Source organism: Panthera pardus, unplaced genomic scaffold (genome assembly GCF_024362965.1).
Source record: "Panthera pardus isolate Hobbes unplaced genomic scaffold, ASM2436296v1 HiC_scaffold_13, whole genome shotgun sequence".
Taxonomy (NCBI): Eukaryota; Metazoa; Chordata; class Mammalia; order Carnivora; family Felidae; genus Panthera; species Panthera pardus.
Genome location: NW_026526688.1, coordinates 106,432,511 through 106,504,599, shown reverse-complemented (window position 1 = coordinate 106,504,599; position 72,089 = coordinate 106,432,511). Strand labels below are relative to the sequence as shown.

Sequence of the window (72,089 nt, the reverse complement as noted above, 5' to 3'; positions counted from 1 at the left end):
GGTACATGGATAAATAAACTTTGGTGCATTCAGACAATGGAATGTTATTCAGCACTAAAGAGAAATGGACTGTAAAACCATGAAAAGACACGGAGACTCCTTAAATCCTTAAATAGGATTCCACATATATAACATTCTGGAGAAAGTACAACTATGGACAGTTAAAGGATCAGTGGTTGTCAGGGCGTAGCAGGAAGATAAGAATGGATACGTGTAATACAGTGATTTCTAGGATAGTGAAAATACTCTGTATGATACTATAGTAGTAGACAATGTGGCGTTACAGATTTGTCAAAAACAGAGAATGTACACCACCAAGAGTGAATTCAATTGTAATCTATGGACTTTGGTTGTTAATGATATGTCAATGCAGGTTAATTGATTACAACAGATGTACCACTTTGGATACAGGGAAAAGGAAATGTTTTTACTTCCACTTAGCTTTGCTGTAAAGCTAAAACTTTTCTTAAAGTCTATTTAAAGAAAAACAACAACGAACTGACGGCAGGCTACATTGGGCAATAGTTTGTTGACTCCTGATTTGCAGAAGTCATTTGTTGAAAGGACACCAAAGCGTATTCCAGTTATAGTTGCTGCATAATTGTTCATCCCAAAACAAAACAAAAATTACAATATTGGACTTTTTTAAAGCTTATTTTTATTTTGAGAGAGACAGAGAGCGAGCAGGGGAGAGGCGGAGAGAGAGGCAGAGAAAGAATCCCAAGCAGCCTCTGCACTGTCAGAAATAAAACCAAAAAAGAAATGGGAGAATGATAGTTTTAGCATGTAAAAATCTATATTATTCACAAAATTAGCAGGAAAAAAATGAGAAAGAAAACATTTTCTTAGGGCATGCAGATAAAGCCTTTGATCAAGTTCTATTATTTATTTGTAGAGTAAAAAAAAATACACTTAGCAAAGAAAGAAAAGATAATCCTCTATTGGCTGAAAATATCTTCAAGAAGACCTATAGCTACCAGTATCATTAATGCTAATTAATGGGAAATTGTTGAATTTCTTCACTTATAATGAAAACAATACAAGAATGACCATTTTCAGTTCTACTTAATCTTCACTTGATGTCCTATAGCCTTTGAAATAAGATATAACGGACAAAGAAATTTACAAAAATTTAAATGTATAAAAATTATAATTAACAGAAGACCAAGGTATTTCCTATGAAAATCCAAGAGAATTTCAATTATTTAGAATAGGTGAATTTCACAAAGTTGTTTCATATAAAGTCAATATAAAAAATAAGTTGTATTTCTACTTATCAAAAACATACAACTAGGAGATGAAATTAATTGCTTCAAAACTCAAATGTCTGAAAATAAATTTGGCAAAATATTTGTGAGATCTCTCCACTAAAAACTATAAAACACTAGTGAGAGAAATTAAGCAAGACTGTTTGAATTAATATGCTATCATAGATTGAAATATTTATTAGCACAGACATGTCAGTAATTCCCAAAATGATCTGTTGATGCAATACAACTTGAATAAAAAATGGGGAATTATTTGGGGTAAGTTAATTCTAAAATATATAAGAAAATATGAAACACTAAAAATAACCAAAGCAGGTTTATACCAAAAATTGAAACAAAACATATATTACCTTATCCTATTACTAATTAATCAGTGAGATGTTGGCCCAATGGTTTACAAGTAAGATACTCACAAAGGTATTCAGATAAATACTTATATGTCCTGATTTTTATGATTCTTCAGTATACTAGATAAACATTATTTTTTAAAGATCCTGGTAAGTCAATTTAATATCTCTATGAGGGAAAAAAAAGAATCTTTACTGTGTATCCAAAACCCACACACAGATACACAAATATACATAATAAATTATAGATGGATTGTAGTTGATCTAAAGTTAAGGGATAAAATAATGCAAATTTCAATGGAAATTGGGAGAAATATCTCTGTGACTTAATGAAGGAAGCAACAGAATCTTATATGACACAAAAAAAGCACAAATGTAAAACTGTGATATATTGAACTGTATTAACAGTAAGAAAGTGCTTTACAAAAGACAAAGATAGAAAACGTAACCCATACTAGAATATACATTAATATGTGTATATGATACCTACCATTAGTTATCAAACTGTGATAGATCTGCACATGGGTCCTTTGATGGATCTGACTATAAGTCAACAACTAAAGGCAGAAGTAATAATTTGCCATAGTTGGGATCTACTTTCAAAAATGAAGGTATTAAAATGATCATGATACATAAATATATGCTAAATTTATTAGTCATCAAGCAAAGGTAGGTTAAGCATCACCATCAAATGTTGCTACCAACTACCAGATTGTTTACAATAAAAAGTTATATAATACCAAGCATTAGCAAGAATGTGGAACAATAGGAGTTTACTTCATAGCTGATGAGGAAATTGATACTACCTACTAAAACTAGACATAGCAAACCCTATGACTCAGTCATCGCCTGCATAGACATCTAATCAAACAAATTTGTTCATATGTCTGTTTCCTCCAAAAAAACCCAAGAATATTTATAATAGCATTATAAATAAAAGCCCCAGATGGAAACACCAGTAGTTCAATGGATCAGTAATCGTGATATCATAGAGTTATTGAACTTTCTGTTATGTAGGATTAGTGCCACATACCACAGTATGGATGAATTCGTGAATACTGAGTGGAGCCAAACAAGAATGTGCAGATGCACACACAATCATGTTTACAGGTAATCTTACATAAGCATGTATATACTTAAGAGCATATATGAATGTATGATTTTATATCTGTAAATCCTAAAAATAAGAAGCTAATCTATGATCTAAATTTCAGGAAAGCAGTTTCTATAGAAAGAGTATTGGTTTGGTAAGGAGGGAGGTGCTTAAAAGGGGGAACTGTCGTTCTGGCAACACTGACTTTCTAGATATGTGTGCTTGAAACAAAGTTATACTCATTTTATGAAAAATCTTCTGAAATAATGACTTCATAATAATGATTTCATGAACTTTTCCAAGTGTTTGCTTATATTTATTGCAAGTTTTACTTAAAGAAAATATAAAGTGATTTTGTTTTCCAAATATTTTATATTTGGAATATATTTTATGGAAATATATTTATGGAAAATATTTCTATATTTTATGGAAATACACCTTAAACATAGCAAGTAAAATATATTATCATTTGAACCATATTGAATAAATATTTCATGAAGACAATAATGGTTTGGAAAAACATATATTCAATGGCTACGTGAACTATGTTATAACATAAATACCATTACCAAAAGTGGATCTGAACAAAAATAATCATTAGTTTCCTTCATAAATTGTGACAATAGTATGGATAAAGTTCATTATGTAAGTCAAATGCCTGAGATGGTTATAGAATTTTAACTGTAAGCACCTACATAAGAATGCTCATTAACTCTGGGCAAGATGGCAGAGTAGGAGGATCCTAAACTTACCTCACCCCACAGGTACAACTAGATAACACTCTCATCAGTGCAAACAACCCAGAACATGACCCAAAGATTGGCCAAACAAACTCTATAACTACATGTAGAGAAGAGGACGCACTGAAGAAGGTAGGGAGGGTCAGGATGTTGTGTGACCCAGGGGGTCTGAAAGAGGGAGGGAGCTTCAGGCACAGAGAGAGTCTATAGGGGAGCCTACAAGGAGAAGAGGAATCCCTATAGAATTTGGCTTTGAACATCAGAGGGGCCAAATTTTGTGAATGTTTACAACCAGTGGGACTTAAAGCCTGCAGCTTTAAAAATCACTGGGTTTGCCTCTGGGGGCAGAGGAAGCTCAGCCCCTGGCCTTAAAGAGACAGCACAGCAAGCAGCCCATGAAGATACACCTTGGAAGCAGCAGTTTACAAAGGTGCCTGGGACTTAAGGGAAGGAGAGTTAATTACTAATGTCAGTTCATGGAGGGACTTTTCCAGGAATGAAGCTGCCAGGTGCCATTTCCCTCCCTAGCTCCTCATCATAAACTGGCAGCCACCCATGGGAACCAGCCCCGCACCAGCACTCACTATCTAAACTTGCTTACACTCTACCCCTCCTGCCTCCTGCCAAGCCTGCCTCAGTCCAGGTGCTACAGATCTCCTTCCCCAGAAGACCCTTACAAATCTTACCAGCAGAGCCTCTCCCAACCTCCCACGGAGTACAGAAGCTAAACATGCACCCCCCCGACACACATGTGGTTTGAAGAGCAGCCCCAGCTGGTCCCAGTCCCCTAAGCGGCTACCCATCCCCTGTGGAGGAGGACCAGTACGCACAATTTGAGGTACCGCCCCACCCCCACAGCTTCAGTCTCTGCTGCAGTTGTATGTCCCCTGTGGAAGAGAACCAGTGCCACCTAATTAAAAGTGCACCATACACAAAAGTAAATTCAGAATGGATTAAATACCTAAATGTGAGATCTGAAACACTAAAATTCCTAGAAGAGAACACAGGCAATAACTTCTCTGACATCAACCCTAGCAATTTCAAGAGATATAATGAGATATAAGATATGTCTCCTGAGGCAAGGGAAACAAAAGCAAAAATAAACTATTAGAACTTCATCAAAATAAAAAGCTTTCACACAGTGAAGGAAACAATCAACAAAATTAAAAGGCAACCTATGGACTGGGAGAAAATATTTGCAAATGACATATCAGATAAAGGGTTAGTATCCAAAATATATAAGGAACTTATAAAACTCAATGCCCCAAAACCAAATAATCTAAATATGAGCAAAAGTCATGAATAGACATTTCTCTAAAAAGGACAGACAGATGGCCAATAGATGCATGTAAAGATGCTCAGTATCACTCCTCATCAGGGAAACGCAAATCAAAATTACAATGAGAGATCACCCCCCACCTTTCAGAATGGCTAAAATAAAAAAAAAAACAAAAAACAAAAAACAAAACCAAAAACAAAAACACAAGAAACAAGTGTTGCTGTAGATGTGGAGAAAAAGGAACCCTTTTGTATTATTGATGAGAATGCATCATACTGGTACAGCCACTCTGGAAAATAGTATGGAGGTTCCTCAAAAAGTTAAAAATAGAGCGACTCTATGATCCAGTGATCACACCACTGAGTATTTACTCCCAAAATACAAAAACACTACTTCAAAAGAATACATGAACCCTGATGTTTATAGCAGCATTATTTACAATAGCCTGATTATGGAAGCAGCCCAAGAGTTCATCAACAGATGAATGGATAAAGAAGATATGGCATGTGTACACACGCGCACACACACACACACACACACACACACACACACTAGCATATTATTCAACCACAACAAAGAATGAGATCTCGCCATTTTCAAGCACATGGATGGAGCTACAGGGTATATAATACTAAGTGAAATGTCAATCAGATAAAGAAAAATATATTATTTCATTCATATGTGAAATATATGAAACAAAATACGAACAGTAAAGAAAAAAAAAGACACAGAGAAAGCAAGAAATGGACTCTTAACTATGGAGAACAAACTGAGGTTATCAGAAGGGAGGTGTGTAGGGGGTTGGGCAAAATAGGTGATGGGGATTAGGAGGGCACTTGTGATGAGCGCTAGGTGCGTATGGAACTGTTCAATCACTACTGTACACTTAAAACTAATATAACACTGTATGTGAACTATATTGCAATTAATAATAGACAATCTTAAGAATAAACAAAGTAAAATTTTTATAGTACTTAAGTAAAAGAATACTAAATGGTGAGACATTGAAGATAACATAAGTAAAGTAATGGAACATAGATCTTATGATGTATTTAGCAAAATTTATTCTAAAAATGAAGTTATTATAATTAGTAAAACTGTGGTCCACATTAATAAGGATTTGTAAAATAAACCCACCAGATAAGCCCCCCAATGAAATGGGAATGGGAAATGACACTTTTCCCTTTTTTTGGCCCCCTGAAAAATATTTTTAAAAATATTTTACCCAGTGTCCTCAGTATTACTTGAATATTCAGTGTTAGTTACAGTTAAAAAACATAACACCTGGAAGAAAATTGATATATTAAATAATCAGGAAACATGTAGATATCACATGCAGACTAACAGTGTTTGATGTATTCAAGAATAGGGGTTTTCATCATATGTGACTTTTGCTATAATTATGGAAATCTATGTACAGTTATATATTATGAACAAAGGCCTTTTTTCTAACTGGATTTGGCTTATGTGTGGTGTAATACTTCAAGGGCTTTGAATTCTGCGGCCATCTGAGGTCAAACCTTATCTCCACCTAAATAGGTGATATTTGGCAGTTTATCCCCTATGTCTCTCTTTCTTCATCTATAAACGAAGGATATGATAATTCCTACCTTCACAGATGGCTTTGAGAATAAAATAATACATTCAAAACACTTTGAATATAGCACACAAGGAGGACCTCACAAATACGATCTACTGTTATTTAATATGCATGTACTTCATAACTACATAACCAGGATTATGAAAAGCATGAAAGAAAATTCATTTCTAATGGATGCACAAATGTTTTAATATACTTTACAAAATCAACCATATACACAAAGTTATTACATTAAATATGATCTCAAAAGGCATCTTCAATCATAGAACTTGGAAAAGGACACACACACACACACACACACACACACACGTACACACTAAAAATCCTAAATATAACTCTAAAAGAAAAACTGGAAAATTATTTCCAAGTGTTGCCATTAATTTACAATAAAGAAAAACAATACAGATAAACTGCAAAGATGGGAAACATATTCTTTCCAGATGCTTCTCTAAGCTCAAACATAGCTCTAAGCCAAATTCTGAAACAAAGATTTTGGCAATTTGTTAACATGCTACTAGGTCAGTTAATACCTCAGTTCAAGTTCAGTTAATACCTCAGCTTATTGACTTTCAAATAAGCATAATAATAACCTGTAATTCAAAAGTGTGTTGTTATAAATGCAAAACGGTCAAATCCATTTAAAAAAAACTTAAAAGTGAGGCATGATGTCTAAATTATATGCAAATAAATATAAGTTAATATAAAATAATTTATGTAAACTCTCATGATTACAATCTTTACTATCTTTACAGTAATTTATTTGTTAAATATGGTTCTACTGATCTTGCTGTAAATACTCTATTACATAACTACACACTAATCTTGTTAGATTAGGTATACTGTTGGTACAAATTTCTCCATATATAATTTTTGGATGAATTATTAAGCTACATAACTATATACATATACATATACATATATATATATATATACATATACATATACATATACATATATATATATGATTTCTCAACATATACTACATGGTAAGGTATGCCATTCTTCCCTATTCTTTGGCTCACAGGGATTTCCTCAAACTTTCCATCCATTCATCTTTCTTATGTTATTTATCATTTTTCTTCTAGTAATATATTGTGCTTCAGTAGTTTTCTCTCCAATTTCTACTCAGTCACTCCACTATCTGGAAACGTGTTACTGTCATGCCTACAAATGTAAATTTCCTGATTTCTGCATATACACATTTTCTAGTTGCAGCTGTAGTAGTATCTCTCTTATAAAATGAAAATATCCTTCAACAAGATTACTTATATGATTCTTCTATATATCCTGATAATGAGAATAGTGAATAAAAAATAGCACATTAATAAATGGATGTATATGTGTGTTGTGTTACACTTACACATACATAAATACACACACACATATGCTAGAAATAAGCCAAATCTAAGTTCAACAAATTTGAATCAAAATATGCCTTGTTTTTATTTGGGTTGAAATGGAATCCTACTTTCCCCCATGAACCGATATGTTTATAATTGTAATAACCTACTTTTGAGTAGATGTTTACAGATTTTAAAAAGATTTCAGTCATGGCAAAAAGAATGAATGAATCCTATTAAGAAAAACTAATACTTTTTTTTTTTTTTCTAGATACAGAGACAACAGTATGCTGGATTGTCTCCTTGGCAAATTACTACTACGGAAATATGAGGCTGGTCACAATGATATGTGCATTGGTGCTCATTCATCTGTGAGAGAGTAATTTCTGGGCTGCTTAACTAGTACACATCCTAAATCTTCCTCTGCATCTGCAGAACATGTGCCTACAACAGAAGGGTCAATGTTAATGTAACTTTACTAGAAGGAAACAGCATGACTAATGACTTCCTCAGAGGAAAAAAAAAGTAGCATTATACAATGCCAATTTTAAAAACACATTCACTGTTTTATTTTCTAAATGCAGTCCTCATTTTGTATTCAATATAAAATCTTATTCAGTGTTTATATTCTTAGCATATGTCTCAGCAATTAACATGGGACAATTAATCTCTGAAAATACCAGACAGTAAGAATAGATGTATCAGCTTCAATATTTATCTAAGCAACAGTTCCTATGGCAAGAAAAAAGCAATACTATCTATTTGTTTATAATACATTGTACTATAATATATTGTACTATACATATGTATATATATACATATGTACATCTATAAAATACAAATCTGTACTATCAATATAAAACCTATGTTCTATGTAAAGCATATACTATATTTCAAACATTTTATGTGCTACTTTAAATATTCTAAAGAGAAATGCAATCCATTTTAAATGGATTATTATTATTAATAATAAATTTTGCCTATGTTTCACATTTAGTAAGTTAAATGTCCCTAGGTAATATTTTCCTAAATATCTTTGGGTAATATTTTCTAATGTTCTATCATGGAATACTGTGTTTCTCTAGGTTGACTATCATTAATACGTTACATATTTTCATTTTCATTCTTCCCTTTATATTGTTTCTTCTTCAATTAAATCCCTGAAAAAATAAGCATGTGTAGAATGTGTTGTGATACATGGCTTGGAGCACAAGTAGTGGTTTGAAATTACATCTATGTAGGGTGATTTCCTACTTCCCTCATCCCTCTTGGTCTTTACCTCCATATTTCCCTCTCAAATCTGCTCAATTCTCAGGTTTCAGCAGATGTTCACTGAAGACACATGTTCACCATATGTAAACTTATATAAACTTCTTTAAAGTCTTTGCTAGACATATGCTTTTTATAGCTCTCAGTTTTCCGTAAGATAGGATCATGTTAATCACAGGTTTAAATTTCCTTTAAAAAAGCCACAAAACCATTTTTATTAATGTGATATGTTATATGTCAATTTCATCTTTGTTTAGGTTTACATAAGGCAAGCAAAAATCTATTCTGAAGGTCTGAAATGTAAAAGAGCATGGCTTAAAAAGCAACCAGCTAGGAGAACTTAATTCTAATGTTCAATTTTTTGGTATATCAACATGTTGGGAAAGAAATTCTGGTAGGTACACACTAAGAATTTCTGGAGACTTCAAATAAACTGAAAAGTGTGAGATATGAAAGTGTAATTAAGCTTTGGGATTTTATCTATAATGTGTTTGGAATATATTGCTTAAACCATTTTGCTTATATTTATTTTTCCCCTATCCTTTTCCTTTGCACAGATTTCATCAGATACATGACGTGTTATCCAGAGTAATCCCAAGAACCATTCATTTTGATGGAACTCCATAGAATGGATAGGCTTTAATCCTCCCAGAAGGACTCATCAGTGTTTACTGATATAGATAAGCCATTATGTAAGGGGAGAAAATATAAATCTATGCTAAAAAATTTCAAATAATGGAATACTCTACACTCAATAAGTGGAAGCAGAACTCCTACTAACTCCCTAAAAGTTAGCTACACTTAGTGACTTTCCACCAAACAATGCAGTATGGAAAAAGGAAAAGACAAGTAACTCTATAAGAAAGATGCCTGATAAGCATTCCACCCAGGTAATATAGGTCAACATGAACTTTAATAAGTCATGTTGGTAGGGGCATCTGAGTGGCTCAGCCGGTTAAGCATCTGACTATGGCTCAGGTCAAGATCTCATGATTCCATTGGTTCAAGCCTGGCCTCCTGCTCTGTGCTGACAGCTCAGAGCCTGGAGCCTGCTTCAGATTCTGTGTCTCCCTCTCTCTCTGCCCTCCCCAACCTCCCCCCGCCCCCCACACACACTCTTGTCTCTCTCAAAAATAAACATTAAAAAGAAATTTTAAAAAAATAAGTCATGTTGGTAGTATTAGCCCCCTTGATATTGTATAATATCATAAGATGCTTTATCCCCATGATCTTCCTCCTCAAAGCTCTTACCATCTAATTACGGGAAAAACATCATACTAATTCTAACAGAGGGCATCCTATGATATACCTAGCCAATACTCAAAATGGTCAAGGTCTATAGGAACAAGGAAAATCTAGGAAAGCATTACACTCAAGAGGACCCAAAGGAGACATGAGAACTTAATGTAATGTGGTATCTTGGAACAGAAATTTGAGTGATATATGGACTTTAGTTGAAAATAGTGATCAACACTAGTTTATTAATTATAACAAATGTATCTTATAAGATGTTAATAATGGGGAAACTGCATTTAGGGTATAAGTAAACTCGCTAATTTTTATTTTCAAATTCTAAAGTCTAAGGCTATTTTTAAAAAGTGTATTTTTATGGAAAGTAAATGGGGCTGATCTGGCAGTTCTCAGACGTTAGTAACTTTCTCAGGCAGGAGTGGAATGTTAATTGATAAAACAAATGCATACAATGAGGAAGATAGAATAGATACGGTGAATTAGACGATGAAAACAAAGATCACATTCCTAATAAATCAAGTTTTATAGTTTTGTCTAGGGTTGTTTAAGTGATACAATATTTTTGATTCTAACTGAAATACATTTTCTTTTGGATAAGGAAAGGGAAAATGGCTCAATCCATGCTTTAATATAGCTTGCCTATCTGAAGTATAACATATATGCATATTTTTACTGAATTATGGGACTCTAAAATATTTAACAGCTGGTGTGCTATACAATGTACTCTATTGACTCACTAAGACAATATGATCCACAGAAGGATGGTAATATGAAAAACTGCAGGTAGCCAACTTTGGAGAAAACCTACCACCATTGTTTGCCTACCATAACTTACATATATCCCACATTCAAAGTATACCTACTTTCTTCCAATGCCCCCAAAGTATCATTCAATCATGGTATCAGGATCTAATCATCTAAATCAGATATAGGTATGTATAAGTCTCCTAGGAACTATTCCTCTTGATCTGGAGACATATCAAGTAAGACTAAGTTAACTGTCTACCTTCCACCCACCCTATATACAATGATTAACTGATTATCATGAATATTTATCACAATCTCATTTTAAAGAGAAAAGAAAGAGAAGCTCATAGGATCATTAGTTGATGGCAGTTCTGAAATGCAGCCAGGCTCATGTTGCCAGTTCCGCAAGCCTGGGAACAGAGAATTTTCCTTTAGTAGAGCTGTATTCTGACTTCTGGTACTGAGAATTTAATCCAGTTTTACAAAGGCTCTTGGTTTTGCCCCCTGTTATTTTGACTTAGATATCACCTTTCTTTTCTGTTATACATTTTCCAAACTTATAGTTAAGAACTCATTTTCAACTAACTCTGTATAGAGAGAGGTAAGCTGACAGTGCATTCCTCATATTTACCTAACACTTTGTGGGCTTAATGGATATTATTTAAGTTTAATCAAAAGTTGCATGCAGGGGCACCTGGGTGGCTCAGTCAGTTAAGCATCTGATTCTTGATTTTGGCTCAGGTCATATCATCTCATGGTTCTTAAATCTGAGCTCCACATGGGGTTCTGTGCTGACAGTGCGGAATGTGCTTGGGATTCTCTGTTTTCCCTTCTCTCTCTGCCTCTCCCATGCACACTGTCTCTCACACACAAAATAAATAAACTTAAAAACAAAGAAGTGTGCAATGGCAAAAACTTAGAAACACTTCTTTCAAAATCAGAAATAAAACAAGCATATCTCTACTACCATATTATTTAATATTAGACAAATTGTGATGTAATTTTAAAGTGTAGGGTCAACAAAGAAAGAAATAAATCTAATCTCCAGAATCTTTCTGTGCACATTCTCATATTCTCATGGAGGCAAGAGTCCTTTTGGGAAGATAGAGACTACTGCCATGGACAATTTATACTGAACTTTCATATCGCCACCACCTGCCTCATCAGGAGACCTAATTTGTTTAGCAATCTTATTTTTACCAATCTCTGCTCTATTGCTTTGCTAGGGATGCTATAACAAAGTATCATAAACTGGATGGCTTAAACAACAGAAATATATTCTTGCAATTTGGAACCAGAAGTCAATGATCAATGATTGCTTTTGTCTCAGAGCTGTGAGGGATAATCTGTTCTAGATCTCTCTCCTACCTTCTAGGGGTTGACTAATGGTCTTCAGTGTCCCTAGGCTTCTGGACCATCCCTGTATCTGCCTTCATCTGCATATGGAATTCTATCTTTGTGTGTGCATGTGTCCAAGTTTCTCCCTTTTTATCAAGGTGTCATTCATAGTAGATTAGGGGCCCACCATAGTCCACTATGACTTTATCTTAACTAATTACATCTGCGCAATTAAGTCCACATTTTGAGGTACAGAAGAAGGGAGAGCTGTACAGAGGGACAGAGTTTCCTACCACATATTGCTAGCCTGGGAAAATACCAAATAGCAAAGTACAGTTTCTACTGAATACATCCTTTTTGCTTCATTACAAAGTCAAAAAATTGTAAGTTGAACCATTTAAAATGGGTACCATTTGTGTGTGTGTGTGTGTGTGTGTGTGTGTGTGTGTGTGTGTATTGAAGAAAAAGGGTTAATGCATGATCCTAAACTTGTCAGAACGAATATAACAAGATGAATCAGGATTAATTACTGAAAAGGGATGAATTTGAAGTGTGGTCGATTTCAAAAGCTTAGCTTTAAAAGTATAAAACTGGAGAATCTTAAATCCTGCTCTCTCTCTTAAAAGACCATGGTGGCAATAAGTTAGGAAGCTAAATATTTCATTATTCTATTAAGAAGGATTATGTCTACAGGCACACAGGCTTATTGCTGCCTCAGAATCAGCAAAGTCTTTACCCAGAGATTCTTCTGAGAAATCTACTCAGTCAGTAATTAGCTTCCCTATACTGTGTTCCAAAACAAACAAAAACATTCAATTTCATTTAAATCTAGCTGAAACTCAGTCCTTTCCCCCAAAATCCAACATAATCTCTCTCTTTTACTAGCTAAGGCTACATTCTCATGTTGGTTTCTCTGCATGAACAAGGATTTTGAATTCAATTCATATTTTCAGATTGGACTGAACTGTGATGTTCTTAAACATGTTTTTAATAATTTGTTATACCCAATTGGAGATTTAGGCAATTGGTTATGAATCTTGTGTATAAACTTATGTCAATAAAATACTGTTGGTATTGAAGGACTGGTTAAGTAAAACTATGGAGTGAAGTTAGATAATAGATGAAGATGGTGACTGAGTTCCAATCATTCTAAAAAGCACACATTGAATGTAAAAAAGAAGATATAAGTGGGGTGAACTTTAGTAGATTAGTAAAAGTAGAAAAGGATGGAATCCTCTTAGAGGAAATCATTTCAAAGAAATAATCCACTGGGTTTGTGCTGTGGAGATGTTGGTTAAGATGGTTATTTGCTGTAGAGATGACTGGGCACTTTGACAACTGAAATAAAAAGTGTTGGTGAAGGATAATATGGAACAGAGACATTTACTCCAGTGTAACAGAGAGAAGGCAAAGAATCTATATATAGATGCAGATAGGTTAAAAGTTTTTGTAACAAGCCAACTGGGTAGTTTTATTCTGATTACTTTTCTTTTCTTGTGAAATAAGGAGCGAGGCATCTGCTTAGAATGGGAGGTGGGGAAAGGGTTTTGAAGATTTGACAGGGTGTGAAAGTGTGTTATAGCTTTGTGTCAGCAGGGCAGTGAGCAGGGAAATGCAGGAGACAATGCTTAGGGACAATCTGAGATGCAATATCCTAAACTGAGAATAAGTTGCAGTTAGCAAAATTCTAAACTTTTCTCCAGTCAGCTTCATTGTGTGGCTGAAAACCACAATAACTACAACAATATGGAGAGAGGATTAATTGGGTTTTGTTTGCTTTTCCCAGAAAGGCAAGAAGGTGGAAAGAATGTCAAGCAGATAGATTCCAGCCATTGTGGAATCTAAATTAGGTAAAATGGGAAAGGGTGATAAAGAGCAAGGTGAAAGTTGGATTAAAAATCTTATAGGTTTGTAGACTTTGAGATGAATAATGCCTAAATAAGTGAGCTGGAAAGATAGAAAGTGGTAAGAACAGAACACGAGGCTTCAAAATCAATATTGTAAAGGTGATGTGGTTATTGCTACTGATCAAGTTTTGGGAATCACAATAGTCGTTGCGGACCAGGGTAGGTTAGAGAAAAACATCACTGGAGAGTTGAAACTCAGGAACTACAAGACCAGAGTTTGGGGTTGAATGTTTTTGTATTTGTTTATGTGATATTTATATTTAATTTGGATTTATATTATCAAATATTTCTTAAAATTGTAGTTTTTCAATTAAACTTAAACAAAATAAGAGTAAACAGTTTATAATAATCAACATTCCTGGGGAGTTAATTTTTGTTTTCTTGTGCTTTTTTTTAATGTTTATTTATTTTCGAGAGACAGAGACAGAGCACGAGCGCAGGAGGGCTAGAGAGAAGGAGACACGGAATCTGAAGCAGGCTCTAGGCTCCCAGCTGTCAGCACAGAGCCCGACGTGGGACTCAAACGCACAAACTGTGGGATCATAACCTGAGCTGAAGTCGGATGCTTAACCGACTGAGCCACCCAAGTCCTCCAGGAGTTAATTTTTGAATGACCCCTTTGGCTAATCATTATTTTTTTCAGTGTAACTGTTTTAGTTGACCTGAGTCATGAGCAACTATTTATTGCTGCTGGAAATAAAATTTAACTGATTCAAAGCTGAAATGGGACTCATCGTATGGACATTTCTGAATTTCACAATATTCCTAATGCTCTTATTTCATGTTTAAATGTCAAAGCTGCATCCTTTTTGTAAAACTTAAGCAGAAATATTTCTTTGAATTGTTGATGAACAATTAACATTTGTCATACCATGCTGACAGGTGTTCTCCTGACACACAGTCTTAAAGGCTTTATTCTCCTTTTCCCATTAGCATATGGTCTACCTTATAATCAACACTTGATGGTCCAGATGTGAAGTTTACAGTAGATGTTTCTTGTAAATGTCTAGTATGTCTCCTGAATTCTCAAGGCTACAATTTCAAACTGTAATTGATAAATGAATAATTAATGACAAAATTTAACTCTTACCACAAAAACAAAAGTTTTGGGGGAAAACCACATAATATGTTGTTAATATCTTCTTTTAAGCATTTAATGTTCCATTTTTTAAAGATTTAGTCTGTCCACTGTGAAAACCTCATCTTATTTTTATCTGATAAAAATATCTTAAAGAAATTCTATTGGGGACATATCTTCAGTTTTTGAAGGAAATGTGAATATAAGGGAAACACTGAAGTGAAAAATCCAGAAGATATATTTTTACGTTATTTTGGTAATCATTCCTCCAAAATGTTAAGTTTTTTACTTAGAAATGCTTCACTTCAAAATACTTAAACTATAGAAACTTAAATGTCTGATTCAGAAATACATAAAAAGTAAAAACTTGACTGAAATATATATATTGTACTGCTGAGAAACAACACCATTTCCTCAAAAGCCTTTTAAGATTAACAGTCATTCTAACAACTAATTTTGGAGTTATATTTTGATAGAATTTGTTTTGAAAAATAACATGTTCCTTCAACAGACTATATATATATATATGTGTGTATATATATATATATATACACACATATATATATATATATATATGCCAGAATTGGGGATACAAAACTGTTTCATAAGGCATTTCTCTCAAGGAGCTTAGGTATAAGCTCTTACGGCTCTTCATCTATAAATCTGGGATGGCAGAGTATTGGGAATTTAACTGTAATACCATTTCGCCCCTGCAACTAATGATCATTGCTGGAATTCAGTGCATATATAACTTTCAGGTCGTGGCTCAGAAGCTATCTAGGTGGCTTGTTCTCTCTGGAAAACGACAGCCTTCTGGTAAAGGCAGAATATTTCTTAAAAGCTTTTGCAAGAAAATCAAGACAATGGTAAAGTTCATAGTGTTAATAGATTAAGTAATAGCAAAGCCTAGTCAATAGCAGGATGAGATGGAACCTAGGGTGGTAGATAATGACAATTTTAAATAATATATCACATCTTAGCTCTGGTTGATGTCAGGATACAGAAAATAATGCTGAGAAGACAGATCCATGACCATCTCTACCATAGAGCTTATAACATATGAGCTGCTAGTTATAACCTCAGGCTGGGCTGTACAGAGGATATGTTGTTTGATCAGCCTCAGTCATGCTTTTCTGTGACCATTCTCTCCACTCCATTTCTAGTATATAAAATAGCCTTACTCTTTCAGTCCAGTGTTCTTGTCCTCCTCAGGAGGATAGTCTCTCTTGGGGCAATCAGAGCTCTGTCACCAGACCCAGTACTTGTTTAGAGATCACTAGTCCAGATGTACTCTGACAGAAGTGATGAAGACAGGATACACTGGGAAATCACGAACTGAATTGAGTTAGTGTATATATCTGGAGGTTTAAGCTGTGATATATTAACCCTGGAGTTTTGGAGAATAATTAGACCAAAAAAAAAAAAAAAAAAAAAAAAGATGTTTTCTCGAGAAGCAGATGTGAGGCAGAATTTTGTGACTTTGTTCAATTTTTTCCTGGTCTTGGGCCACATTTTATTGCTCAAGTGTCCCTATATATATGAAAGCCAGTTATGGTTGCTTTCCCTTCCACCTATAATAAAAGAATCCTAAGTACAAGGAAAATTAAGTGCCCAGAAGAAAGCACCAACACTGTAGATATTCAGCAAGTATTTGTTGAAATGAACAAAATTCCTAGGATTTCTGAGACAAGTGGGAAAATAATCAATAGTTTTGAAGAACAAATAGTACTCATATAATTCAATACTTTCTATAGGGATCATGGATTAATTATAGGAAGAAAGGTTTGGTCTGTTTACTATCAATTTCATCTGATCTTCAGAGATGGCATTCATTTAAAAATAAGTAAAAGTAAGGAAGCTCTAATATAATCATGATGGCAACTTTGCATGAACTTAGAGGAATATCTGGCAGACTCCCTGGTAATAGTTCATATAGACTTGAAACAAACTTTTTATCTCACAAAAGGAAAAAAAAACATATGGAAATAGGTTTGTTTGCTTTTGTTTTTTTAATACTCTAATCTCAGACTTCACCTCACATATCAGACCCCATGGAAAAGACAGTCCCAATTGCACAGTGGCAATTGATCTGGACATGAAATTGTAAGTGCCTCTGATGGCACCACAAGGTTATGTAGGGAAAGCTGATGCCATGGCATGGGGGATCTTCATCTGAGTACAAGGAATTAAATGGGCCTTATGTTATATTTTGGACAAGAGGCTTGCATATGAGCATGTACTAGTCTGCCATAAGATGTATGTTATGAACTGAATTGTGTCCTCCCAAAATTCATATTTGATTGTATTTGGAGACAGGAATTTTAGAGAGGTAATTAAAGTTGAATGAGGTCATAGAGCAGAGCTGGTGCCCTTAGAAGAGATAAGGAACTAAGGGATAGCGCGCTCTCTCTCTCTCTCTCTCTCTCTCTCTCTGTGTGTGTGTGTGTGTGTGTGTGTGTGTGTTCACACAGAGTAAAGTCCAGGTGAAAATAAAAAGTAAGAAAGCAGCTGTCTTCAGGCCAGGAAGAGAGGACTCACCAAACACCAACATGGATGCCACTTTGATGGTGGATTTCTAGCCTTCAGAACCATGAAAAACAAATTTTTGTTGTTAAAGGTATGGAGATTTCCCATACACCTTCTTTCTCCACACATGAATAATCTCTCACATTACCAGCATTACTCATAAAATGGTATATTATTATTATTATTTTTTTTTACAAAGTATGAACCTGAATTGACATATAATCATCTAGATGATAATATGAGAGGCTATATTCATGGGTGGCAAAAGGAGGTATAGGGGATATCCCTAGATCTTCTTTTCAATTGTGTTATCAACCTAAAACTTCTCGTCTTTAAAAAATTATTTTATTTTAGAAAACAAGATAACATTGGAATGAAGTCTTTTCTTGTTCTCCTTTTAATATCATTAGCTTTTCTGATATTTCCTAATCCTGTACAATTCTCTGTGACCTTATAAAGTCATTATCAAGTTTTGGGATCCTGGCAATATATGTAACAGAACAGCTGGTATTTGTTTTTTCCCTTTCACTTATCCTCTCAATCTTTCCCCATGAACTTTAAGTTCATTTGCATAGTGCAATGGTATTGCTTGAAATAAATTATCCAAATTTAAAATACAGAGGGTAGCATAATAACATAATAAATTAGTTGTCATAAAAATTATCAAATATGTTTTATCTTCCACCAATTTAAAAGATAAGCTGGAGAAAAGATTGTAAAAAGAAAAAAAAATCCAAAACTAGGACTTAAAATTGAACCTTTTTGAATTTTCAAAGCAATAATAATAAGGGTACGAATACTAAAAAGAAAAAGGCTCATGGTATCTACAAAGAAATCTAAGTCACGTCATACTATGTAAGATCCATTTTCTTGTTAGATCATTCTAATAAAATTAGAAGTAAAGAGACTTTAATTGGTCATGTATTAAAAGAGCCAAAGAATGCAAAAGAGAAATCACTACTTGTTTTGCCCACGTACCTTGAGGGGAAAAAGAAAAAATCTAATGACTTAATTTATCATGAGTAAACATTTTTATAGATTTTATAGCAGCTAAATTTTTCCCATGGTGTTTTAAAAATAAAGATGAAATACTGTAAAGAGTCAAATTGCAAATTGTTGTTGTTTTGACCCTTTGCAAGGCCTAAATCTATAAAGGTTCTTCTTACCTAAAAAATATAATATTGAAGGGTCATACAAAAGTGGTTTTATTTTTTTCTTATTTTTTATCTGTATAGGATAAGAAAATCTATATGGTAGGTAAAGGAAACTATGAGTACTTTATCAAATTATCAATACACCATGGGGCCCTGCATTCTGAGACAAAAACTTGTGAAGGTACACATGACCTCCACATTGCCTCATCATCTTTCTGAATATTAAAAAGAAAATTTATCAGGATAGTTCCATTTTCCAGTTCTACATGCAAGAAGCTTGAAAGTTGCCTCTTCCTCCTAACAACCTAACAACCTCCTAATAAAGTGAAAAAAAAATCAACTCTTATAGGATCCATATGGTAGGGGAGAAGACTGCCCCCATGACTGGGGAGACAGACAAATGAACAGAGGGAGTCACAACTTATAGGAACAGAGACTCAGGAGAGGAAGTCACCCTGGAACCAGTGTCATGATCGTAAATCTGAACTCTAAGTGATTAATTGCTTAAAGCTTGTGCTGACACTTCTGAGAGCTAGAAGTCCAGGGACACCTAGTCATAAGGAGACCCCATGGTATTATAAGATTTACCCCCAGGAACTCAACCGGACTCCCACAGTAAATATTAGAAAAAATACCCTTTGGCTTCCATCAGAAAGAGGGGGAAATATTTTGAAATATTTTGAAATTTTGAAATATACCATTTTGAAATATACCAGAGCACTCTGTTCTTAACAAGGCCTTGCCCTCAGTAAACACTAGTTAACCAGAGCCTAACATGCTAGGGTATTATCAAAGCCTAACTGACCTAGGAAGGGAAATATTTAGCTTCAGTCCACTCTAGCCATCCTGTCCCACATAAGGAAAAAGAATAAAAAACACTTCAAGAAACACTTGTGAAGTTCACAGAACAGAGGTTCAGGCTTACTAAACGACTGAAGAAATCCCAAGACTATAGAACACTTCCCTTCCTCCCATACCTCACCATTATGTTACTAAACGCCAATTCACAGCAGTTCCTTTTACCCCACCAAATCACATCCTGTCATCAAGAAATGATTACAAGGTATACCAAAGGAAACACACACATACACACACAATTTGAAGACTCACAGCAAGAATCAGAACCAAATGTGACAGTGATGTAGTAACTGTCAGACCAGGAATTTAGAAAAACTACGATTAATAGGCTCCATGGTTAAACGGATGTAATGGAAAAAGTGGCTGACATAAGAATAAAAGGGAGATGTAAACAGAGAGATAGAAATCCTAAGAAAGAATAAAAAAAGGAATAGTAGAAAAAAACACTGCAATAACAATGAAGAATGATTTTGATGGGTTTAATGGTACACTGGACATGGCTGAGAAAAGAAAGAATCTCTGAGCTAGAGGATGTATCAGTATAGATCTTCAATACTGAAAAGCAAAGAGAACAAAGATTGAGGGGGAAAATCTTCAGAATTTCTAAGTTTTATGGGACCATGTAGGACAACTACACATAATGGTACATCATACACATAATGAGAATACCAGAAGGAAAAAGAGAAAAAGGAATTTAAGAAATATTTGAAACAATGGTGGAGAATTTTCCCAATTTAACATGAGACATCAAACCACAGGTCTAGGAAAATCAGAAAACCAAACAGCATAAAATCCAAAAAAATCTATACAAAGGCATATTATTTTCTAACTACACAAAATCAAAGAAAAATAAGAGAGACAGATCCATGGAACAGAGCACAGAGCTCACTAATAGGCGCCCATGGCGCCTGGGTGGCTCAGTCGGTTGGGCGTCCGACTTCGGCTCAGGTCATGATCTCGTGGTCCGTGGGTTGGAGCCCCGCCTGGGGCTCTGTGCTGACAGCTCAGAGCCTGGAGCCTATTTCAGATTCTATGTCTCCCTCTCTCTCTGACCCTCTCCCGTTCATGCTCTGTCTCTCTCTGTCTCAAAAATAAATAAACGTTAAATAAATAAATAAACAAATAAATAAATAAATAAATAAATAAATAAACAAACCAAATAGGCACCCATAAATACAGCCAACTGATCATTGACAAAAGAGCAAAGGCGATATAATGGAGCAAAAATAGGCTCTTCAATAATTGGTACTGGAACCGTCAGACATCCAAATGTCAAGAAAATGAACCTTCATACCCTTCACAAAAATTAACTCACTACGGATTTGATCATAGGCCTAAAACACAAAACTATAAAATTCCTAAAATAAAACACAGGAGAAGATCTAGGTATAACATTTTAGATACAACATCAAAGGCATGACTCATAAAATAATTGATAAGCTTGACTTCATTAAAATTTAAACTTTTATTCTGCAAAAGTCAATAACCAGGGAATGAGAGGCCAGGAAAAGATTGGGAGAAAATATTTGCAAGAGACACCTCTGATAAAGGATCATTAACCAAAATATATGAAGAAATATAAAAAACAAAAACAAAAACAAAACACACCTGAATTAGAACATGGGTCAAAACCTTAACAGACACCTCACCAGAGATTATAGATGGCAAATAAGCATATGAAATAATGATCTACATCCTAGGTTATCAGGGAAGTACAAATTAAGACAATAATTTATCACTCACTATAAACCTATTAGAATGACCAAATCCTGAAAGACTGACAACACCAGATATTGGGGAGAGTGTGGAAGCAATAGAAACTCTACAAATTTTACCATTCTTTGCTGGTGGGAATACAAGAATTTGGCAGTTTCTTACAAAACTAAACATACTCTTATCATATGATCCAGCAAATGCATTCCTTGATAACTCCCAAAGGAGTTGAAAATATATGTCTACACAATAACCTGCACACAGATGTTTATATCAGCTTTATTCACAATTGTCAAAACTTGGAAGCAACAAAGATGTCCTTCAGTAAGTGAATGGATAAATAAACTGTGATACATCCAAGCAATGGATTAGTGCTATTATTCAGCACTAAAAAGAAAGGAGCCATTGACCCAAAAAAAGACATGGAGAAACCTTCAGTACATGTTCAGTGATAGAAGCTAAGCTGAATATTTTGCGCATTGTAAAATTTCAACCATGGGACATTCTGGAAAAGGCAAATCTATGGCAGGAGTAAAAAGATCAGTGACTTCCAGGAGTTGTGAGGACGTTGAGTAGGTGATACATAGAGTATTTTTAGGGTAGTAAAACTACTCTGTACAATATGATAGTGGTGGACATAAGTTACATTATACATGTGTCCAAATGCATAGAATGTGCAACACCAAGAGAGAACTATAGTAAGCTATAGACATTGGATGATTATGACTTGTCAATATAGGTTCATCAGTTCTAACAGATGTATCAAATGTGGTAGGGTATGCCATTAATGGGGGAGGCTGTGCATTTGTTGGGGAAGGGTTTGTATGGCCGGTCTGTGTACCTTCCTCTCAAGTCTGTTGTGAACCTAAAACTTCTTTCAAAAAATAAAGCCTTAAAAATACATTTTTATTTTGTCTTTTCTCTGAGAATGCCTTTATGTCATCACTTGATTTTTGACATGTAAAGAATGGATATCTTACACTTGTATTAATTTGTTGCTTATATTGGCATTCAGGCAAAGGCTGACATGATCTCATGGTTTTCTGTCCCAGGAGGATGGACTCTGCTAATTATGTACATTTAAAATGCAAAAACATAATGCCACTTTGCCTCTGGCCTTGTTCAGCCTCTGTTTCCTTTACAAATGCTTGTTACAATTTATTAACCATGAGTTGTATCTGAGTAAATGAAACTTTCTTTCCTCCCTTCCATACCTGCACTTACCCAACTCACCAGGCATAAATGTTGCATAAATTTGCAAACCAGCCAATTGGCTTTCAGAGCATGCAATTAAGTTGTAAAGCATTTTCCTGCAGTGCTAAACCCCAAGAGAATCCAACAGCTTCTGTGAATCCAATGCTGAGGTTCATTTTCAAGCCAGGAGCAAAATAACTAAATCATGTTCAGCACCTGTCTTCAGAATGCTGTTTACAGTTATGTTTATTTATTAGTTTTCCATGGTTTAAAGCAATATGTTTACTTCTCTTTCTCCTCTTTGTATATCCCTCTCTTCACTCACACACACACACACACACACACTTGCTATCACAAAATCAACATGCTACATCAATAAGTGCCAGTTATGATAATTACCAATTGCCTTTATCATTATGTCCTTATATCATTGCTTTAGATAGTATCCCAAAGTGTGTCTTTTGGTATTTATGGCTATTTGCGGTTTCCTTTATGTTACCAAAGCTTGTTTTCTAAGGAATGTCTAACAGGTGAATATTGTTTAATATACAGCCTTAAAGAACTGTTAACATATTTCTAGGTACACACAATACCCTGAATTTCCCCTTTATTTTTAAATTGAAAATTCAGTTATTTAGAACATGAAAATCATATTCGCTTTTGTGCCTCTGTTTTTCCATCTGTAAAGTGGAAGTTGTGAGTTGACCAAATGAAAGGACGTAGGTTGAGAGCTTAGCACAGAATTTGGCATGGAGTAAAGTTTGTACCTCACCCCAAGGTTACAAAAGTGATAGCTGGAATGGCCAAAAATCAAACCTGGATCTGACTCAAATCTGAATCCAGAGAAAGATGATGAGGATGATGGCGATAATGTTAATGGTGAGTTAATAACTCAATGCTATTATGCTCCAAATCTACTCTATTTTTGGAGACTGGCTAAGCATTCAGGATTTTAAAGATCTTCCTTTTGTGGGGTACCTGGGTAGCTCAGTCATTTAAGCGTCTGACTCTTGCTTTTGGCTCAGGTCATGATCTCACTGGTTTTGTAAGTTCAAGCCCACATAGGTCTCCATGCTGACAAGGCAGAGTCTGCTTAAGATTCTCTGTCTCCCTCTCTCTCTGCCCCTCCCCCACTTGTGCTCTTGCTCTGGCTCTCTTTCTTTCAAAAACAAAGAAACTTAAAAAAAAAAATTTAAATCTGCCTTCTGCCTTTGTTACTGTTGGCGACAATGCTTTTGCAATGCCATTTCAGGGCTTTCTCTTACCTGAGAATAGAACATTAAGGCTGTTGTTTAGGTTTCCTACCAGTGATGTCCACTATGATCGAGGTTTGAGCACTACTATATCCTTATTGACAAATGCAGAAGCTATGTCAACATTTTTTTTTATTACTTCACTGCTTATATGATTATGACTTGTGAATTTCAGCTCTCTTTCAAAAATATTTATGACAATATGACATTTGTGAGAAATCCAAGTATGGTTTTTCAGGAACCATTAAATTACACACCAAAAAAATGCACAATTAAGCTATAAGAAGGTTGAAACTAATTGGGTCTGTCAAATCATATAAACATTTTTAAATATTTTTTAAATGTTTATTCATTTTGGAGAGAGAGAGAGAGACAGAGCACGAGTGGGGTAGGGGTAGAGAGAGAGGGAGACACAGAATCTGAAGCAGGCTCCAGGCTCTGAGCCATCAGCACAAAGCCTGATGTGGGACTCAAACCCACGATACGCAAGATCATGGCCTGAGCTGAAGTCAGATCCTTAACCGACTGAGCCACCCAGGCGCCCCTCATATTAATTTTTTAAAGTAAATTTAATAAAATTTAAAATTTTTAAATTTGAGATGTTGACTCACGATAGTTCAGAAAGAACTCATCCAAACAAGAAGTTGAAAAACATCTATTACATAAGTTCATAGTATTTTTGTTTGTTTAAACTGGTCTTGCACTGCAAATTCATAACAGCTTTATGTTGACATAAAAAATCATTGGGAAAAGACTGATTTTGAAATTAACCAGAGTTATAACTTAATTAATACTTTGTTTTCCTTGAAATCTTTATTGGCAGGAAGAGCTTATAGTAGTTTGACAATAAGAGCAGTCTCAGAAATCTCCCACATCATGCCTCTGAGCTTCTGAACATGTCTCTATATTTTTCACTGGATTTTTTTGACTGAGAGCATACGAGAATTTTAAGAACTGATAACACTATAATGAGTTCTTTCTCTACTAGCCCTTCAACTAGTAGAAAAGTTAGTGAAGGAGAAGAGAATATTTCTTGTTGTTTGTTTAGATCCCAAGATAAAGTTTATTGACTAAGAGATAGTGGCTATTTCCATAATTGTCAAAAATTCCCTATCTATATAGCATGATAAAAGTGAAAGGTTGTAGGATTTGACAGGATTGATACATTTGTGTTAGAAAAATATGTTTGCTATTTATGTTTTCCTTGTGAATATAAATGTAAAATCAAAAATTGGGTCCTCATTTCTTAGAGCATTTTCTTTGAATATCTTTTTTAGTTTTTCTTCAGTTTCTTAGCTAGCATACCTCAATTATTTCTATAGTATTTATTCTGCTTAAATTATCTATAAGAATCCTTGTTAGGTATCTCCAGACTAAAGTCTTTTTTTTTTTTTTTCTTAATGTTTATTTTTTGAATGAGAGAGAGAGAGAGAGAGAGAGAGAGACAGATTGTGAGCCAGGGGAGGTGTAGAGAGAGAGGGAAACCCAGAATCCGAAGCAAGCTCCAGGCTCTGAGCTGTCGGCACAGAGCCCGACATGGGGTTCAAACTCACAAACTGTGAGATCATGACCTGAGCCAAAGTCGGACACTTAAACGACTGAGCCACCCAGACGTCCCATCCAGACTAAGGTCTTAAACTGTGAGATCATCAGTTTATTATCCGTCTTATTTTGTTCCAAGACATTTTGCATATGCATACCAGTGAGTTGGTGAGCTTACAGTGGAGCTCCTTTCCACTTTATTTCTTATTTTTGAAGTTCCCATTTGTGGATAAGGTCATGTATACAAGTGAGGAGAGCACTGAACTCACACTTTCATTAGGATCTATAGCTGTGTACTATATCAAGCATTAAGAACCTATTCCTGATAATGTCAAAGGATTCATTCCCACCATTCCTGCCCTTTCTGGACTGGGAAAATCTATTTTTGAAGAAAAGGCTTTTGGGGCACCTGGGTGGCTCAGTCAGTTAAGCCTCTGACTTCATCTCAGGTCATGATCTTATAGTTCATGAGTTCAAGCCCCATGCCAGGCTCTGTGCTGACAACTCAGAGCCTGTAGCCTGCTTCAGATTCTGTGTCTCCTTCTCTCTACCCCTCCCCCACTCATGCTCTGTCTCCCTCTCTCTGTCAACAATAAATACACATTAGAAAATAATAATAAAAAGATAAGGCTTTGGAAATAGTCTCTAAAAGATCTTGTCACCCATCTATAGTTTTTTTTTTTTTCTTTCAAGTTTTTATTTAAATTCAGTTAACTCACATATAGTGTAATATTAGTTTCAGTAGTAGAATTTAGCCAATTCATCATTTACATGCAATAGTCAGGGCTCATCACATATGCTTTCCTTAATCCTCATCACCCATTTAACCCATCCCCCCCCCCCCCCCACCTACCTCCAGTCAACCAACCACCAGGTTGTTCTCTATATTTAAGTGTCTATTTCTTTTTAAAAAAAAATTTTAACGTTTATCCATTTTTGAGAGACAGAGAGAGACAGAGCATGAGCAGGGTAGGGCAGAGATGGAGAGAGACACAAAATCCGAATCAGGCTCCAGGCTCTGAGCTGTCAGCACAGAGCCTGACATAAGATCGAACCCACAGACCAGACCACGAGATCATGACCTGAGCCAAAGTCGGACACTTAACCGACTGAGCCACCCAGGCACCCCCACATCTATAGTTTTTCTAATTCTCTCTGGTTTTCTGTGAAATTTTCTCTTTCTTAAGCCACCTCTGGGGATCTTCCTGCATTGTTTTAACCTTCCCTAATTAGTATCTGAATTTTCTACTAACATAGGAAATAACTGATGCAGAGCTAGAGGTTGTCTTTTCTTATAAAATTATTCTAAGTTCCTCTGAATATGTTTGTCTATTTGCCTAGGTTTAGGAAAGTCTATAACAATGACTTTTAACTCATATGATCACAATTTAAAATTAACTCTAAAAATGTTTCCTTTTCTGAAAAGGTTTAATATAAATAAGCAATTGAACTTTGGGCTTTCTGCCTGACAAAGAGGGAAATAAGACTGATCAGAAAGAGAGGGAAGCAGGTAGTGGAGGAGCACAGGGTAGAGGAATCATAGAATAAAAGTCATTAGTCTGTTAACATCACCAAGATGGTAACACAGATTGACATAGATTGTCCCTAAGTTCACCCTCCCTCACAAGAGAAACTGATTAAAAAAAAAAAAAAAAAAAAAAAAAAAGACATCATTGAGAGAATTCTAGAACATGGAGGTGCGGCTGAAGCACCTCCCTGAACCATAGAGACAAGGACAAGGCCAACTGCATTAGAAGAATAAAAGCAGTGGCTACGAATTAACTACATCATCCCTCCCACTGGCCAGAGCAGCACCACACTAAAAAGTCTCCCCTGAGTCTTCCATTTCTCCAGTGGGAAAACAGAGCCCACAGGAACAACAAGCCCTCACCCAGCATTGGGAGTTGCTTTGCTGAAGTCCTTACTCTGATCTTATACTATGAGAATTACAGGGGAATTTGAAGAACCCAACCACTAGGAATGTGACTGTGATGGAGAAGAGGGGAGGGGCTTGCGACAACCAGCACACATATCTTAGAAGATCAAGTTCATACCTACAGTGCTCAAAGTAGTAATCCCAACCAGCAGTTTTGTTCATTTACACAGTCAGAGGAACACTCTGGCCATGGAATGTGTTTGGTGCAGATCTGCCTGATTCAGATATATGATAAAGTTTTAGTCATCAAAACAATATGGCACTGCATAAAATCTGACAAAAGAGCAACAGAACAGAATTGAGAACTCAGAAAGTAACCCAAACATACAGTCCACTAATATTTGACAAGGGAGCCAACACTACTCAATGGAGAAAAAGGTGCTTTCAATAAATAGTGCCTCAGAATTGGATTCTCACTTGTAAAAGAATGAAACTGGACCCATTTCTTACACCACTAACAATAATTAGCTGCAATTAAATACTTAAATGTAAGACCTGAAACCATGAAACTCCTGGAAAAAAAATAAAGGAATAGAAAGTCTTTGCCATGGGTCTTAGTAATAATTTTTTTCATAGGACACCTAAACCACAGGCAACAAAAAAAAAAAAGTAAGTAATTGGAACTATATCAAACTAAAAACTATCTGCACAGTAAAGTAAAGCATCAACACACTGAAAAAGTACCAGTGAAATGGGAAAAAAGATATTTGCAAAAATTTATCTGATCAAGGTTCATTTCCAAAATATATAAAGAACTCAAACAATTCAATTGCCAAAAGACAAATAACCTAATTAAAAAATAGGCAAAGGGCCAGATTAGACATTAAAGGACAATACATACCTTAAAAAGATGCTCACCATCACTAGTCATCAGGGAAATTCAAATTAAATCTGCAAAGAGATATCACTTCACACCTGTTAGAAGAGCCATGATCTGGAAGACAAAAGATAACAAATGCTAGTGTGTATATGGAGAAAAGTGAACCTTTTTGCACTGTTGATGGCACCAGGCACCATGGAAAAAAACATGGAGGATCCTCAAAAACTTCAAAGAATTACCATATTATCCAACAATTCCTCCTCTGGGAATATATCCAAAGAAAGGGAAAACACTAACTTGAAAATATTTTTTTGCACCCACACATTCATAGCAGCATTATTTACAAAAGCCAAAACATGGAGAGAACCTCTGTCTCCATTGATGGATGAAATTGTCTGGTTCCAAGGAAAGGGTCTTGAGTCAGAGTGGGAACCCCTCTGGTCATGACCGGATCTTACAGGGCCCTCCAGGTTTGCTGACTCCTATTTCCACAAGATCAGCACAGGAATAATACACTGATTAGGCAAACCTAAATGTAAAAGAACTATGGGACTCCACTTTCAGTCTTTAATGTTTCAGAGTGGAAGGTCACAGTATAGTTGTAAGTTTGAGTGATCTAGACAAGTTATTTTAGGCAGTTGTTTTCCCTCTGTAAACATGTTCTATTTTTTTTTTAATGTTTATTTATTTCTGAGATAGAGAGAGACAGAGCATGAGTGGGGGAGGGGCAGAGAGAGAGGGAGACACAGAATCTGAAGTGGGCTCCAGGCTCTGAGCTGTCAGCAGAGAGCCCGACGCGGAGCTCAAACTCACGGACCACGAGATTGTGACCTGAGCTGAAGTCGGACGCTCAACCAACTGAGCCACCCAGGCGCCCCTAATATGTTCTATTTTTGAACTCCACTTGTTTTGGGGAAATACCCGGGTCTTCTCTGGCCTGATGTGGACTCCATATTTCCACTTTGGTGGAAAAAAACCATGGCGTCTGCTCCTCTGTCTGAGTTAAGGTTTTGAATTAGGTTGTCCTTCTCTGCCTTCTACTGGCACCTTGCCTCTTCTGTCTTCCCCTCCCCCTGCTCTTTCTGCACCAACTTGGGTGTGGTCTACACAATTGGTTCCTATACCCTCCTCAGTGCCTCAGGCACCATTGGCTCCTCCTTCAATCCTCAAGGTCAAGGAGTAAAATGCACCCCCCTGGACATCTAGGTCTTTTCCAAATAGAATGAATTGCTAAAGCTTTGATTACTGAACATAGGTTTGTGTTTTTAACTTCTTATTGCAGAGAAATTAAGGCTATTTGGACCTATTGGAAAACATGCTTTGTACTTAATTGGTTCATGAATTTACCATCTAAAAAATTCTGGTGTAAACACCTCTCAGTTGGTTACTAAGTCCTTAATTGGAGACTAAGGTTCCCTAAGATTTAAAATTCTGCTAAGTGTACTTAAAACAGATGTAAATAAGGAAAGCAACCCTGTATGTAGGAAAGTAGAAGGTATGTAAAAAGATATAAGAAATGGAAATACATTTTTGTTGAGGGTAGAAGAAGGTAATTTTGTCCAAAATGAGACTGGTTATTTGGAGAGAAATGGCTTTGGGACAAAGTTTGAAGGCAAAGGAATGTTGTAAAAGGTTCATGAAAGGAAATCTCTGAAAAGGGATATTATGTGTGTTCAGGATGGACTAAGGTTGAGATGAATGGAATTTTAAAAGTACACTGGTATAAAGTTGAAATTCTGCTTTTCTCTCTGCTCAAATGACAAAGTTTTCTTGGACTATTGATCTGCTCTTGACAAGACAATGCAAACAAAGGTTTGTCTTCCAGGAAAACCAAAGTTTTAGGTTTCATCTTTATCAGGTCTTTGATTACTTAGTTAAAACTTCTCAATGTTAGGGGCCCCTGGGTGGCTCAGTCAATCGTCTGACTTCGGCTCAGGTCATGATCTCATGGCTTGTGAGTTTCAGCCCCGTGTTGGACTCTGTGCTGACAGCTTGGAGCCTGGAGCCTGCTTCGGATTCTGTGTCTCCCCCTCTCTCTCTGCCCCTCCCCTGCTCATACTCTGTCTCTCTCTCTTAAAAAATAAATAAACATTTAAAAAAAATTTTTTTTAAACGTCTCAATGTTAAAGGAGCTAGGTTTTGGTAACAACTATATAATGCTATACATTCACCTTTAGGATCTTTTATTGCCACCTTGGTTGAATAAATAAAGTTTTAATATTTGTAGTAATCTGTAATCCTATTTAGGATGCACTTATAACTTCCTAAGGTTTTGACAAACTTCCCAGGATTTAAATGGTAAATGAAGTCTTTTTGACCAATTAGGCCCTTTTATCTGGGATGCTAAGTTACTTGGAAAACCACTGTTGTACAACGGTAAACCTTAGGTTGTACTGCATAAGTAAATGCTGTAGCTGCCCAAATATATATGCAATTCCTAAAGTTTGAATGTTTTGGTATAAGGTCATCACTTAATATTCTGATTACTCGAAGTGTTATGTGTTGCAGAAATAACCGAATTTCTTTGTCAACTGCATCATAATGAACTCTCATCAGATCTTTAACAATGTCCATTTCTGAGATTTTGTCATTTATAATTGTTCTTATTCTTTCACAAAATGTGTTTCTTCTTCAAGGAAATTTATAAAGAGGACTTTGGGGACAAATACAGGTATTCGACATCTTTAAGATTAATACTAAAATAGGTAAGAATTTCCAGAACTAAAAAGCTTTATTCGAATTGAACAAGAATTAGGAACATGGGATTAAATGAACTGAGGAATATTATAGTTTTGTGATTCTTGTTGAAAATATTGTTGGTTCTCTAATGTTTGCTCTTCTAGATTAAGGACACTTTCTCTTAAGATATCTATCATATACAGAAATGGCATAAAGTATTTATTTGTAAACTAAAGCATTTATCTTTTCTCTCTACATAACTCCCCTGAAATTCAAAAACTCTCAGTGAGTATTCTTTCTTTAATGGCAACTACAATTGTTTGCATAAGTTCAATAAGAATCTGTTCATCTTGTAACAGGTCACCATTGGAAATACTGGTTATTTTACCAAGGTTTTGACTGGAATGTCATATTTGAGAGTGACATTCATAGACTCAGATATGGCCAGACAGCTTTAAGGAACTAAGGTTGGCTTTATGAAACATGGAGCCATAAAGTCCCTTAGAAATGTTGGCCTCATACCTTGCTTACAGAGTTCCCAGCAGCCTCACCAAGTGATTAAAGGTCACTTCCTGGCAGGTGCAGGAACCTCAGGATATCTTGGGGACCTCATGAAGAGGAATTCGTCCAGTTCTACAGGTATTGCATGCCTGTCTGATGGAAAGTATTTGGCTTGGCTTCTGGCCTGGAGAGGCTACTAAAAGTTTCCTTATAAAAGGTTCCAGCAAAGCAAACTTTAAAAGATCCTCATGATCAATCACTATTCTTGTTGAGCTTATGTAAATAATTGGGCCAGGTTTGTTAAGACTGGACTTTTTCTACAAATGCATTGGTCTCAATTTGGCTATCTCTGGAAAGGGGGGTTTTTAGAGAGAACAACTATGTTTCAATAATGCACCATTATGGATGTTAAATTCTAGTTATGATTGCCTTTAAATGTTTGTTGTTTGCCTAAACTGGACAACTTGAGATAAACTTCAGAAAACTGTCATAGTATTTCATATATAGGCAATCTTCTATGCTTGTTTTACTATGGGGATAATAATAAGACCTCATGGGCATATGATTATTTAAACAACTGGAAAACAGGATGGATCTCTAAATATGTAAACCATATCTTCCCTAAACCTGATCTGACAGTTACCAGAAACCCGCCCCTTTTGAAAACTTGGAGGTGGACTTTACAGATATACAACCAAATAGAGGATTCAGTTTCAGGTATCAACCCATGGGTCCCTCACTCCAGAGCTAAGAAGGCCAACTCAGAGGAACCCTCAAACTGGTGAAGTGATCCAGATCCAGTCAACCCGCTTAAACTGACCCTCAAAAAGACACTGGCCCCTGAGACCTCCAACCCTCCTCCAGCCACACCCTGGAAGCTGGCTGGTCTCCGCATGGCAGAAGCTTGAGGAATCAACACGTGAACCGAGCCCAGGGGGTTGGATGCAACTCTGCCAGCCCTTGCCCCTTAACTGGTGTCACAGCCCTGATCTTACTTCTTTCTGGTGGGCTGACAAAGATTGCACCAACAAGCTGGACATGGGACAAAAGATGCATGCTGGGTCTCAGATACCTCCTCTGGAAGGGAGGATTATTAAGTATTGCCTGTATATTATGATAACCTCTCTCACCCTCACAACTGCCACTTACCCACTTTGCCCCCAGGATTGTTATATGACAATAAGGGGTTCAAGGGCATTCAGCCCCTTCACCTCACTCTGCAAAGATTGCTACAAGGAAAAAACACCCACTCTCTGTCAGTCACCCAGTGCCCCAAGGACTAAGTATTGGGCCATAGAGAAAACCGAAAATATCCGGAACCCATGTTACAACAAGGGCCTCCAGAAAGGGAAGTGAGCTTGCTACACTTACCTTCTTCAATGAGGGATCTCAGACAGGGGAGGGGTGCAAGACAGGTCCCTTCAAAAAGCTATAAAGGATACCCAGGATAGGGTAATACAAGCCATTAAGACAACCACTCCCCTGGCAGCTTACCAAGGTTTGAACCTTTCAGCCCTCAATCATATGCTTACCAATTCCCCACTCCAGCGTTGGGCCAACACTACTCTACAAGTCCTCCATAAAATAGATAATCACACCCAAACCTGCTGGATGTGTTTGCCCTTCAGCCAGAGGGCTTACTTAGCCACTCCCATCTCTTTGACCTAGGAGGCTCCTGAAAATCTTGAAACCAACACCTCTGTCTTAAGTGACCCTGGCCACTGGGATCTGTCTCACAACTGGCGACAATCTAATCTGTACAGTCCCTGAAGGTATAAACAGTACCTCTCTATGCAGAAGAAATATAACCTTAAAAAGGAATACAACCCTACATTCAATCCCTGGGGTGTTCTACCTGTGTTCTAATTTGGCCTACCGGTGATGCTTAGAGGCCAACTGGACTCAGATATGTTATCCATCTTCCTAACCCCAGAGATATCCGTATACACTGAAGATCAGTTCCTAACAGCCTTTAGCCCCAAGTCCAGGGCTAAACTGGCAATCCTGCTACCCATTCTGATAGGAGCAGGAATTGTGACAGGAATAAGAACTGGAATAGGCAGCATAGGTTCATCCATAGGACTATACCATAGACTATTTCAAGAGCTAAATGAAGACATGGAACGGGTGGCAGATTCTCTGGTAACCTTACAAAGCCAAATAAACTCTCTGGCGGCAGTGACCCTCCAAAATAGGCGAGCCCTCGACCTCCTCACTTCAGAAAAAGGAGGGACTTGCATCTTTCTGGGGGAGACATGTTGCTCTTTTGTAAACCAGTCAGGAATACTTACAACTAAGGTTAAGGAACTCAAGGAAAGAATTCAATGTAGACAACAGGAAAGTATCAATCAATGGAAAGGATGGGATCTCACGGACTGGGCATTCTGGCTTCCTGCCCCTCCTCTCCATAATTTTACTTGTATCCATCGACTCCTGTATACTGAATGCCGAGGTACCTTTTATTGAAAACACTGTTGCTTGCCAAACTACAGCACATATCTTAGCCTTCTGCGAGTACCACCCTGTAAAACTGAAAGGTGATGGGTACTAAAAGTTTTTTTTAAAAGGCATCAAAGTGGGGAATGTTGGAGAAATGAAGAAAGTACTGAGCCAAAGATGGCCGACAGGACTAAAACAAGCTCTCTTCTCTAGCTTAGAGACCCCTCTTCCAGGTTCTTCTTGCCCTGCTTGTTGCACGCGCGAAAACCTGCCACAGATATGGAAGCTGACAACTATAAATTACCCTTCCCACTTGCATTCAGCGCTCAGATCTTTGGAGAAATGGTCTCCTCTGAGCCAGCTGGTGTTAAATAAATCTCTGATCCACCAAGATCTCTGAGTGCCACTTGGTTTTTCTGCCAGCATTCCAGCCTGTTTCCGTACCACAAGTACAAAAACACCGAGATCATATCATGCATATTTTCAGACCACAACACTATGAAACTTGGAGCCAACCACAAGAAAAAAATTGGACAGACCACAAATACGTGGAAATTAAAGAACATCCTACTAAAGAATGAATGGGTTGACAGAGTTAAAAAAAAAAAAAATACATGGGAGCAAATGAAAATGAAAGCACAAAGTCCAGAACCTTCACAATGCAGCAAAGGTGATCATAAGAGGGAAGTGTATAGCATTACAGGTCTACATCAAGAAGCAAGGAAAGTCCCAAATACACAACCCAACTTTACATCTAAAGTAGCTAGAAATGGAATAGCAAATAAGGCCTAAAGACAGCAGAATAAGGGAAATAATAAAGATTAGAGCAGGAATAAAAGATATAGAAACAAACAAACAAAAACAGAACAGATCGACAAAACTAAGAGTTGGTTCGTTCTTTCTTTCTTTCTTTCTTTCTTTCTTTCTTTCTTTCTTTCTTTTTTTTCTTTCTTATGTTTATTTCTTTTTGAGAGAGAAAGAGAGAGGCAGCATGAGCAGGGAAGGGACAGGGAGAGACAGAAACACAGAATCCAAAGGCAGCTCCAGGCTCTAGGCTGTCAGTACAGAGCCTGATGTGGGGTTCAAACTCATGAATCGCAAGATCATAACCTGAGCTGAAGTCAGACGCTTAACTGACTGAGCTCCAAGTGCTCCAAGAGGTGGTTCTTTAAAACAATTAATAAAATCAGTAACCCGATAGTTATTCGTTCAAAAAGAAAGGAGAAAAGACCCAAATAAATAAAATTATGAATAAAAAGAGATCATAACCAAAACCACAGAAATACAATTATAAAAGAACATTATGAAAAATATATGATAAAAAACTGGGCAATATGGAAGCAATGGATAAATTCCTAGAAATATATAAATTACTGAAACTAAAACTGAAAGAAACAGAAAATTTAAACACATCCATACCCAGCAAACAAATTGAATGAGTAATCAAAAATCTCTGAGCAAACAAAAGTCTATGACCAACAACAACAAACAAATGTCTATCAGACATCTGAAGAAGTGTTAATAACTATTCTTCTAACTATTCTTCTTAAACTGTTCCAAAAACTAGAAATGAAAGGAAAACTTCCAAATTCATTCTATGAGGCCAGCATTACCTTTACTCCAAAGATAAAGTACCCACTAAAAAGGAGAATTATAGGGGCACCTGGGTGGCTCAGTCAGTTAAGTGTCTGACTTTGGCTCAGGTCATGATTTCATGGTTCCTGAGTTCGAGCCCTGAGCTGTGCTGACAGGTCAGAGCCTGGATCCTGTTTCTGTGTCTCCCTCTCTCTTTCTGCCCCTCCCCTACTTGTACTTTGTCTCTCTCTCTCAGAAATAAATATAAGTAAGTATATAGGAGAATTGTAGGCCAATATCTCTGATGAACATGGATATAACAAGATACTAGTCACTTGAATCCAAAAGTACATTAAAAGAATTGTTCACCACGATCAAGTGGGATTTATTCCTGGGTTGCAAGGGTGGTTCAATATTCACAAACCAATCAACATGATACACCACATTAATAAAGGAAATGCACCACATTAATATCCTGAAAGGATAACGTTCTTCCAGTGTTACATTATCCTCTCAAATGCAGAAAAAGTGTCTGACAAAATATAGCACTGATTCTTGATAAAAACCTCAACAAAGTAGGGATAGAGGGAACATACTTCACCATCATAAAGGTCATATATGTGAGCCTAAAAACCCAGTCTAATATCATCCTCAGCGGGGAAAAACTGAGACCTTTTCCTCTATGGTCAAGAACAAGACAGGATGTCCACTCTCACCATTGTTATTTAACATAGTACTGGAAGTCCTAGCCTCAGCATTCAGACAACAAAAAGAAATAAAAGGCATCCAAATTGGCAAGGAAGAAGCCAAACTTATGCTATTTGCAGACAATGTGATACTGTATGTAGAAAACCTGAAAAACCACCAAAAAGTTGTTAGAACTGATCTCATGGTTCAGGAGTTCAATCTCATCAGGCTCTCTGCTGTCAGCATGGGCCCACTTCAGATCCTCTGTCCCCCGCTCTCTAGCTGCACCTCCCTCACTCGTGCTCTCTCTCTCAAAAATAAATAAACACTTTATTTTTTTCAAAAAGAGAGTTTAGGAGCACCTGGGCGGCTCAGTCCGTTGAGCATCCGACTTCAGCTCAGGTCATGATCTCGCAGTCTGCAAGTTTGAGCCCCACATTGGGCTCCTGCTGTCAGCACAGAGCCCACTTCAGATCCTCTGTCTCTCTCTCTCTCTCAAAAACAAATTAAGCATTTAAAAGTAATAATAAAAAAGTTCAATTTTTTATTACAAACACCATCTACACAATCACCAAAACATTTTTCCAATGTTACCACCCATTTTTTTTCATTTCTTTCCTTTCTATTCATATGGCCCCCCTTTTAATTTTAAGCAGTGACCATTTTGTCTGAATCCATGATAGATTTCTCACTCAACATATTACTGTAGTCTTGTATTCACATTCTATCCTTCACATATATAGTTTCCAGAACACAGCAAAAGACACACTTTTTTCTGTAGCCTCCTCCAAAAACCTTCTATGCTTAAAACTGAAGAACATCTTTATTACTATACATTCAATCAATCACTCAATTTATCTATTTTCACCTACCCATCGATACATCTCCCCCATTAGGCACATTAAGTGAAAGCCAACCCTACTAATTATTGTATCATGTCAATTACCTGTTCTTGGCCCATAAATTGACAACAACGGTTGCTAAAAATTTGAACACTGAGTTCAGGATCATGAAGTTCTCAAATGTTACTGGAGGTTCCCTGTTTATGGATTTTTTTTTTTTTAAGATAGAATCAAATGTGTGATTTGGAATTAGAATAATTAAAATTATTTCAAGTAACAGAATTATACTGAAGATTAAATAATCAAAATATATATTTTCCATTGCTGCATAATGTTGATGAGCAGGTGATAATTATGAGCAGGTGATAAAATATTTTACATTTGTTCAATGCCTCCAGAATGTGTTTGATGGGCTTCTTACACTGCATACTATTAGGAAATGGCTTTATCTAGGGAGCACAAAGGCGTTGTCTGCTTTGAATACAACTGTGTTTTCATAAAAACGTATTAATGGCCACACTGCCAATGCTAAAACTGCAGTAAATATTAGCATATGACTAAAATTTTGAAAACTTTCAACATTATATCTTAGAACTAAAATATACTGGACAAAAATTATGAATATATGGTTTTAAAGCATGGAATGCATTTGAACCTTTATTTTGGCTGCTCATACAATGCAGAATTTCAAAAAGATGCATAAAAACTCAATTTTACCTCATTATTGATTATTTTCTATTATGTTAAAGGAGAAAGACTAAAATATTGCCATAATATATAGAGTGTTGTTTTTTTTTTTCAGTCTTCACTCACCTGGTAACATTTAGTGTATTATTTGCTTATTTCACAAGGGTAATTAACACCACTAATATTTGGGATGTATTTCATAGCTAGCACTATAATTTTGCCCTTACATTGAGCCTAGCCTCTAAAATTGACACACCTGTCAGAAAAAAGATTAGGAATCAAATATTTCTGCTTTTATTTGTGAGTAATCAGTATTTAATGTAAAACAGAAAAGATAATCCAATTATGTAATTGAAAACTAAAGTGATTGAAGGTAGCTTTTATTTATACCTTATTGATAAACCATGGGCCATTATGCAAAAAAATGCATTCAAAATATTAAATATCTTCAAATAATTATTTATTAGCATGTCATAGTTTTCCAAAATGAGAAATGTAATGTAAACACAGCATAGTAGTCTATGTATACGCATAGAATGTTTTATAACATTCCTCCTTCCTTTCTTCTTTTTTTTTTTTTCCTTCTCTTCCTCCTCCTTCCTTTCAATGATCATCAATATTCACAACAATGGCTAATACAAAGACAGTGCCAGCCACTTCTCTGAGGAGGCAATGACATCTAGGAAGAAGTTATTTTCCAGTACATTTCAAGTTGATGAAAAAAAAATTCAATTTCAACATAAAACCCATGTGTGTGATGGTAGCAAACAAAATGTTTTTATTTTTGATTTTTTAACGTTTATTTATTTTTGGAGAGACAGAGCGTGAGCAGGAGAGGGGCAGAGAGAGAGACACAGAATCCGAAGCAGGCTCCAGGCTCTAAGTTGTCAACACAGAGCCCAACGTGGGGCTCGAACCTATGAACCATCAGATCATGAGCTAAGGCGAAGTCAGAGGCTTGACCAACTGAGCCACCTAGGCACCCTGCAGACAGAATGTCTTTAGAGATGGGAGATGAGGGACTTCTGGGGTCTTTACTCTGGGAAATATTGTTTATTGATTAGCTGATGATTGGTTAATGATTCAGCTGATAAAAACTTTCCAGGCAGTTTTAAGTAAAGCACTGTCATCAAACACAGAAGATTTGGTCACCAGGAGCAACAGAAAATGAGAATGAATACAATCCTTAGTTATAGCAAGGTGCACATAAATGGAAAAAGGGAAAGATTTCAGTTGAAAGATTATAGATTTTTTATTGGTCTTGTGGAATCCAATGACATCTATAATGTGTTCTAAATATGATTATTTAAAAGGTCTTGATCTCAAGGATCCAAATTTACATGCATTAAGATAATCGCATAAATACTGAGTATGTGTTTATGTAATATGCCTTTAATTGCTGGGAGATCCTCCTTTCCCAGAGCAATTTTAATTGATGCTGGAATCTGTCCAATTTCAAAACCAAAATTTTGACTTGAAAAAAGGATGACTTCTGGCTGTCCCCAAACACCCAAACAATGGGGTTTGTTCTCCAGGAACCAAAAGGTGTCATTGTCACTAGCCCCTATCAAGTGTCAGAAATCACCACAGTCTACCTGTGAATCCATCTCAGACAGTTAATTTTCTTGCACTAGACAGTACAAGTGGAAGACCAAAATAGTAAATAATATAATAATGTTCAGTATACCCAAAGTGGTATACCTCAAGTAAAATACATTCTGTACAGTAGACTATATTATACAAAATTCAGTCTGAAATACTAATCCTGTTAGCTTGCATAAATGGAAGACTATTCGAAAAATGAATTACTTATGGTAAGTAGGAAACTCTATTTCTCCCAGATCTGGATGTGTACTTAGAAGGGGCAGAAGAAAAAAAGTTTCTGGTGGGAAAGTTGGATGAGAACACTCATAGCTCCAATGAATAGTGTAGAGATTGACCCCTTTTTGGGGTCTCAGTTCCCTATATAGAAAACCCTTGGGATTGGGGCACCTGGGTAGCTCAGTTGGTTAAGCGTCTGACTTCAGCTCATGTCCTGATCTCATGGTTTGTGGGTTCAAACCCCACATTGGGCTATGTGCTGACAGCTCAGAGCCTGGAGCCTAGAGCCTGCTTTGGATTCTGTGTCTCCCTCTCTCTCTCTGTTCCTCCCCCGCGTGCAGTCTGTCTCTCAAAAACAAACATTAAAAAACTATAGATAATACTTGGGACTGACCTGTAAGGAATTTTCTTCATCTCACTGCACTGAGCATGAAATCCTGTACCTAATACAGATTTAAGACCCCAAGGATACCACCTGCACAGTATATTACCATTTTTTTTCATGGAGGTAGGCAGCATGTACATCTTAGCTAGTGATATTTGATTACACATACTGAACAGTCTGGAAAGTTTTGAAATATTTAACTAAGTACCTCATTTAATGCAATAGATATTTTTCTGCAAAGTTTTATGTACAATGTCTTTTGTCAGTACATTTGCATTTTAATTCAGTAGCACAACAAATTTGTGGTCATTTTGCAATGCAAATGTGGTTCCAGAATCTAATTTATTGTTTTAGAAATGTGTATTTATACAGGTGTATTTATCTTACACCAAGATATCTTGTGGCTGTAAAAAATGAAATACTTCTTAAGACAAAATGAACTCTGATTACAGACCACGAGGCTGGCATGTATGTCAAAGAAAATATTTACTGGTACAATCATTCTCTGTAATACTCTATTTCTGTTTTCCCGAGGAAAGTACAATATTGTATAAAAAAGTACTTAAATTTTATTTGCCAGAAATAGTTAATATTTCATGAAATGTCTGTTGTATACTATACTTTAAGATCTCCTTTAAATTTTGGTGACTTTTAAACCCTAAGCTTCTAACACGAAATTTGGTATTTCTTAAAGGAAAAGACCTTAGAATGTTGCATTCTTCATGTTAACAAATCCCTGTTATCAAGTATTTCTTGCTGTATGTGTTGGCCATGAGAATACAGTTCTCCAGTCTCCAAATGCTTGAAGCATAACTGCCTGACAGCTCCAACTGCTGAGCTCTGTAACTCATCACCATGTTTGTACGGAGGCCACACTTCCCACAGGCCGCTCCCAGCCAATGACCAAATGTGGCAGAGCATTCCTGGGAGGCGCAGAGGTCTTCTGATGACGATTTTAATTTAAGGCCTCCCCAAGAATTCTTCCAATCTTCACTGACCTTTCCTTAGTACTGCACCATAGGTGCTTCCACAAACCACCTTTCCTTCTTTCTCTCTCTCCTTCACTCAGGATAAGACCTACATGGTGGGTCAGATGGCTCTCTCAGCCGATCTCACCTCCCCTTCCCCAATTTTCTCTCACTAGTGTTCCCCCTGATAAATCTGATTAATTTAATCCCATATTGATTTCTGCTTATCTATGCTACCTGGCTTAAAAACCCAGATTAACGTACTCCTAAATGCTAGGCAGTTTGGTAAGTGCTATGAAATATAAAAATTTTAAGTCAGGGTCATTGACCCAAATTTCTCCCTTATCTTTATATCTTCTGTGCCTACTCTTGTAAATGCATGGCATTTGATTAAATGATTGCTAGGAAACTTATGGCTCTAAAATTCTGTGATCTTTACTTACAAGATTATTAGTAAGAATACTGTGGTGAATTAAATATGGCCACAAATGTTTTGTCATTTCCCCAGTCAAGATGTAGTATTTATTTCCCCTCTCCTGGAATCAGAGCTGTCCCTGTAACTGCTTAAACCACAGGAGGTGGAGAAAGCAACATGGCCACTTTCAGACTAAACCTTAAGAACTATGGGCAGCTTCTATGTTCCATATCAGCAGTTCAGTTGTTAGCTAAAGAGAACACACAGAGATCTCAGGTGGGGAGAGGAGGCTCTGAAGGTTACATGGAGAGGGAAAGCAGTCCAGCAGTGCCATTGACCCAGCTCCAGATGCCATCTGACTGCAACTACACGAGACCCAAGTGAGACCAGAAAGAGAACTGCCCAGTTGATCCCAGATAATCAACAGAACCATGAGAGTTATTAATAATGGTACTGTCCCAACCACTAAGTTTCAGAATAGTTTGTTACACAGCAAGAGATAACTGAAACAATATCATGTCTATCACAATGAATTATCTTATTAATCTTATGAAGTACATATGTTTAAATTCACCTATTGAATAATGTATATATATAAAATATATTTAATACATGAACATTTCCATGGATATATACAGATACGCTTATGTGTATATATGTATGTTTGTATATACAAAATGTATGTATAGGTGTATGTGTACGGATGCGTGTGTGTGTCCATATAAATTCTATAGAGAGTTTTCAGCTACAAAGCAAAGGTAGTGACTAGGATGGTGGAGATAAATAACTGTCATGGGGTTAAAGAAAAGACCAGGGCCACCAGGGTAATTAGTGTGATGTTCCAGCTAGTAGAGCCATAAAAGGGGAGTAAGATTTAGATAAGGAAAGAAACAGTGAGGGGAAGCAATGTATGTGAGGGACATGTTCTATGTCATAGCTCTGTATTTACCTATGTGTGATTAAAATAAATATAAATAGCCAAATGAAAGATCTAATTGAAACTGAAGTTTCTTCCTATGAATAATAGTTAACTTTATTGCACTTTAATATTACGTAGAATATTATATTATATCATGGGTTATAACTGCAGGGTAAAATATCTTACATCTTTCTATGACTGTATTACAATTTTAGTTTTTTAATGTCTTTGTCAAGTGTTTTGGACTGGATATGAAATATATTTCAACATTTTACATCTCAGATGCCAGCGTTTCTTAATGTCAGAAGTGAAAGGCACGCCACTTTTACAATTATTATCTGTGATTATGCAGAAAACCATTTGCTCTCAACATTTATGGATGATATTACAAAACCATCAAGGACATTTTTTTCATTTTGGAAGACGTTAAAATACTGAGTAACATATTCTTTTTTTTTTTTAATTTTTATCTTTTTAATGTTTTTTAGTTTTGAGAGACAGAGAAACAGAACCTGAGTGGGCGAGGAGCAGAGAGAGAGGGAGACACAGAATGTGAAGCAGGCTCCAGGCTCTGAGCTGACAGCACAGAGCCTGACGCAGGGCTCGAACCCATGAACTGTGAGATCATGACCTGAGCCGAAGTCTGATGCTTAACCGACTGAGCCACCCAGGCGCCCCTATTCTTTTTAATTAAATGCTCCATGTTCCCTTCTGAAGCCAAAGGTAGTGCAGTAGGGTACTGAAGCTCAAGAAAAATGAATGTCCCACAGCTTCCCAAATCTACATTCAGTGACTCTACACTGATAGCTTGGAATACCAAGGTGGGAGTATTTAAATTAAATGAGCACATACATTAAATGAGGTAATTTTGTTTGTTTTGGAAAGCAGGTGGTTAAGCATTTATTAGTATACTGAGGGTGAGATTTGGGCCAATGTATACATGTATAAATGTATACAAAGTATACAGTTTGCCCCAATGTATACAACGATACATTAAGATTCACCCCAAATAGGGGCGCCTGGGTGGCTCAGTAGGTTAAGCGGCAGCTCAGGTCATGATCTCATGGTCCGTGAGTTCGAGCCCTGCATCGGGCTCTGTGCTGACAGCTCAGAGCCTGGAGCCTGTTTCAGATTCTGTGTCTCCCTCTCTCTGACCCTCCCCCATTCATGCTGTGTCTCTCTCTGTCTCAAAAATAAATAAACTTCAAAAAAAAATTTTTTAAAAATTCACCCCAAATCAAGACTTTCTACAATTGTTTTATTCACCTGCACTTTTCCGTGGTCTAATTTAATCTTTGATATGACTCTCAGAAAATACTGTCTCCACTGAGACCTGGTCTTGCAATAGCTCCTACTCATCTCTGCTCTTTATTAGCTCTGAAAACTGTAGAAGAGACTGATATGCTGTAGTCACTCCTGCAGGTCATGGCACTGCAGCAGCAGGCAGAGGCAAAGGTCTCACCTCCTCATGACCCCTCTTACTGGTGGGACATCACTAGGAGAGCAGGTGCATGTGGAAAGTTATGTTCCTCCACACAGTTCCTCTAGGAAGTCTTCTCTAGCTTTCCAAATTTGGTTAAGACCCAACAGTCATTTCCTAGTTCCTTTGTGTTTTTTCTCACAATTGTCTTACTGTACTTACTAACTGAAATCTTTAACACGTCCCATAAGTCCCAGGGCATTGTGCTTCCGCCCGAATATGTGATGCACCCTCTACTAAGTTTAAGTTCTAGGCAAAGGGGTACTTTCTCAATTAATTCTCCAAATGAGCCACTCTTTTCTGACTCTGCATTGTGACAGCCACTTCCTTTGTCTACACCCTTTCTCCTATACTTTGTTTGGCTTCATCTTCTCAATCCTTTGGCTCTACATTTAAATGTTCCTGCCTCAGAAAATCGCCGGTTTCCCAGATCAGTCAGTTCTCTCTGCTATATACCTCAATCATTACTTTCCATCCACAGCATGTATTTCAGTTCTATTTAACTAAGAAGCTGTGCGATTACCCATGTACTGTGGAAAGTTTCTACAGGAAGGTTTGTTCACCTCTCTATGCTCTTAAATAGTAAATAGCATAACAGTATGACAGGGCATGACATAACACAGCTTGACATGACAGCAGCCCATGTCATGGGCTGTTTATTTATCCTGTTAAGTAAATATGAGCCACCACTAAAATTCACAAATAGGAGTTCAGCCCCTAGCATAGTCTTGAAGTCAAGCCATTTTCAGTCAATGGACACTTCCATAAATCATATTCAAACTATGATGGTGATAATATCAACACTGAATGGTAGTAACTGAACCATCATGAATCTGGCATATTTAGATGTAGAGTGTACCTTTCACTGAATCCAACTTGAGGATCTCATTTTTCTATTTTAGGATTTCTAGAATGTAGTGGGAATTATATGTGTGTGTGTGTGTGTTTGTGCGTGTGTGTGTATACACACACACACACACACATATATATGTATATAAAATCATTATGTATTTGTATTTTTCCCACAATATATTATTATTGTGTGTGTGTGCGTGTGCACTACCCTCAAAACTTGCTAAAGAAAACATCTGCTGGGGCGCCTGGGTGGCTCAATCAGTTAAGCGGCCAACTTCGGCTCAGGTCATGATCTCGTGGTCCGTGAGTTCGAGCCCCATGTCGGGCTCTGTGCTGACAGCTCAGAGCCTGGAGCCTGTTTCAGATTCTGTGTCTCCCTCTCTCTGACCCTCCCCTGTTCATGCTCTGTCTCTCCCTGTCTCAAAAATAAATAAAAAAAAAGTTAAAAAAAATAATGTTTAAAAAAATAATAATGTTTAAAAAAAAAAAGAAAACATCTGCCACCATTTTTTTAAAAAAAACAACTAGAGTTACCAATTACTTTTTGGAAGTACAAGCCATATCATCTACACAATGATACAACCAAATTCCTGCAAAAGTACATTCTGCAAAGTTTTGCAAAGTATTGATTACAAGATTTTGTAAAATCAGCAAAGAGTTTCAACCTATGTATTTTGGTTCCTCCAAAACCTGAAATTATGCCTGGATGTAAAAAATTTCATAAGTCAAACAAAGTCATCCTGAAATTAGTGACACAAACAATGAGAAAGGAGGGGAAAAAAAGAATGTTACCTGGAATATACTTATTAGTAAATAAGGAACATCAGGTTCTTTCCAATAATTAAAATATATTAATTAGTTCTTGACAATATCTTTCAAAAATTAACTATACAGATTTAAAAATACATATTTAGAGGCCTTAAACTATATTATATAAAATTGCTAAAAGTAATTCAGTAATATTAGAATACAGTATAAAACATGTTTTTCTCAGAGGGAAAAATGTGTGAAATTGTAACACGCTAATTAAATGAATGTTGCATGGAGTACAATCAAGAAAACTACCTCTAGAACCTTTCAAGACAGAGGGCAGGAGAAATGTACTCTGAGACATTGTCTAGGCTTGATTTATTAAATGGAACAGGAATTTCTATTTCAGGGCAATAATCTACTTGGTATTTATATTTATATTTATATTTACTTGTATTGATTTGTACTTAAGCACTAGAAAGGAATGGAAACTTTTGATGTTATTCTACGCACCAGTCAAGAGAAAATTAACAATTACCAATTGATGGCAATCTTGAACAATTTTAAGGGGAGGGTCCTCTTCTTACAAAAGAGAGTGTTTAAAAGTGCATCAGAGTAAAAAGAAGTTGTCTTTTCTTTTCTTTTTCTTTTTTTTTTTAATACAATTTAAGTAAAAGCCTTTCTTGTACCTAATAGAACAGATTTCAACACTCTCTCAACCTGGAATTTGAGTTGACTAAGAGAAAACAGAGTTGATCTTTCTCCTTTAAAAGTTCCCACATTTATGACTGAGACATAGAAACACTTACCTGGATTAAAGACAAAAGAGTTTGAGAAAGTTTTAACAAACAAGATATGCCAACCAACCAAGCACTGCAGTATCCGACCACCTTGGGACAAAGGCTTCACAAGGGTCAGAAGGAACAGCTGTAGCCTGTCACCTTCTTGTTATCTGACACCTTATTAATATTAGCCATCAGAAGTTTGTCAAACTGGGGAAGGTCACTGAAGGGGAGATGTTTCATGCTAAACCTTTCCTGAAGGACTAGTTTTGGTACTACTGTAGTAAGAGGGATGCTAATAGTAGTGGAAAATAACAGCTCTTGCAAACACAATGTCAAGTTAAGATGTGTCTTCAAAAAAATGCCAATTTTCCGACTAGGAAAATAACAAGTAGGTAAGTCTGCACATGTAAATTACCACAGCAAGCAAAACTTCCAGGGTTAGGTTTGGAACTCGACCGTCACCAAGACACTACCTTGTTGTTACCTAAATAAACTTGCTAACAGGAAAAGAAAAACTGGTTAAATAAAACGAGTGACAGTTCAGGACCCCTTCAAACCGCGAGAAACTTGTTCGGACCGACGGTGCCACCTCCGGAGTCCGCATCGCAAGTCGCCCGGGTCGGGTGTCTGCGCGAGGACCGGCCCCGTCCGTCATCTGGCGATTACCTCGGGCTGCAGCCGTCCGCGGGATCCTCCTTCCCGGGGTGGCCCCGCGGTCCGGGCGGCGTCCGGAGGCGACGCGGTGGCGGGAGCCCGGCGCGGGGGGTGACTCGGGCTGGTCCCGGGCGCAGGCGGCGCGGGGAAGGAAGCGGCTGCCAGGCGAGCTTGGAGGGTGCGCCAGGGACTCGCGCGCTCGCCCCGACGCGCACCGCGTCCCGGGAACCGCCCGGCCGCGCCGCCGCGTCCCGGCTCCCGGCCCGAGAGCGCCCCCGCCCGGAGAGGAGGAGAGGAACCCGGCGGGACACCCCGACTGGAGGCCCCTCCATGGGCTGTGCCAAGGAGTGAATTGCTCAGAGAGCCCGAAGTAGGACGCAGGCACAGAGGATCGTTTACTCCCCAATCCTAAAACGGTGGGTGGGAAGAGGCCTCATAATATATTCGCCTCATAATATAAACTTACTATCAAAACAGGTGACTGTCATTTTGGCCTGACAGTGAATGAGTCCAGATCACATGTCTCCGTTGGGTTTCGTCGGACCCTCAGCAAGTGTCTTTAGGATTGTATGTTCCTGACGCTAAAAATGACAGAGAGCCCCAAGGAAAAGGCTGAGATGTTGCTTTTCTGTGCTCAGGATCCAGCACAAATTCCCTGAACATAGTAGGCACATGGTAACAGATGGTTTTGTTGCATGTACAGAATGAACTGATGCAGAGAGGAAAGCGGGTATTTCCCTTTCTAAATGACCATTTTGCCCAGGCTTTAGCAGGCAAACACAAGACCACCAATTTAATACTATTTTTGTTGTTTTGTTTTCCAGAATCAGCATTTGATTAGGGGGCTGAGGCACCCCCACCTCCACCAGCCCTTTTGCTTCTGGTAACCGAAAACAAAGAGGAGCCGTTTCTCCATTTCCATCACCCTATACAAATTCCTGACCTGACTCAGGTGATATGATACAGACTTGCTCTGATGTCATTGTACCCCCACCCCCTGCCCCACAATGTAGATACTGTTTCAGAGATGATTGTGGTAGAAATCAAGCTCCCCAGAGACAAAAAAAGATAGCTATCCCTATCAGAATTTTTGCATTCACTTGGATTGGACAAGAGTATACATTCACACTCCACATCTATGTTAATTCTCCAGCCTCTTTTAACTCTCCAGCCCCCCTTTGTAATGGAATCTGAAAAAATACAAACCAGCTGGACATCCGACAGTATGTAACAGTGGTCCACATAATAATCCTTTGCTAAGCAAACTGGATGGACAAGAAGTGACTAGTATCTTGGAAGCCTTGGTAAAACACATGGACTCTAGAAGGTGGTACATAAATCCTACAAAGATACATATCAAAAAAACTTTTAGAAGTCCTAAGGTCTGGGACGTGTTAAGATATCCCTTCAAAGTAAAGGAAGAACTACTACATCTTGTACCTCTCACTGCTAAAAAGGAAGCTGAATGCCTGGTATGCCTTTTTGAATTCTGGAAGCCACATATTCCATGTTTGGGAATACTGCTTTGACCAATACATCAGGTAACCATAAATGTCACCAGCTGTGTGGGGGCAAGAGCAGGAAAATACTGTAGTAAATTTGGGCTGCAGTGCAGTGTTTAATCCTAGTAAATCCTGTGGAACTAGAGGTTTAAGTGGGAAAAGATGCCATTTAGAGTTATTCAAACCCAAGCTGCTGATACTGATACCAAGGATTTTTCTTTTCTTATTTTTTTCTTTTTTAAAATTTACATCCAAATTAGTTAGCATATAGTGCAACAATGATTTCAGGAGTAGATTCCTCAGTGCCCCTTACCCATTTAGCCCATCCCCCCTCCCACAACCCCTCCAGTAACCCTCAGTTTGTTCTCCATATTTATGAGTCTCTTCTGTTTCATCCCCCTCCCTGTTTTTATATTATTTTTGTTTCCCTTCCTTTATGTTCATCGTTTTTAACACCAAAAATTATTCAGAGCTTTTTTCCTCATAGGGATCTCAGATAATCATTCAAGTCTTAAATTTCACATTAATAAATACAAACTGTCATTTTCATTAATATTGTAAAGTGCTAATAAAAGTTATGACATCCCTGGGACACCTGGGTGGCTCAGTCAGTCAAAGGTCTGACTTTTGATTTCAGCTCAGGTCATGATATCATGGTTGTGGGATGGAGCCCCATGTCAAATTCCACACTGACCATGGAGCCTCCTTAAGATTCTCTCTCTCCCTCTGCCCCTCCCACTGTGCTTGCTTGCATGCACATGCTCTCTGTCTCTCAAAAAAAAAAAAAAAAACTTATGACAGCACAAATTTACCGCTTCCTTAGCATAAGCTTTTTAAAGGTTGAAAATTTGCTAAGTCATTCTTTGGGAGATATTTTATTAAAATGCTAATAAAATCCAAATGCTATCCTTTCTGCACAGTTTATTTAACTCTCAACTTCTCCAGGGATTGTCTCCTGGATTAATAAGATCACCATTCTCCTCTCATGTCATAGCATATTCTGTCTATGCTAGTGATGCTCTTTTTGGCACTTTAGAATCACCTGAGGAGAGTAAACAGCCTGCTGCTGAGGCCATGCAGTTCAATCAGAATTTCTCAGAAGGGACTTAGACATCATTTTTTTTTCTTTTTCTTTTTTTTTTTTTTTTAACTCTCCTAGTGATTCCAATTAGAAACCAGGTTAAAGAACTACTGGTATATACATTTTAGAGGGCATTACACACTTGCTACTTCCTTACATCCCTGACTCCCTAACAGAATCTCCCTGAGTGAACTTTTCCATCCTATTATTCATTTACTGATCTGCATGATAGATATTTATTATGTGATTTGCTAGACAGTTGGTTGACAAACACAGCCTTTTAACACATAAAAACTTCTTAACAGAGGGCGTCTGGGTGGCTCAGTTAAGTGTCTGAGTCTTGGTTTCAGCTCAAGCCGTGATCTTGTGGCTTCATGAGTTTGAACCCTGCGTTGGGCTCTGCCCTGGCAGTGTGGAGTCTGCTTGGGATTCTCTCTCTGTCCCTCTCTCTGTGTCCCTCTCCTTCTCATGCTGTCTCTGTCTCTCTCAAAATAAATATATAGACTTAAAAAAATTCTTAATAGAAATACCTTTTGCACTAAACAGGTTGGCTGATTATCATTGTCTTTAGTATACATTGTTCTGAATTGAATAAATCTTGTACATTTAATTGTACTGTATCCTCAATAAACAAAAAATGAATGAAATATGCATGCATTACATGCAAAGAGGAAGAAAAGATAGTATTTTATGGAGGGTGCATTGTTATAAAGTATCGCTCTCCAATTCAAGGTGAAAATAATTATTTGTACTCAAAAGCTGTTACATTTAAGAGACATTTCACAAAGTTAAAATAAAAACAAATAAAAGATAAACTGAACTGCTCCCTTTTTGGAAATTTTTATCAAGTTTATACCAACTTTTTGATACTACAAGCCTGTAGGAACAAGGATCGAGATGTGCATATTTAGGGTATATAAAGACATAGCTGCAAAATATTTGTATTTGATAACTTCTACCTAATAAAATTTTGTTTGTAACTGATTTGATTTTCTACTGGGAAAACCAAAGAACAACTAATATCAATGAGGTGACATCATACTTTTTAAATATTTAATGATTTTCATCTCATTAAACACTGAGATTGCTGCATTATTATAAATCTTAGAAGTGAATATATTAATTTGTTCAACCTGTAAGTCAGTTACAGAGAGAAGCCTCAAGTCTATTCTTTTGACTCAAAATTTCTTTTCTGACTAAAAATAAACCCACAAATCGGGAGCGGGGGAAGGGCACTTCTATAGTGGTGGTAAGGTGTTATAATAACCATCCCAGATATTTAAGGAATAAAAATTTCTAATAAAAAAGATTATAAAAGAATACTATAAAAAGTTATATGTCAACAAATGGATAAATTCCTAGAAATATAGTTTTCCAAAACTGAACTGGGAGGAAGTAGAAAAACAAAAGTGATTAAAAAGAATAATTTTTTCTCACATAAATTTCTGAAAGCAGATTATTGTTTTCAAACAGTCCAACAAAGCTTTTACAATATCTCATTTTTTTTCTTTCCCTGAAAGAAAAAAAGTATAAATAGAATGTTGTTTGTAATTGATACATTTTTAGATACAATTTCTTTCATGCTTAAGCAAGAGCTAATCAGTTGACGAATCTGCCTACACATGGTGAAGTACAAAGCCGATGAAAAGGGAAATTTCTATTATTGTTCTTCCTTTCATTGGCAAGTCACTTAATATTTTTGGTATAGAAACTCTAGAATGCATTTTGATGTATTGTATACTCTGAGTTTTTATATAAAATCAAATATTTCAATAATTTGTCATTTTGTGAATAATTTACATCTCAGAATTAAGGAGTAGTGATTTTTTTCCATACTAATATTCATTTATTAATGGCAAATTGCTGCCAAATATATCTTGCAAGGAATGTTCCTTGAAAACTCTCTGTAAATTCATGACCCAAAGGTCTTATTTTTTATTCCCAGCTATACCTTAATTAAGATATGATATGTGGTTTAAGGTAACCACATATCAGATCTTAATTATCCTTCTCTGTAGCCACAACCACAATAATATGAAAATAGCCAAAATGACTGCTGTGTAGCTTGGTAGGTAAAGCCAAGTACTCCCAAGAATAAAGAGTGACATTTCTAGCTAACGATGTTAATAATCTATGATCAAGAATTACTATGAACTCTGAACTAATCTATAATTCACTTATCATATACCCATTATACTGTAGGAACTTTGTGGTAAAGTGGAAAAAGCCTGAAGCTTGGAATGATGGGTTTCCTTCTGTTGAAGTCTCTGTTTCTCAAATGACTTTCCTGGATAAAGAGACATTTGGAGATGAAGATTCTCCAGATCCTTCATCAAAACAGCAGATTCTTACAAAATGCCCCTGAGTATGAATTTAGCTTGAGTTTTAAATGTATACCACTTCATAACAGCACATTGTGCTTACTCTCAACAGCAGAGTAAACATGCCTAATTTCTTTGCACACATGAAGAAAATACAGTTGAAAACTTATCTATCTATCTATATTTAAAATTTTTTAATGTTTATTTATTTTGCAAGAGAGAAGGAAAGAAGAAAGAGGCAGAGAGTGGAAAGAGAGAGAGAGAGAGAGAGAGAGAGAGAGAGAGAGAAGAGGGGCAGAGAAAGAGGGAGAGAGAGAATCTCAAGCAGGCTCCACACTGTCAGCACGGACCCCAATTTGGGGCTTGATCCCACAAACTGTGAGATCATGACCTGAGCCAAGATCAAGAGTCAGAAGCTGAACTGACTGAGCCACCCAGGAACCTCAATTTTTTTAATTCAAAGGAAGAAAGTTTTATGTAGAGTAGAAATCAAGAATTCTGGATAAGACAATGTGAGATGGTGTTTGAGATCTGGGACATCTGAGGGTACTATGGGTAATCTTCCCCTTACGTCCTGCCCAAATTTTTATAGAGGTGAAATAATCAGCTTTAAGATTCTATAAATATAAGATTAAAGAAAAGAAATAAAACAGGGACTTATGGGAGAGGAATTTTTTTATCAGAAATGAGAAGAAACACTTTATTCACTTTTGCCTAAATGAGTAATGTCATTTATATGAAGAGATCACATCTTAAAAAGCATTGGGTTCAGTCCAACATTTTATTTATCACTATAATGATACTCTTCCACTGGTCTGAGTTACAAAAATGATTTTAGTTTAGATAGAAGATCCTAGCTGTACTTCATAATTTCCATCTCTGGGAAAAATCATCTCATGTGTCTCCTAAATGCTTATTACAATGGTGACTTTTAACTCAAATATAGCACACACATGAGAACATTTTGGCATCCAGTGCTGAAATATTAGTGTATGAAATAAATATTTCAAATAGAAAAAGAATTTCTAATGTCCCGGTAATAAAAGAAAAGACATGATGGGAGGATGCTTTTTTAGAGGAAAGACTGCCTGAAGTGTGTATACAAAAATGCCCAAGATTTTTCAGAACCTAGGAAGACTGAAAACAAAAACAAAAAACAAAAACAAAAACAATAGCATTGTGGAAATATTTCTAAATTTCTGAAAAAAGTTTTTTTTTTAAGGAAGTGAATCACTTACAGTGAAATTTTAGGATGAACTAGATTGGTAAAGGGTAGATTCTCACTTTGATCTGCCTGTTTTAGTCCTATTTTCTGACTTTGGTGTGGTACCAAGGATATAGATATAAATAAATATTTATATTTATCAAATTATATAAAATGACTCTGAGATTCTCCTGTCCAGTTAGTAAAACTGTCAAGTTCTTTTATTTGTAAATGAAAATGTAACTGAGTAAGTTTGCACTGTGTTCAGTTCCATTGACCCCCCAGTTTTTCTTTCTGGTTTCTTCTTAGAATGGTAACAAAATTGTGGCAGCACTTAGCCTCATGTCTTCTTGCAGTAACATACAAAGGCTGAAAGGGGAAATGTTTGTCTTTGTGTGCTCGTTTTTGTGTTTCTCCTAAACTTTTCTAGTACTCTGCATTTCTATTCCCTTAACGTTGTCCAGTATCACTTCATGCAGCCATGAATGTCTTTTTTTTTAAGTGCCAATCTGTATGACTTCTTTATTAGACACACACTACTGTATTACATGTTATTTCACCAGTGAATTTTCTTCTACATTTTGTCAAAATATCTTTGAAAACAGATCTTCAAGGAGTATCCTGACCCATCGAGAGAAGTATAGTAATAGAAAATAAAAGTGAAATCAATGAGAGACACTGAAACCATTCCTAAAATAGATTATTAGTGACAAGAAGCAATCAACGTACAATCTGTTGATAGTGTAAGATATGCAGAAAAGGAATTGAAACTTTTATGCCACTGAAAATGAGTGATTTAATGTGTCAGTTCTGTTACACTGCCTGATAAAAATATTACTGGTGGTAAATTTAGACACTAAAAGATTGAAACAATTTTGTTTCATTATGTTAGCCAGGCATATCGTATGCTAATATTAGGAATGTTTTTAACACAAATTTTCTTGTTATATTATTTTTCCATTTTTGTAACTCAGCCATTTGAATCTTGTTCTGAATAATAAATTAGTAGAAGTGAAGTATAAACCTTTGACAAAAGTATACTTACTTTTCTTTGTCTAACTGCTATAATATTTCCTATCATTGATATAAATGCTGCTCAAGGTACTTATATCCAAGCATGTATGATACAAATGGAACACACACAAAATAACTCATGCATAACTACAATTTTCAAGAGAAGGTTCAAGAGACCAGACATCAACATGGTTATGTGAATTCTCTTAATTTTTTAATGTTGGAAATTATTATAAAACAAGTAACAATATGACCCAAGGAAAACAAATTTGCAGATCATATCTGATGTCAGCCTCTGCTGACTTCTGGATGTAGTTATATTATTTTACAAAAGATACAATTCGTTTTTTTAATAAGAAATGTTTTTTGTTTTTGTTTTTTTAATTTGTAAATGTTTATTTTTTGAAATGTGGGGGGAATGGAGGGGCAGAGAGAAAGGGAGACACAGAAGCCAAAGCAGGCTTCAGGCTCTGAGCTGTCAGCACAGAGCCTGATGCAGGGCTCGAACTCACAGACTGAGAGATCATGACCTGAGCTGAAGGCAGACACTTAACCAACTCAGCCCCCCAGGCACCTCAGAAAAGATATAATTCTTGTAAAATGAATCACAGCTAATTTGTCACAAAGCTGGCAATAGCAAAGAGGGTTCATCCATCATTCCTTAAACACACACACGCAAGCACACACACACACATAAGCACACATATACATCCATTAATACTAATGAAAACATTCTTTACATGCTTATTTTTTAAAAAAAATATATTGTAATTATTGCCTGAGTATAATATAATAGCCTATAAATATTTCTGGGCATTTGGATCTGCCAAACAGAAAATATTTTATTCTCTGGATATTTAGTAATTCTAGAATATCTGAAAATTCTAAAGCTCATTTTTAATGGAATCTCCTAAACCTCCACTTTTTGTAAAAAAGGACAAAATAATTCTGAGTATGGAGAATTCCATTTGTATTACAACAGATTATTCTCTCAAAAGCCGAAATCAGAAAGAAGTGGAAATATATCCACCTTTCTACATCCCAAATGGTGTTGGCATTTGAGGACAATTATTTACATGGAGATTTGTGTGCTGCATAGCTTATTTATCAAATGTGTATTCTAAGCAGTGGATTTCGGAATGTTGACATCCGTGTTTTCCTGCAGTTGTCAAAATAATAAATGATGTACAATATCATTTATACTTTCAAATTCTTTATGTATAATTGATCATATCCTCCAGCCTAACTCTGAGATTTTGCTTGCATTCTGAATGCCTTCTCAATGTCATCTTTCTTTCTATTACCTCCTTTCCTTTGCTATCTTAACACTTCTAAGCATGCCAGGTAACTCAATGGCATATTTATTTATAATAAATTTCCACATATGCTAAAACATTATCATAAAAGAAAGACTCAGAAAAATAAACCCCTTGACTATGGGTCCTCTTGACTGTCCACTGAATTGTCCTATTTTTGCATTTCTTTTCTCCAGTCTATTCCACATTCTACCTGGAATGATTCTTCCCCAAACACTGCTTTGATTAGGTCATTCCTCTGCTTAAAACCCAAGACGCTCCTCATTACCTAGAATTCTATCTACAAACTTTTCTTAAAATTGTCTCAACCTTAGTTTTAATTCAGAATATTCTCTATGCTTTCTCTATTAAAATGAAAATTATAGAAACTATATTTAGAATATAAAAACTATAGAATATAGAAACTATAAATAGAAACAATTTATTAATTGTATCTTAACCTTATTTGTCCAATCTTTTAGATACTTGTTTCACTCTCTAGAGCTCTTGACAAATACTTTTTCACATTAAACAAGGTCATATTGGCAAATACTAATTTTTCTTTTTAAATATGGGTATTTCCCCCCTCATTATTGTAACCAAAGGCCTTTATTTTTCCTTAACACAAGGAAATTTGTTTTTCCCAGACAAAAAGTAGAAAGTTGTTCATAGACTTCTTATTTTCCTGGCTGTGTTTTTTGTTTTTGTTTTGTTTTGTTTTGTTTGTTTTTGTTTTTGTTTTTGTTTTTCAAGAAGGCAAATGTCCTGGTGGGTTTTGTGATTTGGCTAAGGGGAGAGAAGGGAAAATACTATCCTGGGATGGAAGAAAAAGAGTAAAAGAGAGGGGAAGCTCATGAGTTGGAGGGGAAAGACTGGCAGTTAGCTAGCACACTCCTGGATACAGTCTTAGGACAGGTACAAAAATCTCAGATGACAATGACTTGATTCCAGCTACATCTGGGAAGGAGAGACATGGTACCATGTTTCCCAGACAAGCAAAGATTATTCTGTTCAATGTGGCATGAAAGTAGTAGTCAGCTGCATTCAAGGGACTACAGTCTTGAATGCACTGAACTACATTTAATCTGAATATAATAACTTTACATCTTTTTCACATCCAAGTATGGAGAATAAGATATTATATCCTCATTCACAGATCCCATTCATTCTCCAAGGCTGAATTAAAACTCTGCCTTCGCTCCATTTTTTTTCTGAAATATTCCTAGCTTAATTCATTCCTTTTCTTTATATTGATTTAGCTTGATGATTATCATTCTCCTCACTTATTGATACTTAAAATATTTTAAAATAATTTCTTATAAGAAAATATTTTATAACAGAATGTTGAGCCTGAAAATAATGTTTAATGTCTCAAGCAACCCATTGCTGATTTTCAACATTTCTTGGCATCTCAGGAGAACCAGGATTGTTTCCTGAGCAATGTTGATAACCAATATTAGTAAGTTTTTGAATTGGTAATTTATTTTATTTTATTAAAAATAGGTCCATCAACTGATGAATGGATAAAGAAGATGTGGTTTATATATTCAACGGAATACAACTTGGCAATGAGAAAGAATGAAATCCTGCATTTGCAGCAAAGTGGATGGAACTGGAAGGTATTATTCTTAGTGAAATAATTCAGTCAGAGAAGAACAGGTATATGTTTTCACTTATATGTGGATATTGAAAAACTGAACAGAAGACCATGGGGGGGAGGGAAGGGGAAAGAATAGTTACAAAGAGAGAGGGAGGGAGGCAAACCACAAGAGACTCTTAAATACAGAGAATAAACTGAGGTTTGGTGGGGGGTGGGGGAGAGGGAAACGGGTGATGGGCACTGAGGAGGGCCTTGTTGAGATGAGCCCTGGGTGTTGTACATAAGCCAATTTGACAATAAATTATACGCATAAAATAAATAAAAATATATACGTATATACATATATACATATACATACTATATATATATATATACATATATATTTATGACAATTTCTGCTTAAGTATGAAATGCATTCAATACAATCTGATAAACAAACAAATGCTCTGGAAGTCCGTCAATATTCTAATGGGAATGTTCTGCTCTACTTGGTTGTTTCCCTGGTGAATACATTTTAGATCATAATGGAACTGAAAATAATTCAAAACGGAAAAAATAAATCCCATTAATGTTCATAGTCATTTCTAAAATGCAAAACTCCATTTCACTCATATATTGTAAATACAAGTCAAGTTCCTTATTCCCTATTGATTTCTGTGATATAACAATCTCCCTTAATCCCTGCTTTTGGATGTCCAATCTATACAGCTGGGCCCTTTAAACCTCTACATCTAGGCTGAGCAGTGCCTGCGGTTCTGAGATAAATCATGCCCTCCATTCAGGTCGCAGACCTCCTTTATGTCAGTCTCACTCTAGCCCAAGGCAGGTAATTAGATTTTTGTCTTGTTGGTAAAAACAGCCATTCCCTTAAGGACATTGGTAGTTTCTGTCTGGTCTTTTAGTCTCCTTGCTTACCCAAACAATACACTGGATGTTTTATACATAGTATTTTATTTAATACAGAGAAAAGCATTAAACTGTTTTCAGAATATTGGTTTCAGATATAACAGTAAAATTATTAGATTCAAAAGAGTAAATATTTGTTGAGCTGTCACTACTGTTTTTAGTAAATATTATAAATGCAATAGGTGATAAATAAATATATTGTGGATTGGATATCTGATTGTTTCACATAATATCCATTTCACCTTTCAGACAGTTCTCTGATTCCATCCTTTCTCAGTCCAAAATGTTCAAACTTTCTGTGTCATATCCTTATGGAAGAACAATAAACTGTCATGCAAATACTCCCACATACACACAAAACAAAAAAGTTCAGAAAATATCAATTACTGCTATTAACCATGATGCATTGTGATAATTACCCTTGAATTCTATTCTAGTATTTTATTTTTAAAAATGATGTAGAAATTGATGTATTGATTTTGACCCACTATTAAGACATCATCTGCAGCCTGAAAAATGTTCTTCACATAAGTAGGATCTGACTGCAGGGATGACCCATCATACTGGCAGTAGTGATGAATTCCGGGATGAACATATAACCCAGCCACATCTCAGGAGATAAAAGGAAATTTTTATTGGTATATGATCATACAAACTGGAGACTTTATCTGTGTGAAAATTATGGGTCACACTTACACTACAGAAGACAGCATGGAGACCTGGAAAAAAAAATATGACTCTTTCACTCATATGTGGAATTTAAGAAACAAAGTAGATGAACATAGGGGGAGGAAGGAGAGAGAGAGAGAGAGAGAGAGAGAGAGAGAGAAGCAAACCATGAGAGAGATTCTTAATGATAGAGAAACTGAGGGTTTGCTGGAGGGGCGTTGGGGGGGGGATGGGCTAAATGGGTGATAGGTATTAAGGAGGGCACTTGTGATGAGCACTGGGGGTTATATGCAAGTGATGAATCGCTGAATTTTACTCCTGACACAAAAGAGAGAAGGAAGGAAGGAAGGAAGGAAGGAAGGAAGGAAGGAAGGAAGGAAAAAGGAAGAAAGAAAGAAAGAAAGAAAGAAAGAAAGAAAGAAAGAAAGAAAGAAAAAGAAAATGGGACTCTTATGACATTATATGTTATGGTATCAAGCTTTGTCTGAAATTAGCCATTTCTGAGCTTTCGATTATGTACACCAGTAAATTCCCTTTAGTGTTTAAGTAACTTTGTCACTTTCAATTAAAAAAAAATTTAATGCTTATTTATTTTTGAGACAGAGACAGAGCATGAGCAGGAGAGGGACAGAGAGAGGGAGACAGAATCTGAAGCAGGCTCTGGTCCCTGAGCCGTCAGCACAGAGCCTGATGTGGGGCTCGAACCCACGGACTGCGAGATCATGACCTGAGTCAAAGTCAGATGCCCAACTGACTGAGCCACCCAGGTACTCCATGTCACTTTCAATTTTTAAAGAGACTTTTTTCTTTTTTAATGTGTATATCCATAGAAGTTGATCTTATAGAATGAAATTTAAATTAAACTTTTTTTTTTAATTTTACCAACTGGATACTATTTATTTATAGAAAAACTGAAATAACTGAAAGAGGGATATCATTTTTCAAGACTCTAACATATGATTGTGAGCTATTCACAGGTAATGGGGTGGAATAGCTTATTTTAAATTTATTGCTTACCTCAGTGAAATCTGAGTCAAACAATACCACTTTGTTACTGACAACTCAAGCCCCTGAGGAGCAAATTATTTCCAAATGACTCATAACTACAAGTAGTGAGAGCTATATTTGTGAGGACAGGTATCACAACTATCTGAAATGAAAGTGGCATTTCTGGCATTTACACCTGGATTTTCTCAGGATATTTCCTGTGTGCTCCCAAAGCCTATTGGAATAACTCTGAGGAATACTTGATATGATCCTAGAGATTCTTTATAAAAGTGGGGAAAGAAGAGAACACCAGTGCCAGGATACGCTAGTGAAGCGATCCCTGGCCTGGGTGAGGCACCCTATGTAACAAAGGAGTTAGTATCCCTTTCAGGCCAAATACACTAGGAATTTCTGGGGCGCCTGGGTGGCTCAGTCAATTGAGCATCCCATTTCAGCTCAGGTCATGATCTCATGGCTCATGCCCATCATCGGGTTCACTGCTATCAGCACAAAGCCCATTTCAGATCCTCTGCCCCCACTGTCTCTGGCCCTCCCATGCTCACACACTCTCTCTCTCAAAAGTAAATAAACATTAAAAAAAAAAAAAAAGACACTAGGAAGTTCCAAAGAAGGATGAAACTCAGAGGTCTGGTGTTCAGAGACCAATCAGAAAAAAAAAAAAAAAAAAAAGTTTTTTTTTTAATTGTTTGTTTGTTTAACTTAGGGATAAGTTATAATTTTAGAGATGATGGAATAAAATTACATATGCTTTTATTTACAGACAATATAGTTTTTTATCTAGAAAACTTGATGGAACCTACAAAAAAGCTACCTGAATTAACAAATGAGTTTTAAATTTTCAGGAGAGAAGACCAACGTACAAAATTCTGTTGCCTTTATATATAGTAGCTATAGATAATTAGAAACTTGAGATTTAAAAACCGTACCATGTAGTATAACATTATAATTTGAAATAGTAAATATGGCAAAAGTTGTCTAAGAATTCTACACTAAAAAATGCAAAATATTACAGATAAAAATCAAAAAACACCTAAATTTACCTTGTTCATGGGATCAAGGACCCACTATTATTAAATTAATTCAACATTTGCAGATGCCCTTGAGAATTCTTTCTTTCTTTCTTTCTTTCTTTCTTTCTTTCTTTCTTTCTTTCTTTTTTCATTTATCTTTCAAATAATTTTCAAAGTTTCTCATTTTGATCTCAGGCAAGGACAGAGCTCTATTCTTCCAAATTAATTTATAGAGTCAACGCAATACCATTCAAAGCCCCAGTAGAGTTTTGTAGAAATTAAGAAGCTTTTATTTAAAATTTCAAAATGTAATGCCATGTATGTAGAATAGTCCCGGAAAAATAATACTAGAAGGAAGTCCTCCCTTTACTAAAATCCTCCACCTTTTTTTTCTTTCTGAGGTGGGGGTATGGGGAGTAGGGGTTGGAGTGGATCTCTCTGGAAAAGGTTTACCTCAAACCTCTGGCAACCAAGGTTTCTCTGCTTCCCTGATCAACTCTACTAGGTGTCCTATCAGTTTGAGTGCTGGCACCAAACCCCACCAGAATAGTCAGGCATTGCATATCAAAAGGCAACTACCAGGAGAACTAAAAGCAACTCTCCAACTGACTTTCTATTTTTTTTTTTGATTTATTTTGAGAGAGAACATGAGAAGAGGAGGGGCAGGTAGTGAGGGAGACAGAGAATCCCAAGCAGGTTCCATGCTGCCAGCACAGAGCCCAACGTGGGGCTCGATCTCAAATGCAGGAGCAGTGACATCATGCCCTGAGCTGAAGTCAAAAGTCAGATGCTTAGCCCACTAAGCCAGCCAGGTGCCCCTTCCTTACTGTGTTTTAAATGCACCCTTGCCTCAGGCTGCAGCTACCCACAGCCCAACACACAACAGTTCAAACAACCTTTTACCCCCAAAGGGTTGTCTCACAGCTTTCTCTCATTTGTTCTCTACAGTTTCTCAAATTGTAGATCATGTAGAAGGAAGCCTGTTTAAATTCAGTATCTTGTAAGAAACATAAACGGGCATTAAAGAGATTATTTTTCCCCAGAGAGATTTATAACCTTGGAAGGAGCTGATTTCTCAAGCTGTCTTACCTTGCCTGGCTGTGGTAAGTAGCCTGTCTGCAGAATTGAATAAGAAAAGCACACCAAAACATTGCTAGGATTAAGTTATATATGTCTGTCTGTGTGTTTCTATCTGTGCCTTATGTATCTGTGTGCTGTTCATGTGTGCCAGGGAGAGAGATAGAAGGATCAATGGCGTGTTTGTGAATCTGGATGTTGTGCCTGATGCATCCCTGAACTTTCCAGTTAATGATACAATAAATTGCCTTCCCTTTTGCATGCTAGTTTGAGTTGGATTTCTGATCCCGAAAACAAAAGAGTTTTACTTAACAGGCAAGACATTTCTGGATGGAGCCAGTATTAGTGTGCTGTTTGTGACACTTTTTAAACTGCAAGAACTAGGTGATCCACTCTACCTTGCTATAAGTCTGTCCCTGACTGAGATCAAAATGAGAAACTCTGAAAATTCTTTGAAAGATATCTGTCTAAAAAGAAAAAGAAAGTTATATGCTATGCAGCCTCAAGGGCATCTAAAAAACATTGAATTGATAATTTATGACTCTGATAAAAAATTAGGATATATTTCATTATTTTTTTTCTTTATTAGCATGCAAAACATGGTAGTGCTATTGCTCAGGTATTGTATTTTTATTATTATATAAATTATTTTAAAGTGAATAAAATTGGGGAAAATACCATTAAGTTTTAGTTTCTAAAAATGAAAACAATATTGTAGTGTGTTAGACATCAGTCTTAACCTGAGAAGCAAATGTTTATGCTAGAAAGCAGTAACTAGGTCTGAAGATCATTTTTGTGTTTTTCCAGAATATAGAGGACACTTCACTTAACTAATCCTTCTATATCCATCCCCTGCCCTCACAGCTGCAGTTCGTGCCCAGGTTTCAAGGATGGCAGCTGCAAGAGTTGGAGAAAACAAGAAGTGGAGAAAATAGGGGTGACCTTGAACCTTGGCCCTTTGTGTCAATAAGACTTCAGGATCAGTAGAGGAAAGAGAGATCCCAATGGAACCCATCTCTGAGGGATTGTCATGGCATGTAGCAGGGCATGTAGCTCTTGGCCAGACCTAGGGCTTCATCCTTGAAGTCTGACCTTGACTTGATATGACTGCCTCTTTGGGGAAGTTCAAGTTCCTGTCACAATATTCATAAACCTGATAATTTCCTTCTTTAGGGGAGGTGATGGTGTTGCAACCCCTTTCTGTGTTTTCCAGAGACTGGGTGAGAAATCCTCAGGCATTTTGCAACTTCCTGCATCCCTGGAAGCTAGGAGAATGAAGGGCACCTACCTGCATGCCTGCTTAAATACGAGGATATAGTCTGTGCCATACTGGAGGACTGAGCCATGAGAAATTCTTCTTGATGCTTATCTGGGCACACCGACCATCTGGGGTACCACTTTGGAATGACATTGATTATATATACCCCAAGCTGAGGAAGGTGGACATACATACTCATTTAATAATTAAATGAGATAAATTAAATGACACATTATAATATTAGGGTTATGATAGTTAATGAATGGTTGTAAACATAGTTATTATTATTATGACTATTACTACCATTACGACTGCAGTTTTACCTCAGCCAGGCTTTGATTGTATTTTGTTTCAATGTTTAACCTTTGAGCCACCTAGGGCATTTTTCTTCCATTCCACGGAGCACCGCACCAGCAGATAGCCTACAATACATAACATTACGCTTTATTCCATAACACACTGTTTAAATTTTTGTCAATGGCTGGATGAGTCCTTAAGTTTAACAAAATTGTTCTCAAATATGTACTCCATGCATCCAGGAATCCATGTGCATCTGTCATCACCAATGGAAAAAGAAAACAGAACAGCTTATCCTAGTGAGTGATATTTTAATTAAACTTCGGATTTACCCATGTCCTGACTTTTAAATGCCAGCTTTCTTTTCTTTAGATTCTGTTTTTACAGATACAACTTTGTTTGATTCTATTATAGGAAGTGTTAGGATGGAAGTTACAGATGTTCTCAGTCTGTGTGCATTTAAGCATTGCCAGCCACTTGAGGATGGCTCTTGGCAAAGTCAAAGCTGTTGAAACACACAGGTTGCGCCATATGCAAAATGTTGTGCCCCTCGCTACACTTCCTTCAACTTCAAACACTTTGGAGCCAATGACTTGGAACATGATGTCATATAGAGCTGGGTTATACACTACAATGAAAGGGAAAAACTTAACAGGTAATAAACTTTTATAGTTCTTTTGTATGGTGTGGTTGACAGAGAAACAATTAAAATCTATAGTGTATTCCTTTTTTCTTGTTCTATTTTCTTTGAACTCAGGGCCATGTAAAACTTACTAAATCAGTTAAGTTTGAGCATAAGTTTTCATATCAAATTACTATTGTTCTTGCACTGTTTTGTGAAAGTACAGGATGTTTGCACAGGCATCACATCTACCCACCCCTTGGCCTGTGTTTGAACAGAAACAGTGAGCTTTTCCAGGGCTGCAAAAATTATGAAATATAAGACTAGATGCTGACCTTTTTCCTATGGTTATGAAAAGGAAAGGAAAGACAGAGGTCTAAGTGATGTTCTCTCATTGCACTTAGAAGTCCCATTCAAATATTTGCTTACTCTAAAATAATCTAAACAGTCCTAGTATATATTATACTGATCCCAACCTCCACTTGCAAATTTATACTGTTTTGCCTGCTTCATAACTGACTTCAGACAAACAGTATAAAAATAGCACAAAGTACATACCATTGTTACAAAAAAAAAAAAAAAGCTACTAATCCAGTTTTGCAAATGGTGGAAACCTTGATATAGGAAGAATAGGGTATATTGGTGTGTTGATGCATGCAACACAAAGATGTTGGTGATAAAACATAATCTCTGTATATAAGGTTAGTTCAGGACTATTAGATTAGATAAAAATAAATATGGGAATGTTTTTCTTAAAATGTACTTGATACTAACTTTTTTAAAGAGCAAAATGTTTCATGTTACTTTAGCAATGGTGGTTACATGACTGATATTGGGATTCTAGTTTTCTTGTAGCCACTGATCTTATTAGCTAAGTCTCTTCATTTACTTTATGATCCCCCGAACCATTTGCTGGTAAAAATATTTTGCCTGACTATGCCCTGAGAGTTTCTCCTTTCTTTATTCTTTTCTTCAACTACAAGAAATGTATTTTGTGTACTGTTAAAAATTTTGAGTCAGGGCACCTGGGTGGCTCAGTCGGTTAAGCATCTGACTTTGGCTCAGGTCATGATCTGCTCGTGAGTTTGAGCCCTTCATCGGGCTCTGTGCTGACAACTCAGAGCCTGGAGCCTGCTTCTAATTATGTATCTCCCTCTCTCTCTGCCCCTCCCCTGCTCACACTCTGTCACTTTCTCTCTCTCAAAAATAAATAAACATTAATTTTTTTTTTTTTTTAAACTGGGTCCATGGTTAATCTGTAAACATCTGGTGAACAATGGCTATGGGCAAAGAACTGGAATGTGCAGAACACAAAGAAAGTGGTTTGGAAGAAAAATACTGCATGATTTTGCATTGGTAACTTTTGATAAATGCTCTTCATTCAGAATAAGACCTGAGTGGAGGATTTTTCTCTTACATAACCCCCATTAAGGCATCCAAAACATTCACTCTACATGAGGGTGTTTGAGGTGCAAAGAGATATTTTTTAAATGTTTATTTATTTTTGAGAAGACAGAGAGTGAGCAGGGGAGGGGCAGAGAGAGAAGGAGACACAGAATCTGAAGCAGGCTCCAGGCTCCAGGCTCCAAGCTGTGAGTACCGAGCCCAACGCAGGGCTCAAACTCACGGACCATGAGATCATGACCTGAGCTGAAGCCAGACACTTAACTGACTGAGACACCAGGCGCCCCCAGGTACAAAGAGATTTTAAGACATGGCCTCTATGCTCCCCGCTCAGGCGGCCAACTCTGACAGTAACTGGAACTGCCATTGATGCCACTGTGTCTTGCAGAATGCACATTTTTTCTGCCTTTGTGCTTTCTTCACAAACTTTTGATACATCTTTATGAAAGATTTCTGGTTATCAATACAATAAAATAATTTCCATACCTAGAGAAATGACCCAAAATAAAAGTTTATGTTAACCAATTTAAAGAATTTTTACCAAAATAAATACCCTCACATGACAAGTGCTGTCTTCAGTTTCCGTGTAGGTCGAGTTCTCTTCAGTTAAGATTAAACCATGTTATTAAATACATGGTATTTCCAAACAGACTCAGATAAGCCCCAGTTTGCCCACAGAACCCATTCAAGTTGGCTGAAGCTGACTGATAAGTGCTCTTCATGCTTTGAGCACCTCCTGGCTTTCAGGATCATCATGTATTCCAGAGGCAGCTTGTACTTGGATTGTTGCCTTTTCAAGTCCTCTCTACATCCAGCCCCAAAGAACACTCGCCCTGCTTTGGTTCCAACTTCTCATGTCAGGCCAGCCCCGGGTATGATCCCGTGCCTGGTCCTGCATGGGTCCTGGATCCTCTTCTCATGGATGCCTTCCTTGTGTTTACTTTAGGAGTGAATTATAGGGTGAAAAAAGGAACACAAAACAAGGAAAGCATATAAACAACCAGTGAGGAAATTGAAACGAATGATCTACCTACATAGGAAACAAAAGAGTTAAAATAGTTAGAAAAATATATAAATGACATATATATATATATATATATATATATATATATATATAAAAAGATTATTGTTACTATGAAGAGGGGGGAAACCTGTTTTGGAGTATATGAAATTATAAAGTTGCCAATCCCATTTATTTTATACCATACATTTAATGAGGTCTCATTAAAAATATCAATAGAATTACACACAAGTGTGTATGTGCTCTAAATGATTCAAAAATTCATATAGAAAAATGTGCACGAAGATCCTTGGTGATAAGAAAAGGGCGAGTGTTGTGGAGCAACTCGGCAAACAGGTTAAAGGGATATAATAGCATTCAGAAATAGATACCCAGATATATAAGAATTCATTCTACTTCTGGATGGCATTTTAAATGAGTGGCAAAATGTGAATTACTTGATATTTTTTTGTCAGGAAATTGAGTAGCTATACCACGCGAAAATCCTACCAAATCAATTCCGGATGAATAAGATATTAAATTGATGATATTTAACCATAAAATTATTAGAATAAATCAAGGAGTGTAAAATGGTATAATTTCCAATGGAAAATTAATGCAAAGTTTTTAGATATAGTAAAATGTTGAGAAAAATAAAAATATTCTTCAAGAAATAAAATAATGTGAAATACCTTTCACATATCTCTGGGGGAATCCTAAGCATTTCATTACACATGGTAAACTTTAGTCTTTGGAAAGTATTCCCCCATTTTGAATGGCCCCTGCTGCTCACATTCTCATTCTAAGTGATTTCTGCTTTCCCATGTTATGTAGATTTTCCAGTGCATACCAAATGTAGATATTGGTGATATATAACAGTAGTTAATTTTCCCTCACACATAGAATGTTTGAAAGAGTGAGATTGCTTTTTTTTCTCTTTAATATTTCCAAAATTTTCCAACAACCTAATACTGGGCTGAGGCCAAGGAAGATTCAGATTCCTTTATATCTATCTGGGGACTCTGGTTGTAGGGCCCCTGTGATCTACAGTTGAGAAGGTCTTTGTGATTTCAGGGGAAGGTGAGAATGTTTGGAAAACATTATGAGTCAAACTGAGTCCCCCAAGAAAAGTATGTTGAAGATCTAACCCCCAACACCTTAGAATGTGACCTTATTTGAAAACAGGGTTTTCACAGATTTAAGTAGGTTAAGATGAGGTCATTAGAGTGGGCCTTAATCCACTATGACTGGTGTCCTTAATAAAAGGGAATTCGGTGCACAAACACAGAGGGAACATATTGTGAAAACACATGTAAAGAATACCTTGTGAAGGAGAATTGGAATGAAGCATCTACAAATCAAGGAATGTGTGAGGCTATCAGAAGTTAGAAAGAGGCCTGGAATACCTCTTTCTTTAGTGTCTTCAGAGGGAGCAAGTTCCTGCTGTCATCTTGATTTTGGACTTCTGGCCTCTGGGTGGAGACATGAGACAATAAAAGCTGCTGCTTTAAGTCACCCACTCTGTGACATTTTATTACAGTAGTCCTAGGAAACTAATACAGTACACAAGGTCTTTATGGAGCAAGAAAAGAGACCAACGGAGTCTGAATTTCCTTCATCTTTCTGAACTACTTTTTTTCTGATTCTGTGAGCCCATGTGGAGAAGAGCAGAGCCCAAAAGCACTGTTTCCTGGAGAACTCTTTGAGGTACGTGGAAGGATATGAACAATAGTACTGTCCAGGATGCTTAAACTGAAAAATGCATACAAATTGAAACTGAGTTCATTCTCATTTTTACTACTGCATTTTTGAACTTTGAGGATTGTGGACCTTTGGAGCCAGCATCTCTGGTGACTTCACATGGTAGGTGCCATCAGGAATGGTGGCAGTGAGGCATTGTTTTGCACACTGATGAGCAGGACATATTGCCAAGAGGAAGCTGGGGCAAGACAGGAAGGTCAGCAGACATTTCAGGGTATTATGGTTTAAATAAGTTTTGAGAGCTCATGTGGGCCATCCCTAGGAATTACTGAGAAATACATGATACCATGAAAAAACTGGAGAATTTCCCCAGATAACTGGGTACATGAGCAAGTTATTTGTGTTATTATTAGTGACTCCTATCTGCCTCCATAGCCTGAATCCTAAGGACAATGAGTTTACTATTATCTAATTCTGACTAAAAATCAATGATTCTGCTTTGACTTTTAGTTTGGTCAAGACTCACTACTTATCTCCCCCCCTCCCATTAGTAAACACTTTTTTTCATTCATTCTTCAATTATATATTTACTTGGCTTCTAGCAACAAGCATTTAATAAGTACCACATAAAGTTATAGTATTTATACCTACAGTGGTTTTTAGTAGGAAGCCAAGAAACATATTGACAACCATAATATGATACAATATTGCAAAAAGTTTAATGGCTGTATTTACAGAGTTAAAAAGTCATATAGAGAAATGGAAGCTTTATTCAGCTTAGAGTAGCCAGGGAGGATCTCCCACAGGAAGTGAAACCTGTTATAAAGGAAGATTAAATGATTTCCAGACGGTGAGGAGAAGGGGAATTCCTAGGCAGAGGCAACAGTACATGCAAATGATAAAAGAATTGTTAGTGAACTACAGATGACTTTAAATTTCTTCAGCATTTAAGACGAGATGCATGAGGTGAAAGATGAAGTTAACTGATATTTAGGACACACATAATAAAATTATCTTTATGCATACTATATACTTTATCACTGGAAATCACTGAAAATTGAAGAGTATAAGATTGGTAAGACTTTTGTGAAGCATAAAAGATTGATGATATTATGTATCATAAAAAAATGTAAAAAGTACACATGGCTGTTCATAAACATTCCCCAGTGTAGGTTTCCATCTCTCTTCTTACTTTCTTGGGCATCTTTTTCATTTTACTTAGTTACACCTTGAATGCGCAGTGTCAATGTCCCATGAAAAGACCCTTTGGATGAAGAAAATCCATCAAATGAAACCTGGGAGGCCATGTGAGAATAAGGTGCTCTCATATAACTGCCAGGTTCTTATTTTTTAAGTGCACAAAAAACCATCTGGAATCTACTGCTTGAGAAACATAGTAAGAAAGGCCATCCTCACAGAAAAGTCTCTCTACAAATTACCTCAGTGCATGTAACTTCTAAGTTAAGGTTAACAAACAGTCAACTATACATTTCAACATTTCTTTATTTTCTTTACTTCTTTTTATCTTAAAGTTTATTTATTTTGAGAGACAGAGAGAGAGAGAAGAGGAAAGAGAGAATCCCAAGTAGGCTCTGTGCTGTCATCACAGAGCCCTAGTCAGGGCTTAGACTCAGGAACCATGAGATCATGACCTGAGCTGAAACCCAGTTGGATACTTAACTGACTGAGCCACCCAGAAGCCCCATACTTCTTTTACTTCTTAATAAAAGACAGTGCTTTATTAAATCCCAGGTCTGGCTATTGTTTTTATTCCTTCTAGCTCCTTTTCTCCTCACTAGAGATATAATTCCGTAAGGAATCCTTGGATAAAAAAGACATTTTCTTTTTTAAACACTAAAGACATTTAGTGTTTAAGCACTAAACAGTGTATCTCAAGCATTTTGAATCCTCCAGCGTCAACTGTATTTGCAATAACCACGCGGCACTCACCCCAAACACTGAGTCCCTGGATCCTCTGAAGAAAGAATGAAAAGTGTTATCCCTGACCCATCATGTTTGACTGTCTCTGTCACTCATTATGAAGTACTTTTTTAAATTTTTACTTGCAGAATTAGTGAATAAGATGTTCAATGTATTGTACAGCTCCCCCAAAGCAGGGACATCTATCTATATTGTAAATTGTAAGATAATATTATTTATACTACCTGGAAGGTAAAATTTGTCCCAAATGATATTACAGTTTAAAAAGGACTCCTCATGTGATTAGATTGGTCCCACCCATATAGTGAAGGATAATCTCTCCATCTCAAGGTCCTTGATTTAACCAAATGTGAAAGTCCTTTTGCCATATATGGAAACATATTCTCAGGTTCTAGGAATTAGTATGTATATAATTTGGGAGCTACTATTCTGCTACCACACTTATGGTCTTACATTCTTCTTTAGCTTTTTGTGTCTTCCGCTAGGTAAATTGGTATCTTGTGTGAGTGTGTGTGTGTGTGTGTGTGTGTGTGTGTGTGTAATTATTCAAGTAAGTTTTGTTTTTAATTTTTTTAATGTTTACTTATTTTTGAAGGAGAGACAGACAGAGCATGACAGGGGAAGAGCAGAGAGAGAGGGAGACACAGAATCTGAAGCAGGCTCCAGGCTCTGAGTTGTCAGCACAGAGCCTGACATGGGGCTCGAACTCACAAAATGTGAGATTATGACCTGAGCCGGAGGTGGATCCTCAACCTACTACCTGAGCTACTCAACCTGAGCTACTCAGGTAACCCTCAAGTAAGGTTTAACATAATAGTACTATGAAATTTCCCTCACTAATTCACATTAGATAACTTTTAGATTTCATATATGTGAAATAAGAAATATATGCCTGTATGCTTCTGTTACATGATAATATTTTTTGATTTTTACACAAATATTTTAATAAAGAGTTTGTAAAAATTATGGTGCTTGTATACTGTATTGTGTAATTAATTATTGCTGGGAAGATGTTGATTGAAAGCAGCAAGAAGATCAATATGTGTGAAACACATACTATGTGAAAGCCCTGCATATGCAAGTATCTCATTTAAACAGTAATTAGTGTTTTAATTAATGGTTGCTTTCTACATTTTACAGATGAAGTTACTAGGGCTCAGAGAAGTTAAGAGATGTGGCCTGAATCATATAGGTCATAAGGACTGGAGCCTGGAACCGAATCCAAATTCTCCAGGCAAAAACAAAACAAAACAAAACAAAACAAAACAAAACAACAAAAACACTAGAAACACCATGTATTTGATATGAATCAAATACATATTCTTTGCCAAAGTCCAGTAACTTTTAACACTGGATGTTGTAACATATTTCCAAAATGAGTATTTGAATGGATTCACCTAAAATATCTTAATACCTTAAAATACATCTTAATATTTTAAAATATCTTAAGTGTGCTCGCTTCGGCAGCACATATACTAAAATATCTTAAGTGACCATTTTTTTTTCAGCTAAGAACTGGTTTACTTGCTAGTTATCAAATTGCAGAGGCTGCAAAATGATTAGATATATAGAGGTCACTGAAACAATGGGTAGTAAAAAATTTGTTTGTGGTAGATTTTTGATAAATTAGAGAAATATAGTAAATTTGATTCTGGTCTATGGGGGTCAGTAATACAGTGATTTATTTTTTTTTCTCCCTGCTGGCAGCTATTTCAGTGATAAGCCACTGTCTTATCAAACACTCATTTGCACTTAAGGTAAATATTTAAGCAGAGATCCTATTTGATTTTGATCTGTGGTTTCCTTGAACAGAATTATCAATCAATATAATGATTCAACCTTAACTGAAAGTTTAAAACATTAATATTTTACATCATATATTATGTTTTTTTCTCTCTTTATTTTCCCTGGTCAAATCAGAGAGATTAATATTTTAAAATTTTCACCTCATAATGAATTTCATGGAAAGTTCCTCTTTTCCTGATCATTCTCTACTTTATTTCTAGATAATGTTGAATGGGAAAGAGAATGAAGGACTTAAGGATACCAACAGAAGGAAGAAGAGAAAGAACAATGAAATACACAAGACAAATAAGTTAGTAAGAAGGAGGAAATGACTTAAAAAATGGGATAAAGAGAGAGTCCTACCAGACTCATTTTTGTAAATAATCTGTGACAACTGACTGCCTTCAAGAGGTCATGGATGCCCCGGGCTGGAGCTGACTCCAGGTCTGACTTTGGGGGAAATCCCCTGGCAATCACTGTTTCTACAAAGCAAGTTATTCCTAGTGGACCCAGTCAGAGTTGTCTCAAAGATGATCTGGCAAACCCTAGATCCTTGGGAGCTATTGTCTAGGAATCCAAAAGCGTCTTCCTCAACTCCAACTCCAACTCCAACTCCAAAAACAAAAACAAAAACAAAAACAAAAACAAAAAACCACAAGTAGGAGGTTTAATACTACTGCTCAGGTTCAGTACTTACCA

General features: G+C 36.5%; 1 protein-coding gene across 1 annotated transcript; it reads right to left on the bottom strand.

The window, feature by feature from the left end:
- Positions 1 to 28,096: 28,096 nt before the first annotated feature.
- LOC109246675 (uncharacterized) lies at positions 28,097 to 62,676 on the bottom strand. The gene is made up of 3 exons (XM_053900706.1): positions 62,671 to 62,676; positions 46,708 to 47,103; positions 28,097 to 28,367 (listed from the first exon to the last, which is right to left on the bottom strand). The coding sequence occupies exons 1-3, from the start codon at positions 62,674 to 62,676 to the stop codon at positions 28,338 to 28,340; spliced, it is 432 nt and encodes a 143-aa protein (XP_053756681.1). The 3' UTR covers positions 28,097 to 28,337.
- Between the last annotated feature and the right edge of the window lie 9,413 nt (positions 62,677 to 72,089).

Excerpts from the sequence above, each read along its gene's own strand:
- LOC109246675 (XM_053900706.1), bottom strand. Across the intron at positions 28,368-46,707 it reads GCGGACGGCTGCAGCCCGAG|ATCATGGCTCTTCTAACAGG; the intron begins GTAATCGCCAGA and ends TTTGTCTTCCAG.